Source organism: Vicia villosa, linkage group LG2 (assembly GCF_029867415.1).
Source record: "Vicia villosa cultivar HV-30 ecotype Madison, WI linkage group LG2, Vvil1.0, whole genome shotgun sequence".
Classification (NCBI taxonomy): domain Eukaryota; kingdom Viridiplantae; phylum Streptophyta; class Magnoliopsida; order Fabales; family Fabaceae; genus Vicia; species Vicia villosa.
Window position 1 is genome coordinate 171368686 of NC_081181.1, and position 57573 is coordinate 171426258.

Sequence of the window (57573 nt, forward strand, 5' to 3'; positions counted from 1 at the left end):
GCAAGTCACCATAACCGACAATTCTTGAAGCATGTCTCCAAAGCTCACTCAAAAATAATAATCCTTGTTGAAACATAATGGACACCTAAATGTTGAGGCACGAGACTCTTGGCACTGTGAAATATCTGAGGTCAAGGCTCCCTCTTGAAGTCTGAGGCCAAGGCTCCCTCTTGAAGTCAACTACTCCCCTCAAAATCGCCAAAGCAACCTCTTGTTCAGTCTCTGAAGTCAATTTCTTTTAGATGCTAACTGGTATAAGCAGTACATGCTATATGTGTGCTAATGGCATAGCCCAGGTGAAAGTTGCAAAAGCAACGTGATAAATAAAGTATCACTGAAAAAACTATCCATTGAAAGAGGTGCTTAGGGAGAAAAACACAACTTTCGTAATCGATATATCTAAAAATATACAACAACTATCCGTACGTAAATTAGTCTACATTTAAAAAGAAAAGATTGAGGAAAACCTCTACAATGGCAACAAGAGAAGCAGCAATCATTGTGAAAATATCACCGGCGTTAAAAGAAGGGGTTCCCCATTGCAACTAATTCGGGAGACTTATCCTGCACAGATGTACAAAAACCTAATTAAAATGGTTACTAGCTATTGTAAGAGGTGCAAAACTATTAAGGACTGACCAACGAGCTGCAGTGATCAACCTAGACCGGTCAGTGCAGCAACTGAATTGAGTCAATTGTGGTTTTTATTATATGCACTAGCCGCGGTAAAAATTTCAGCAAATAGCCATGAAATTCCAATTGTAGCTATGATGGCAACGTGGTCGACGCCTTTTGATCCCATCTTTTGTGGAATGTACTGCAAGGAGATTCGATTACTGAAAGTTTCGTTAAATGATCAATTTAAAATGTTGAGCTATTTCAAAATGACAAAAGCAAATATCAAAGAATAACACGGTATATCCACAATTACAAATGGAATACCCACCAATGATATTAGGAACATACAGGTAGACAGATGATTTATTGGATCTTGGTGCAGGTTTTTTGGCCATTGAAGCTTCTTCTTATACTCTAAAGCTTTCCTATAAAGAATATGGAATTTCCAATCAAATGCTTACCTGCACAAATAATTTCCAGTAAAAAATCCAAGCTACACAGTCCCATCATATTTCATGCATATGTAAGAAAACCGATAACAAAAACACTCATCAACAGAGCATGTCAATAAGTGCTAAATTTATCAGCTATATTTGATAATTAAAAATACGATGCAAAAAGGTCATTGTAACATGGAATCTTTAAATTATCTAATGCTATGTCATCAATAGTACCTCTATGGCGCTCAATGGATATTTATCATTACCACAACAAGAGTACAATCGGAAGAGCCACTAACAAGAAGATACGGTGCATGATCACTCCAAGCAACTACTTGAACCTGTAAGATGAATAAGGAAATGTATCATTGGCTCAAATATTTAGAATAGTAATTAAAAAAAATACAACTCTTGCCTTGTCTAAGTTATGTTCCAGGGTAGTAGCACATGTTCCAGTGGCTATGTCCCAAATCTTTACTAGTATATTTAAAATAGTATAATTCACTAGAAGTAGTTTTGTTTGAAATATATTCTCTCGACGTGTATTGAATGAGCTTAATCATCATGTGAGTCATTAGAATTACAGTCTACACTTTAGACATATAAATGACATGATAAGCTCATAATATATGTAAGTTAAACATTAGATTATTATGAAAAAACAACCCATACAAAATGGAACAAAACAAAGGTGTAAGCAAATGTAAATATGTATTAATGTATTAATATATTCTATTCATTTTATACCCATTTTATACCAGCTCTAACACATACTGACAATTATTTTCACTCTGAATGCATTTAAGGAAATGTCAATCCTCATCGCCTCAGTTGAATTTTCTTTGGCCACAAATCCCGCAAACACATGATGGACAAATTCAGTCACCATCAGGGACATCCTATAAAGGAAAAATGAAGTCCAATTATTGGTGCGGAAGAATTAAACTGAAGTAAATATGAGAATAATAAATATACCATGTACTAGAATGAAAATGGTTAACCTACCTCCACACCAAGACACGTCGCCATGACAGAAGCACATGTTCTATCAGTCAACTTGCTTCAATGTGAAATTTAAAAAAGAAAGCCTAAAAGCAAATAAAATCAATATATGAATATCCCTGTTATTGAATACACATACCAAAATTACCGAACAAAATCCCGAAATTCAATTCAAACTCGTTCAAAATTACAACTAACGGTCAAAAGGAGCACACTCTAGGAACTTCATGATGAACAATGTTCAACTAGTTGAATTTGACGAAAATAATCGAAGGTAAAACCCTAGTTTTCTGTCTTTGATAAACGAATATCCCTGTAAGATAAAAGCAATCGAAGATTAAGAACATTTCGAAATAATTCATGAAACGAAATGATAACTGTATAAAATCAGTGACGACGAATTGCAACAAAATTCATTGACGAGAACAAGATTAGAAATGAAAGTACTATGTGTTGAAATGAGAGAAATCAGAGAAAAATTGAAAATAGGTAAGGATGATTGAATTACCAAAGAGAAAGAAGATGAAAATTGGTTGGTTTGTTGACGCTTTGGGAAGATCGCAGACGAATTTTCGATGTTAGGGTTTGAAATTTGGGGAAAATAAAATGGTTTCGAAACGGTGAAAATGGATGTTCTGTGTTTTGATTAAAAGATTAGATAGATCAATATATGTGGATGAGGGGGGTCTTAAACTTAGTTTGCAAAAATTTAAGTGTTAATTTTTTAATTAGTATGTAATTAGTAAAGTTAATTTTGACAGTGAAAAAAAAAAGTTAAGTTTTGTGTTTTTTTAGTGAAAATAATAATTTTATAATTTTTATTAAAATGTTATTTGTTCAAAATATAAAAAGTGTTAGAAAAAATTTATGGAAAAAGATATAGCTGTAGGTAAAAGTTATACAAGTGTAGGTAAATGTAACATCTAGTGACAAAAATCTAGACGTCACTAAATATGAGTGTCACAATCCTTTTTCTTGTAGTGACAATTTAATATGATTTTATAAATTTATAGAATTTTAAATATTTAAAACATATTAAATAAATATTAAAAGTAAATTAAAACACTATGCGGTATGCAACATAGCCTCTAATAATATTCCATTCTCAAAATAGAAAAATGCAAGCCTTGCAAGGTGAAGGAACACATATGTTAAAGGAACAGTAATTTACACACTTATTTAAATTCTTTCACAAAATAGCAACATATGTGTTCGTATCAGTACAATTTAGGATTTAGAATTAACTAAATTAACTAAATTCTTTCATGATTAAGAGGATTTAGAATTAACTAAATTGATATGGATTTTTAAATCTTAAATAAAAGCAATATACTTTCCACCGTTGTTGATACTCACTCACAAACTCCCACATTCATATAGAGTAGAATTATGACCAATCTTGTACTAGAACGACGTTTCTCATCATTTTAACCATGAAAAATTGAATTTTATACAAATAATTTAAAACCAATACTATTAGAATGTATATGGAGAAGAATACTGCTAAGACAACACCAAGTCCCACTGTGTGCGTATGTTGCTAACAAAAATAATAAAGAATTTAAATAAATGTGTAAATTATAGCTTTTTATTTATTTAAAAACATAAGAAAATATGAAAGAAGAATGTGCATTTATTATTTGGAAGAAGAAAGAGATAGTGAATAATTAAGAGAGAGAAATGTATAATTAAATATTCATCACATTCATCTAATTCAATCAAATATTAACTATTGGATTCATCAAGAGAGAGAAATTAATAGTCATATTAAATTCTTAACATTCTCTCTCTTGATGAATCAATGATTGATATTTGTTCCTCTCATCTCTCATTATAAAATGTTCTTACTTGATATGCTCCCTATATATATATATATATATATATATATATATATATATATATATATATATATATATATATATATATATATATATATATATATATATATATATATATAATATATATATATTATTATTATATATTATTATATTATTATTATATTATTATTATTATTATTATTATTATTATTATTACTCCCAAAAATACCCTTTAACTACTTCTATATTTTTGTAAAAAAAATAAACTTTTATATTTAATAGAAAAATTATATCAAAGTAACTACTTACCCACTAGAAAGAGAATAACCGAATCATATCTTAATAATAACTACTCTTTATAGTTATCATTCTGGAACCATTTTTCTTAAAAGCAACAATTTACAGCATGGTAAAATTAAAAGAAGTTATAAATGAGAGGTAGGTTAAAGGTTGAGCGGTTACTGTAATATTCTATGCCAATTTATGAATGAATGACATTTGAGACATAAAAAATCTTCTATTCATATTTGTTTTCACTCTCTCAATTTCTTATCTCCATGTATTCTTTTATCTCATGTTCCTTCCTATTTATCTGTTATTTATTTTTTTTTCATTGATAGTATGGAGGTTTGGAGAAATATAAAAGTCATGGATAGACATTGAAAGAAAAGGAACTACTATTTTCTCTATTTCAAATGTAGGTGTTTTTTTTTCCCAAGTTACATTTTTTTTGTATGGCAAGAATTTAATACAATTTAAAATTATCTTTCAATATACTCTTAAGTAAGATTTAATATTGCAATACACAACCAAATTTTAAATATCAGATCATATGATCAAATAGAAATATAAACTAAATACCTGTGGAGAACAACATCATCAATATCACCTCTACATATGTTTGAATCACTAAGACAACTCTCAACAGTTGACAAACATTCATTAAAGAAGTTATTTGCCAAATTTGATTTATAAGGAAATGAAATGATATGATAGTTTGTCCGTGCTTTTTATATAGATTTTCTAATATTAGTGACACATGTTAAAATACATGTATATGATATGAGTCTATATAATCATATCCGTTATATATATTAAAATATTATAAAATTTATCATATAAATAATTTAAATTAAAATCATAATTATATAAAAAAATACTCGACACTTTTGTTGTTTCCTCTTTTGTTCAATTGTTTTTGTATCCTATTTTATTGAGAGAGAGAGAGAGGGGGTAGACAGAGAGAGTCTTTTGCATTGTTAAATTGGCTGAGAGAGAGAGAGAGAGAGCCCTTGGCATTGTCAATTGGTCTTGAGAATGAGTGAGTGAGAGAGAGAGGAGAGAGAGAAATCGAAAGAGCCATTTGTATTGTTAAATTGGTCGTGTGTCTGTGTGTGAGAGAGAGAGAGAAGGATGGAGGGAGAGAGGGGGAGTTGGAGAGGGAAAGTGAAAAGGAGATGTAGAGGGGAAGGGAGAGGGAGGGAGAGGGAGGGAGAATGTGTGTGTGAGAGCGAGTGTTTGAGTGAGAGAGAGAGAGGGAGGGAGAGTGGGAGAGAGAGAGGGGGAAATAGACAGAGAGAGAGAGAGGGGGAGGAGGGGGAGAGGGAGAGTGAGTGAGTGAGTTAGGGAGAGAGATGGAGGGAGAAGGAGGGATAAAGAGCCCTTTGCATTGTTAAATTAGTCGTGAGGATTTCTTTTTTAGTTTTGATTACTGAGTCTACAGTAGTAGATTACTAAAACATATAAAAAGTTTAAATTTATGATCATTCTTCTATTTTTAATAATTGTAGCCAAATAATAATATTTTTAAAGGGATATATGTCAAAAACACCATAAAAGAAAAACACTTGTTAGCGTAATAACAAATGCGGACCGACGGACACGAGAGTTAAGTTAGTTTAGACAGATGTATCTTAGTTTAAACATATTTGATAATTAAAAATAAACGTGTGTAATTAACTCATCTTTAATACATATTTATTTGTTTCACTTTCAGATGATGTTATTATACAATTCTTTTTTTTTTTTTCATTTTTATCACAAAATTTATTTAATAAATTTTAACTAAAAATGGTTAAATGCACCTAAGGTGCATGTTACTAACACTTATTCTAAAAAATAAGTGAGTTTAAGTTAGCATCATTTATAGGTATTTGTTAAAATACATCTATTTATTTATTTTTTTAAAAAAGTGTGTTAGAAAATTATAATTAAAAATTTATTAAATATACATTCTAATGTGTATGTTGTTAAAATACCCCTTAAAACAACAAATGAGTGCATCCTACCAAAACTCAAAGGGATAAAATTGTAGGTAAATGATCGCCAAATTAAAAAGGCCATTTCAAATTATCCAAGTATTTTCAAACAATGCTTATGAGATTAAAGAAATGTCGCTTGATCGTCAAATTCTGAGAGTATACGACAAGTATCTAAGAGATATAAACCTATGCTACAGGAGGAGATTCGAATATATATATATATATATATATATATATATATATATATATATATATATATATATATATATATATATATATATATATATATATATATATATATATATATATATATATATATATATATATATATATATATATATATATATATATATATATATAGGGCATATCATATGAGAATGCCTTATTTATATGAGAATGTGAGAATGAATCTGAACCATTGAATTTTAAAATAAATGGTGGAGATTATGTGTGAATTTTTTTTTATCTCTCTTCAATCTTTTATATTAATAATGGAGGAGAGAGAAAAAAATATTCACACATAATCTCTACCATTTATTTTAAAATCGAATGATTCAGATTCATTCTCACATTCTCATATAAAAAATGCATTCTCATATGATATGCCCTATATATAAATACCACTTTTTCAAGTTAATTTTTAAAATAGTTCATAAGGATATATTTGTCATGATTTGATTAGATGAGCATATAAAAAATTATAGATCCATAAAAATTTGTTTATTTATATATTTAATATTTATTTCTTTTTTTGTGTAAAAAGCAAAAATTCTAATTCTAATATGTTATGCGAACACCTATATTAATTAACCATTAATATAAAGATTATTTTGGAGATTTTATTCTAGCACCACCATATTTTAACTCGGACACCTCTACATATTTTTATAATAGTTATATTTCTCTTGTCAAAACTTTATCAAAAGGTCTGAATGAAAAATTTGGTTAAACAAATAAATTTTTTTTGATAGTGTATACTAAAAATTCGGTATAGTGGATATTTTAAAATTTTGATATGTGGAGTTTCATCCAATTTTTTTAAAAGTACTTATGTTTACCAGATTTTTTGAATAAAGGTAAAAAAATCTGTGGAGTTTCATCCAATTTTTTTAAAAGTACTTATGTTTACCAGATTTTTTGAATACAGGTAAAAAAATCTGGTAGTTTGAAAGGTACTAGTTTTTTCAAAATCAACCTTTAGATACTAGATTTTTAGTAGATCTATTAAAATATTTATAGTGCAAATTGAAGGGTCAAGATTTTGCCGACAGTTTTGTACGTCGGCTGCAATTGCATCAGCCATTTTATATGATTTAGAATGAATATGAATTTGTATAAATAGGATCACGTGTTGTTAAGAAAAACATCTCACAATACCTCAGTTTTTATTTAAGGATGAAGTGTACTTCAATAGGGTGAAACCTCCTAAGATCTAAGTTAAATATATGTTACCCGACACTGAGAACAGATGGGTGAGTAAGATCGAGTTTCATGCAGACTGGATTGATACTGATGAAAAGGTTAAATACAATCTTATTGAGTTAAAGACCGATGCGGATTTGAAAGTTAAGTGGAGAACATATCACCGTAGGCTGACTAAGGGACCGATCGAGTTTAATACAACAATTTTTAGATATGAAGATGGCATGATAAAAATGTTGAAGCATCCAGAATCATATGGTAGTGTTTAGATTTTCTTATTTATTATTGTTTTGTTATGTTATGTAATTGTTTGTCCAAGTTATGTAACCGTTTGTCAAATGTTAAGTTATGTTCATCATGCAATAATGGAACTGTCAAAATGTTATCTAATAAAATGTGTTGTGCAAATGTATGATTAGTACCACACATAATATACAAATAATACAAAAATGAAAATAAGGTATAAATAGGTCCCCACGGGCTAAGTGTGCAGCATGCGATGCCAAGATATAAACCTCACCACCTGGATTTTCCAAAACCATGAAGTTATCCATAATGACTACTATCATCTACAAGCTCTAAGCATCATCCACACCATGTGAAGGTGGTGGAGGCACGTCATCCGAAGGTACCCGAACATGAGAAGGTCCAACAACATCTTCATGTTGTCCAGGTTGGACGATGTTAGAGTGTGATATAGTAAGGTACCACTCCAAGTACCCATCCACGTACACTCTGTAAGGAACTAAATATCCACTACACGATCTCCAGTGCCACAGGCAAAACCCAAAACATGACCAACAAACCATCTATCAATGCTGTTAGATGGAATAACAGGGACTGGTCGTGGGATGTCATGGACATATCCAAACTAGCACAAACACCTCTCAGGTAAGTATCTAGCCACTAAGGTCTCCCATCACAGATAACCAGAAAAGTGAAGTGTCTTCGAACTCCCAATGTACTTTATGGTCTGCGTATGATGTCCAAATGACATCGTCTACAGTCAGCGCATCAATCTCCCTTCTATACTCTGCAACACCTCCTGGGTGTGCATGCATGCCCCTCCATCTCTTAGTCGGTGTGACCTAGCAATTGTGTCATATGATCCTCTAATCCTCATTGAACAAATAAAACAAAAATATATAACCTACTGGATTTTTTTGTAAAAAATCGGTAAAAACCATGACAATTTCCATATATTTTTAAAAACCGTTAAAATGCATACACTTTACCGAATTTTTTGAAAAATACGATAAAACTATACACTTTTCTAGATTTTTTTTAAAAAAAATCCAATTAATATGCATGTATGTTTACCAGTTATTTCAAAAAATCTGGTATAATGTATACATTTTTAACGAATTTTTCAAAAAATCAGGTAAAGTGTATGCATTTTTCCCATTTTTTAAAAAAATCTATATAATTGCATGCAAAACATGTGTTTTTATCCGATATTTTTAAAAATGCGGTAAAAATGTATGATTTTTAACTAAATATCTGGTATAAACAGAAAAATACGATAAAAAGATATTTACTGGTCATAAATGCGGTAGTCTCTTTGAAAAATCTGATAACCACAACAGGTTTTCAAAAAATTCAAAATTTTCTAATATTTTTATTTAATAAATGCATAAGGTGTATGGGGGTGTCAGATCAAAGGGTGGGGTTGACAGGATAAAATCTCTTCATTTTGCTAATGCAAGAGAATTTTCAGGCCCACAATATTTCTATTATTAGGCCCAGAAGAGTTTACCTAGTTGGAAGTAGCAAATCTCTCATCAGCATAATCGACAAAAAATTGTCAATTGCATTTACAAAGTGAGTGTCTAAGAGATAGTTAACTTTTTTTTTACACAAACACTATCTTAGCTAACTTTTTTTTTTGGTATAAGATAGTTATACATTTAACACTTCAAATGTGTTTTGTCCTTTAATTATCTATTTTATACTTCTGAAATTTGTCTTTCTTTATGTTTATTTTCCCTCACTTTAAAATTATCTCGGCATAACTTTTGCAACATTTCCTTTAATCTAATTCGATTTTTTTTTTTAATAACAAATACATGTGTATGAAAGACAAAAATGCATGCATTTGTGAAATTAAAAACATTAATATTTGTGCTCTTATTAGATACTAGTAAAGGATCCGTGCGTCCGCACGGGTCACGTAAAGTCGGTATAAATATTAAATAAATATAATATCGTTATGGTTAAAGAATTATATTAAAATATATATTAATTAAGAGAAATAATTTCTTCAATAATTATTATCATATCAATATTAATTTAATTTATCAATCTGTAGTTGTTTTCGCGATAAATATAGAAGTTATATTAAGTAAAATTAAACTTTAAATAATGTATCAAAGCAAATAATTAAAATTTTGAATTACATTATATAATAAATATAAATCAATATATTTTTTTTCACACAATTAACAAATTGAGTTATATATGAATAGTGTGAAATTAATTATTACTCTTAAAAAGAGTTGATTATATTTAGTTCTGCATGCACACAAAAAAGACAGTTCAACAGTTTCCAAAATCTTTTGCACGTTTACCTACTAAAAGGAAGTCTAACAGGTAATGGACCTTTGAGTATATTAGGTGATAATAACCTATCAAAATTAGATTTCAGTATCAACGCACGAAAACTAAACCATCAGTGGGAAGAAAAATGGGTAGCTTCTCACAAGTTGCCAAAGCATGCAGGTGGTAGATCAATTTTTTTTAAATCCAATCTTTTTCTTTCGTTTTTTTCTATGGAATTTGACTTTGGTTGATGCTTGTTTCTTATTATGTAGATCTTTGAAATTTCTTGTTGTTGAAGATCGATTGGAACGATTCGCGATTAAACGGAAGATGGAGCAAAGATCCAAGCTTCTGCGTATGAGGTCGAAGTTGAAGAAAAAACGGATTACCAAGATGTGCAGTGAGTGGGCTTTACATGCAGGAAACAGTATTGCATGCGGCTGGGAAAGGGGGAGGAAGATTAAGAACATATCAAGGGTGTGGCAGAATGAGATGCTTGGAATCAAGTGGTCGGGAAAGCATCAGGCAATGAGAGCTGGTTTGGGGTTTGCTTTAGTTGAAGATGTTCAATTTGTAGCTGATGTTATGGGAAGTGTGGGACTGCAGATCAAACCCATAATGATAGAAATATCCAATTCAGTGTCTATTGGGAAGATCGGATTTGAAAATGAAAGGTATAACATTATTATTCAAAGGTTTTCGAAAAAACATGATATTAGGTTAGATGACTTTATTTCGATTTCACACATTAAGTCTATGTTTGTCTTCTGGATGACAGTGAATGGATGATATGGACAGAGTTGGTGAAGAAACTAAAAACAATGGTTAGGAATATCTCTGTTCACACAAAATCTAGTATAATATTGACATTAAATACTTTGTTTGTTCATCTGTATGTTTCTGGTAATTTTTTGAAATTATGATTGTTGTGTAATGCAGGTTTAAGTGAAGATGTATTGTTGAAGTGTTAATGGCTATACTGGATGAAGTAGTGGAAAGTTTTTGAAGAACAGCAGTTTGTTATGAATGATGTTGCTGGGTTTTTTTGTTTTAATTCTATGAAGTTTAATGTGATGTTTCAAACTTTTTTTATTTATTATTCATAGTTTCTATTTGGATTGTAACAGTTAATGGTTTGATAGCTACTTTATAATTTCAATATTACCATGTTATGATTTGCACTAATGCATGAAAATCAAAATGATCAGCATGGTTTACATTTAGTCTTATCTGCTGGTGTTATTATAATGTGGTTATGTTTCAGATTTCACTAATTTATGTAAGATATGTAAAGTTAATAGGAAAATGGAGAATATATGTATATATATGTCTTTTTGTTAACATGATGATGAGTTTGGATACATCTGTTAATAATATATTTGTTGAAAAATATACATAAGGATATCATTATATATAAGAAATATTGTAACATGATTTACAGTTCAATAAAATTGGTAATAATAAATTTTTTAAGAAAAATACATATGTATACCAAAAGATGTAAAAATTGAATTTTTTTTTGAAATATAATATTAAGTGTTTAAAATTATTAATAATATTTTGTATAAAAATAAGATCTGTAGGATATTTAAATTAGTCGGATCAATATTAATAGGAGTATTATTAGAATAAGATTAAATATTAAATAAATTTAACAATTTGGAAAATATCATAAATTTTATAATTTTATGACACGGTCCAATTTAAAATTCCAACAGTTAAGGCCCAACAATAAGTGTTTTGATATAATATTATTTTGAAATATAAATTTCATATTATCTTGAGTCATGGATTCCTAATTATTAAGTGAGTGGGAAAAAATAACTTGACAACTTTTGTTTGGAAAATTTATTCTAACGTGTATTTAATAATGTTAAAAAAATTAAATATGAAGTATTTAAAAACTAATATGTGACTTAATTTTTAATTATGATAAATTATGTTATAATTATTAAATGTGATGATAAAAAGTAATAGTTGATTTAAAAACAGTTGATAAAATATATTGATTGTCCCTAAAAAGTGGATTCTAATAAAAAGGCAGAATATAAATAAAAAAATATAGAAACTTTGTATTTTAAAACGCGGGAAAAAATAGTAAAGAGTAGGGGTGGGAATAGGCTGGGCCGAGCTAGGCTTTGCCAAGCCTGAGCCTGGCCTGCTGTAATATTCAAAGCCTAAGTCTGGCCTGTAGCCTATCATAGGCTTATTTTTTGGCCTGGGCCTGGCCTTTTTGAAGGCCTGATTAGCCTATTAGCCTACTTAAAAGCCTATTTCATTTGAACATTTGTAAATAAGTCATTCAACTCGTCTTTATATAGACTAACAAATTAAAAGATCAATGAGATTAAATGTTTGTTTGCATTAGTTTATTTGAGTTTACCTAGTAGCATAAATTTTGTGATATTATTTGTTTGAGAGAACTTATCGAAACAACTTATGACATTGTTCATAAGATTCTTTTCATCTTATTTTCATAATTTCTTCTAAATAACTAAAATTTATTTTTATATTTTTAATTCAAAGTAAAAAATATAATATAATAATAATAAAATTATTCGTATGTATTTAAATAGGTCGGCCTCTTAGGCTTAAAAGGCTTTTTATGTGGCCTGTGGCCTAGCCTTTTTAGCTAAATAGGCTTATAAAAAAGCCTAGGCCTTTTCTATTTATCTAAAAAGCCTGGCCTGACCTAGGCCTATGTAGGCTGGGCCGTAGGCCCCTGTTAGTCGGCCTGGCCTATTCCCACCCCTGGTAAAGAGGAAGTAATAAAAAAAACAAAGGAGAACTGAATATAAAAACACTGCATGGTATTGGTAAAGCAGCAAAAAAAGTCGTATATGCATGTACGTTTGAAGTTAACAGATAAAGATAACTTAAATGCATTTTTTAAGTTACATTACAAAGCGTTGTTTCCAAATGGTTTAGTAATTACTTTGGTTACACGGTGGATCATAGGTAACAGTTATGATTGATTGAGATAGGTGTCATTTATTGAAGACGTCTAGGGAAAATGAAGCGTGCAAAGTTGAGTCACAATATATTTCGGACTGTTCACATTACACCACTTCTCTCATTTTCATTCCTCTCTTTAGAAAAATACTGACATCACTTCTGGAGATAGCAAGAAATGACGACAATGAGGGGTGGAAGAAAGCCAACGCATGGGTGGATATCAGACGACGAAGAAGAACTCATCAGGTTATAAACATGAATTCCTGTTTAATTTCACTGTGTTGGGATTTTCTTCATGTCCGATCTATTTAGGTTTTAGGGTTTTTTGATTTCTGCTGCATGCTAAAATAGATTTGTGTAAGTTTTAGAAAATGATGTGAATGGAGTTTTTTTTTTTTACTATTTCACAGATCCTGTTTTCTGAATATTGTGAAACTTCGATTGAATCTTTATTTGACTGTTAGTGTTACTCTCTAAAGTATAAGAGTTTCGTTTTCATTCAAGAGTGTCATCTTATATATATTTTAAAGTTGTTAATCTTTCAATTCTTCGCTGATTTAAGTAAGACTTGGGGTTATTATTCTTTATTGGGCATTCATAATGTCCTAACGGACTTACAACTGTTCTTTCAATGAGGAGACAACAATGAATGAAATACAAAAACTCGTGGATGAGGTTGCAGAGGGTTCAGTAAAACAATCTTCTGCCAAGTCGGTTAGAAAAGGTAAAGCAAATTCAAAGAAATCTGTTACATTTGCAGAAACTTGCAAGAATGCCACTGCAGTTGTTCCAAATGTCAACAACACTGTTGTTCCTATGAGGAGTGTTAAGGTTGAAGAAGATGATGTCCCCCTTGTCTCTGGGAACGATAATGAACCAAGTAACAAAAACACTAAGAAGTCTAAAACTGTTGTTGATAAAACAGTTGGGAAGAAAGCAACTGTCCTTGAGAAGAGAACAAATAGCAAGACTCTGGGCAGGACTGCCAACAAAAAAGCTGTTAAAGATGGGAATGAGAAGAGAACAATGAAACTTGCGAAGAAGGGAAAAAATAACTCAAATGTTAGGATAAGAATGTTTGGGGGAAAGCCAACATACTGCCGGGATATTGCTATAAAGAATTCAAAAGTGAAAAAGGATAATGTCCAGGTAAGCATACTCAAAAACTTCCTCATATTTTAGTACTTTGCTGATCTCAATTGTTTATTCAATGAATCTTTGTGTTGTTGCAGCATTTCCCTAAGCAGATAACAATAGACTACTTGGCAAGTAATCAGAAGGAGGTAACTATTAGGGATTGTGACTTGTATCAACAATTCAAGTGTACTGTGAAGACGGCATACCGCAACGGGGTTCCAAGTCCGTCTGAGAAATACATGACTCAAGGATGGTACGCCTATGTGAAGGCCAAAGGGTTCAAGAAAGGTGACACACTAACATGTCAGTTGGCGCGACATGGTACTTTCATTTATGTTACAATGAAGAAGAAATGATGGTGCTTTGAAAAGTTGTGGAAGAAACTTGCTTACTGTTTTGTTGTTTAAGTAGTTTCAGTGACTAAACTCTTTTAATGTTTTGTATGTGGTGGCTACTGGTATAACTTGTTTAAATCTTGTTGTTTGATGACCTTATGGGTTGGAACTTTTTCTGCATTGCTGCATAACTCTATCAAAACTTTTTTGCTGGTATGCAAAATTTCTAATGGTTACTTCTTTTGGTCATCTTGATGTTCTACATAATAAATAGTTGCTCCTTTACATTGGCCATCATTATTGGCTCATGTGTGTTAGAATAATTTATTTATATGCATTATAAGAGCTAACTAAATATAGTAGTTATAAATTTTACATGAAAAGTTTTTTTAAGAAGTTTTTGTTCGATAAACGATTTACCATGTTAAAAACAAATTAGAGTTTATAAATAATACATATTATATAGTCAACTTGCATATATAGCAACTTCAATTTACGTAACAAAAAAATTCACACCAATATTTTTATTAAATTTACAAAGCGAAATATAGGCCCATATATATTTAAATTCCTGATTTATATATATATATATATATATATATATATATATATATATATATATATATATATATATATATATATATATATATATATATATATATATATGTAAAGGAATTTTGAAATAGTGAGCCAAAATAAATTTTGTCTAAATTGATATTTGTAAATGTATTATGGCAAATATTTTAGACTCATTGTTGAGTTTTAATTGCTATATATGGCCTGTATATAACATCTATGAACTACTTCAATAATAGATATAATTACTTTATGTAGTTAAGACTCGTTTACCTAATATTTTGGAAAATTGTACATATAAAATATGTAGGCCCATCACTGTTGTCTGGCCCAATTATACGGAGTATTACTATCTATATATAGAAAGTATTGTCATAATGCATCAAACTATTGTCTTATAAAATTTAATTTTGATATGGTGAAGTAGGGAGTTCCATTTGTCCCATCTCCATCAAGCAGGTAAGTATTGTTTGCATGCATCTGGTAATAAAAAAACTGGATTCCCTTGATTTCTCATCTCTTTGCTTAATAGCAGTGTTACTCTTTAAAATATATGTTTCAGGGATCCTGAGAGAGACAGTCTTGAATGGGCACGTAACATTAACAAAGAGTTTGAGGAAGATCAGGAAAAGATGTTTGGAACACTCATAAAAGATGGGTTTCTTACAGAGGCTGAATGCGTGGCTGATCACACCGGGGAGGTAAAGTGGAAATCTAATGTCACAGAAGCGAATATGCGAGGGCAAAATGCTCTGGTAAGTTCAAAACCCACTTATATCCACTGCTGTATATAGATCTATAGATCTCTGAGATTAATAAGTAGAAAGTTACAATGCAGAATATTCCAATAGAAATATCAAGGACATGTTTTCGTAAAGACCAAAATGCAATAAGGATGGTAGATCTTATTGACGGTAAGGGATATCACTGTCGTATTCTTAGGGCTGGAAGGAATGAGTATGAAAAACATATTGGAGTTGGATGGTACGATTTTGCAAAGTCAAAAAATCTTCAAGTTGGAGATTTCATGGAATTCTCCATGATTCCATTTTCAGATCTGATGTTTGTGTACTTAGGGAAAAAAAGTAGCTGATGAATATCTAAAGCTGTTAGTTGGAGCTTTAAATTTGTTGTTGATGGTACTTAGATTGTAATCATTGATGGTTCTGTAATGGATTTAAAACATAATATCAACATCAATGTTTGCCTTTGCTAATCTTTTAAGTGATGGTGTTTTGTAATCATTGATATTATGACAGCTAATATTCATCATTATTTTTCAATCCAGCTTTACAAATGAAATATGTTATCAGTATGCAAAGGTCATATCCAATCTTTAATTCATGACAGTTAATAAATTGTTTAAGTTGTAACCTAATTTTAGGCAACCGAGCACAAAATCTCTACCAATAACAACATTGCCATAGATATTGCAAACACATATAGACTACACATTTTCAAACACTTCTTTAAAGACCACATTTGTTGTGGTGGTTAATGGATGTTTCTCCTTATCATGGATCAAGATTTTAAGGCCTTTTCTGCTCTTTACTCTTGAAACTGCAACATAAAACTGGCCATGGCTGAACACGCTCCTCGGCAAATATATGCCAACATGATCCAACGACTGACCTTGAGATTTATTAATAGTCATAGCATAACAGACCGTTATAGGAAACTGTCTTCGTGTCATCCTGAATGGCCATGGCGTTTGCGTTGGAGTAATGTCCATTCGTGCAATATAAATGATACCGCCGATGTTCTTGCCTGAAATTATCTTGGCTTCAATAACATGATCATCCAATCTTGTAACGATTAGACGTGTTCCATTGCATAAACCTTCTGCTTGATCAATATTCCTGAGCAGCATGATTGGAGTATTTACTTTCAATCTGATCTTATGATTAGGAAGTCCCGACGTTCTCAATCCATTCAAAAACTCAGGAGTTAAAACATCAAAAGATTCATTGCCATCACCATCATGCGTATCGACTGAATCAGAGCTTAAGTATTCCTTTTCGTCCCCTGAAAATGGAGTGACTTTATATTATGATTTGTTAAAGTTGCAAGTGAAAAACTATTCGCATAAATGTTCACACAAAATTTAATATTACCTGGAAGATTGTCTAATACATAGTGATTTATTTCATCTACTATCTCAATTGTTCCAGCCAATACTGCCCTTGACTGCAGAAAAGCTACATTATTGAAGTTAGCTTCAAAATATGGATAAGTGTTTACGAATATTGCTCGAAGGGGATCATCAAAATTAGATATCAAAATATCTGCTGGAATATCAATATCAGCATAGCCATCGTTAGGTTCTGCTAGTTTTCCATCTCCAACTTTTAATATCCAATTTGAAAACTGTTCTAACTCGGATGCTGACGTAGTCGTCCCAGACTGCTGGAGCCTCATGTTTTTTGTAAGTTTCAAAACCTTACAATGATCCCAAATGTATGATGAATTGATAGTTGCATGAATTATATCTGAATGAATGCCTCTTGGAATAACCGGTAGGATCTGTCTGAAATCGCCACCAAACACAATTACCTTACCACCAAATATTTTATCTGATGACCTGGATCAGCCCATGATGTCTCTGAGGGTTTTATCCAAAGCTTCAAAACAAAATTTGTGACACATCGGAGCTTCATCCCAAATAATCAACTTTGATACTTTTAGCAAGTCCCCCCTGTCACTACCCTTGTTAATGTCACATATCGAAGATTCAAGTGTGGGAATTGGAATCTTAAATTTAGAGTGTGTCGTTCGACCACCGGGGAGCAACAGGGATGCAATACCTGAAGAGGCAACTAACAAGCATATTTGTCTTCTTACTCTTATGTAGGAAGCTAATGTTCTCCACATGTATGTTTTGCCTGTACCGCCGTATCCATACAGAAAGAATACGCCTCCGTTCTGGGTATCAACAGCCGTCAAGATTTGTTTGAAAACATCTCTTTGTTCATCTGAAATTAAGTGAACATATAATTTAGAAATATCATATTAGCAATATAAATTTGTAAGTAATTTGAAATTCTTCTGCCAAATTGATGTTATTATTATTTAGACCTGTGAGGTTATTATACAGCGTATTGAACTCTTGAAGTTATCCAGCAGGATTGTAGTTTCGCTCTTCATATATTAAATTATTTCCAAGCTCCTCAATTATGTAACCATGTGGTTTTGGCATTCCAGGGAAATCACTTAAACTCTTTCTACTTCGCCGAAGAAGTTTTTCAATTTCAATCAATGTTAAATTCAGAATTTCTTCATTTGTTAGCCGCAGACCTGTTAATAAACAATATAAACAAATGGATGGTAAATATTGGAACATAATTTCTATTTAAAAATTATTGATTCTGATCAAATTGAAAATTTACCTCTGTTGTTTGCAATCCTTTGCTGAGAATAAAGAATTCCATCAGATAACAGATGTCGAGTTTTACTCCATACATGCTTAGGCCTATTAATGCTACTTGACAATAACATGTGAACTAAAAGTAATCTCAAATAATGTCCAGAACCCCAATGAAATGCTTCTATTATTGCAGATATGAATTCTCGATCATCCCCAATAAATCCCATAGCAAAACATGCATCACGGAAAGTATCGTACTTAACATTGTTTACTGTCTTTATTTCATCATAGCTTTTCGGTCCTTTAACATGTGTTAGCATTATCCTGAGATAGTACAATTCCCCGGTAGTTGGAGGAACCCAAATTAGTCTTCCAATTGTGTATCCCTTTTGTCTGGGTTTCCACTCTCTCTTTTTTTTAACGTATACAAACTTCGAAACAAAATCGCTATACGTTAGTTGGCGCGCTTCGTCGTATTTCTTGTTGGCTTCAAACCAAGATGTAAACATTGACTCAGTAACGCTCTGTTTATCAAGGACTGTGGTAATAGGGCTGACATCAGTATAGAAAACAAAATTTTGTCCCTCAACATGAAAATGAAGTCTTTCTACAGCTGGTTTTCTTCCATGAATAGGAAAACCATAAATTCTCCAAGCAGCTTCACTTGGAGAAACGTACCTACAGTCAATATACTGCTTTATTTCATCAACGACGTCATGTTGTGAAACAGATCCATCTTCATTCATGACAATTGCAGCAGTTATTCTATCATATCCTTTGTTGATGTATTTGAACAAATATTTGACGGATGTGCTTTGATTGCACCATTCCATGTTAATATGAGCTCTGTACTTCAACAATAACTTTGAATTGTAGGGAACAACAAATCTGTTGTCAATCTCAATTCCATTCTTAGAAATTGTGTGTCCATTGTCCCTTCGTCTATAAAACGGATATCCATCTTGATCAACGATCGTATCACGTCTAAAGTCTTTAGGGAAGTATTTAGAGCATTTTCCTTCCTTCATACACGTAGAATTACGAAAAGCATTTCCGCAAGGTCCGTGTATCATGTGAGATTTGACCAAGTTATATAACTCTTCGTCAGTGTCTTTGTTTGGTATTTCTGCTGATATGATACGATCAATGTCAGCAGGTGTTGGATACTTGCTCGACGGATGAAGGAAAATTAATATGTGCGCATGGGGCAGGCCTCTTTTCTGGAACTCAATTGTGTACATATCTACAAATATAAAATTCAGGTATTGGTTTATAATATGACATTCAAAATGAATAAGGAAATTAAATCAATAAAAGTTAGAAATTACTTACACGCAAGAACCTTCCCCATGATACTCTTTTTGGTCAAATCGGACAGTAACGCATCAAATTTCAATTTGAAGATTCTTGTAATGAGATCCGGACGGTCGGACGCTTTCAGATTTGCAGAACTTAGTACACGTTGTATTTCCGGCCAATTGGGATTACATGTGAATGTAATAAACAAATCAGGAAATCCAACATAACTACAAATTGCCATGCCATCAAAGTATAACTGATCCATAAATCTACGGCTTCCAACATACGACGAAGGTAGGACAACTCTTTTCCCTGTAGCTGCACCACGTGTATGTCCATTTGTCCTAGCATCTGCAAGATGATCATATTTGCCTACTCGAAGTTTTGACTGATTTTTTCTTAACCATCGAAGTCTCTCAGATTCCATTATTGTAAAACCATCAACCAAAAACTGCTAGAAAAATCTCATTGACCTGAGAATTGTCTGTGCCTTGTTTTTTCTTGACTGAATCCTAAAGGCGAACCACTCTCCGATACCGTAGCCGTTGTCTCTGCATTACGAACCGTGTTAGAACCTTTATTGCGATGCCGTATGTTTGGTCTGTAACCATCTTCACCGTAAGGGAAAAGTAAAGGATATTGAAATCCCAAATAAGACGTATGATATTCATCTATTCTCTGAAGTTGGCCACATTGTTTTTGCATTATAATATCCCTTTTTCTGCAGTATCAACATCACCAACAATGAGAGCAGCAACTTCTGAAACTGTTGGTTGATTATATATTCTTCCATCAGTTTGGCGCTCAGAAATGAGACGTAGTTTTAAATCTGCCACTTTGCCTTCAGAAAGTCTATCCCTTGCCATATTAAAAGACTAAGCATGAACATTATGTTCATATAACATTGAAGACAAATTTTCCACTATATTACTATCTACTCCGCTCCTTGATATGCAAACATCCAACGTATAAAGTTCAGATTCTTGAAAATTGTAGAAACAAAATAATAAACAGTGATGACACAAAGACAGTTAAAGAAATAAACCTGAAACCATCAATTCTATTCTGAACTTCATGTTCAGTATCGAATATATAGAGTTGGGCAAAACAGGACTTTTCACCTGGCAATGGTAACATGCTACCTATACGATGACATGATTGACCTTGAATACGATAGTTAGGAGGACCTCTACCATTGTTAAATATGTTGTCCATTTTAGCACCAGGAGAAGTAAATGCGAACATCATATTGTAAATACGAATTTGTTGTTGAAATAGTTTTTATTCACTTTTGTTTTGGTCGAACAACAGGGTCTGCAATACGGGTGGTGGTTCTCTCAACAAAGGTATTTGAATCTTTCCTCCTCCACAACACATTGAGAACTTAGGATTAGCAGAATGTCGACACTTGTTCTTCCTTTCCAGATACCACATATTTGCACCACATTGCTGACACTCAAATGATGGGTCACCTAAATCGTAGTATTCTCCTAAATGAATATGTACAATTGTTAGCTAAAATACATAATGAATCATGAAATTTGAAAGAAAGAAACATATTTATAAAATAATCTACAACCTGAATTGTGAAAATCTATTTCTTCAATGTCAGTGTCGAAACTTACGTCATGCTCATCCATTGAATAGTTAGAAACTGAACTGCAGACTACAAAAACATAGTAAAAAATATTTCGCAAATATTATGTCCTTATATATTGGTGAAATGTTTAAATATTAAATGTCGGTTAATGATCAAATTAAAACATGTTACTTACTATCTGAAGAATTACCGGAACCTGCATCACCTTCACTGTCATCTTGGAAAAGTTCGTTGATATTGGAATCTGGATTTGGTGTATGGCTTGAAGATGTTGTCGCACCACGCATAAAATCATTATCAAATCTCCTTCCTAGGTTAACTCCTAAATTGTTAATGTTCCTTACAGAAACAACTCTTGGGTGTTTTTTTGTTAATGAGCTTGGCAATGTATTCAAAGTTGATTTACTATGAGTTTTCTGCTTTGTATTTCGATGAGTTATGCTGGAACTTAGAATATTTGGAGAAATAGAAGATAGTGGCAATCTGATATGTGAAGATATAGGATCAGTAGGAGGTTGAGTTTGATCTGCATTTTCTTTGTTCATTGCCGCCAATCTCTTGGCTCTCTTAGCTCCAAGCACACTTTTTCTATGCTGTCTAGCATCAAAGTGCCTTTTTCTTCTGAGAACATTTTTGAAGTGATCATGCTGAACACTTTTTTTATTTTCCATGCTTTTTTACTTTGATTTTACCATCATTTTGCAAACTATGGCTGAATAATGAGGCAAGCAGCAAATATATGGACAAAAACTCCCTCCAAACTTTTTATATGGAGGGAAGCAGCTGAATATGAAAGGTTGTATGTTAATTAATATTTTTTGGACAACTTCAAAATCTTGTGAAGTAATCATTAAAATAAGCTAACCATTAATTTCCAAGCAACCATAATTATGTAAAGCGTGCAAAGGCAATAAGAACAAAATCGATGCATCGGTAAATGACTACATGCACACATAAGATAATAATTTAATGCAAGTTACAGGTAATAGGTTAGGTAGGTATGAAGGTTGACATCATGCTGGTGCAATATTCAAGAGTCCCATTAAAAAAATTGATAAATATACTTCATTAGTATTTATTTACACCATGCATGCTGTTTGCAGATTTTGTTGATCAATTTACCAATGTTGGTTAAGATGAATCTGTTGAAAAATGTCTTTATTTTTATCTTATTAAAATTCTGATGCTTGAAATATCAGTAGTGAACTTTTACTGCATTAACTGACTGTAAAAATGAAACATAAAAATATGGTTTATTACAAAAATTAATCTGCAACTAAGAAGAATTCTGCTATACAATATATTAATCAACAATTTATTTTCACATGAAGGTTAATATTCAATTAAGCCAAATTAATATGCAGTATTAAGACAATTAACCTACAAGTAAGAAGAAATATCATATACAGTGATTCATTCAAACTTTTTTTCAATTGATATGGATCGTTTGTATACTCGGGCAATATTATATGCAGTATTAAACAAAAATGACAGTTAATCTATTTAGCATAGCCAGATGAAAATATTACAAAAAAGTAACAGTTTCCATAAATTAAAACAAAAACCAAGTCAGCATTCATAGATAATGCACAGCAAATAACTCTTGTCTCTTGTTCAATAAAAGTAAAATAACAGGAAACAAATAACTCTAAAATAATATCAATGTTGGCATATAAACTGGTTCATAGGAGTCTTCAGACATTTGATTCAATCTTCACTTTCTTTGAAGGTTTTGTTCCTGAAAGTTTAGTAGTTCCATAAGGTTGACATTCAGAATCTCCAGCATCAAGAGTAACGGGACTTCCTTTAGATGGAGTATTGGTCACAACTTTATCAGGATCATTTTCTCCGTATGCAGACAATGACTCCTGGAATAAAAAAAATAACAGTAAGTACTAAGAAAATGATGTCATTTACTTCTTATTTTTCAGGCAACATTAACATACAATGGAATCATCGACACGATCAACGACTAGGTTTTGGGTTAAAGGTTTGCTATCCCCCTGCAGATCAGACATTGAGATGAAGATTAAGATACAAATATTCATAAAAGTCCTATGTATATGTTCACACAAAAAATGCCCTACTTCATTAGTAATATAATCTTTCTCAATCTCCTTGACAAATTCTTCATCATAAGAAAGTTTCCAAACAGATGCTTGGCCAAATGTTGGCTGAACTTTAGCCCTGAATGCCATTTTTTTTACCAAGAAGCATGTCAAGTTCATCGAGATATATCATAGGGTCGTCGTCACCTTCCTACACATTAAATTTAATGTAAGTACAACACTTATACAAATAAATATTATAATAGATAATGAATTAAACTTAACCTCAAGCATTGCTTTATAAATACTATCAGCAGACTTTCCAATAATGTCGGCACAGTCAGTGTCCCAAAACACAAAGCGAAATTTTGATTCACCACATATATGTCAACTCGATACCTTTTAGAAAAATGCATAGCAAAAAACTATTAGAACTTTAAAAATATTGAAGAATGGCAAATGAATTAAACTAAAGAACAATTGAAAAATACAACCTTGGTATGGCATGTTCTACATTCTGACCACATGAACATTTGTATGGATTTTTCACATCAGATGCCTTTAAAGAACATTTAGTACATCCATAATAAAACCAACCATGTTTTGAGACAAAAAACTTTTGAGTTGTTCCAACAGTAACACATAACATGTCCTAAGATACAATAAGTTAAATATTAATATATGCAACAATCTAACATAAAATCATCTATATTCCAAGTTAAATATTAATATATGCAACAGTCTAACATAAAATCATCTATATAAAACAATATTGAGCTTACTTTTTGAAATTTTCCATAACCACTTACCTGTTTCACCTTGCAGAGGTCACTCAGAGATATACATTTGGCCTTATGGACGAAACTTTCAACTGGGGTGAATTGAGAGGCACCAGACCAAAGAGACACACCCTTTGAAGACTGCGAAGGCTTTTCAGTCTGCTCATTTGCAGGTAACCTGCAACATTGTACCAAAATTAATGTAAAGGATAATAATTTTTAAGGGAACTTATTATACTGGAAGAAGATAACAATTTGTATCTACTTTGATAAATACTCAGTTATCTCTGGAATGTCTTCGTTAATAAGCTATTTAGATCCACTCCATCCATTTGAGACTGAAATAGATAAAAATTAAAGTATCAAATTAACTACAGACAGATATCACAGCTTAATAATAGGATTTTGTTGATACACACCTTGTGATTCCTTTATCATTACATGAGTTAGTACAATTACAATAGCACCACTGTTTTTTTCATCATGGTAGAAATCCAAAAAATTTGTTCCGTAGCTCTCCCATAATGTGCAGTTAACGATGACACCTCTGTAGAAACAAATATAAAAAGATCAATATGATAATAATCGTCTACTTAAATAGAAGAAATTTGAAATCTGATAAGTTACTTCAAGTCTTTAAGACTCAATGAAACAAATGACTTTTTTCCAGAATTGTTATATTGAAAATTGTTGATTTCCTGAACTACACCAATAATATCTACAAAACAGAGTGAAAGAGTAAGTTAAAATCAACTTCTGTAATAATATAATAAATTGTAGTAGGAAGAAAATAAATGACCTAATATATTTACCTTCGAGTCAGTTCATCTCACTATTGCCTCCAAGAATATCAGTAAAGTCTTTGAAAAAAAATCTTTTGGGAGGAAGGTTCTGAATATCAACTTCCTTCACAGTCGTACCACCAATAAACACAAACTTCTTGTCATGATCACAAAGCTTCCACTGAAAATCGTTATCATAAACAGTTCCATTGTTGATTATGCAAGACATGTTTTCACGTATTCGTTCTTTCCATTTCGGTGTATGGTCAGAACGAATCAAAACTTGTATCCTATCACCCTGTTCATGACAAACAACAACAATATCATAACTGAAAAATATAATAAGCTACGAAACGATTTGAGAGAATACGAAGCATTACCAATGCGTCCATTATAACCATCTCCATATGCTCATTACCCTTGCTGTTGATAACACTCCATAGATCAACAACTCGAACGGCCAATCTCCAAGTTTCCTTTGAATCGTTAACATCCTTAATGGGGGTAAATTTTCGACTCATGTTCTGTTTAGAAACAAAATAGAAGACAAAAAATATCAGTATTCAGTTAAAGAGATGAAGAACGGAAATGGGGGAAGGAGAAACGAAAAATACCGGTCAAGTGTTGATTGAAAAAGGCAAGTGGAAGGTGGAAGAGTTTATACATGCAAGGTGGAAGAGTTTGTACGAATATATAGCTCTATAGTGAAAAAAAAATGAAAGGGTAGGGTTTATTTAATATGAATGTTCAATGTAATGAGAGCATAGAACGTAGTGCAGCTTTTTTCATATTCCAATAAAGAAGTTTTGCATTAAATTAGTTGTTGAAATGTAATCATGATTAGATGTGTAATTACTCTCAGGGGTATGTAAAACCATCTTAAATTGATTGTGATTAGGATAATCAAGGAATTTTGGTGGTAATCGATTTTTATATATTAAAGTAGATATCTAAACAGCTGTATCCATTATTGTTCAATGCCCTTAAACTAACTAAGAAATCATAAAAAATATAAATAATTCAAATTCAATTACGACAAAATTAAAATGTTTCAAATATCTTTAATCATCAAATTACAAACATAACTATTCCCATAATAATTAAAAAAATAATATTAATTTATTAAATAAAATATGACCTAATCAATATAATTAGAGTCATTTCTAAGATTTTAATTTTTTATTAAATTTCTTTTTTCCAAATAAAATTATATCATTCATAAAATTGATATTGATTCTCGAAATGTTAACCATATGATATGGTTAACCAAAAAAAGTCACCAAAAATTGATATGATTAACCAAAAAAAGTCACCAAAAATGATATGATTATATTCCTTATAATTTTTTTTCCAAATATGATTATATTAAACAAAAGAAAATTTAATGAATTAAATGGGCCTCACATCCGGAGTGGATTGAACTTGAATATGTAAGGATGTTTTTTAATTGAGAAATCTACGTGCCATCCCCCAATTAGACATGTCACCCCCATAGGATATACTTTTACCATTATACTCTTGTTTAAAGTTATTAATTTTCAAAAAATTAGCGTTTTTTTTTTATCAGAAATTTGGGGGGTGTACCGTAAATTTCGAAAATTTCCTAATTTTTTAAAATTTCTATGAGTTTTACCAGAAATTTCAAAAATATACCGGAAATTTTGAAAAAATTACCGAAATTTTCGGTATTTTTATAAAAAAAAATAAAAAATTGGACAACCATAAATTTGAAATTGGACTACAAAAAAAATATACCAAAAATTTCATTTTTCACCCCACTAACTTGTTCAAGGGTAATTTTAGAATATCAAAATGTGGGGGTGGTATGTATATTTCTCTTTTTAATTCAAACAATATTTTTGGTGACTTTTGCATTTTTTTTTTGCAATGATGTGGGTTGCTTGATTGTTTAACTACTAGAGGAAAAAAAACTCATTTTCTTCATTTTCATCATCTTCCTCCGTATATTGTTTCCAACAATTCATTAAGGAGTTATAGGATTCCCATTTTTGTTCAGCATCCTAGTCAATCCTTGACTATCATTTTCGAACATCAAATCCAAAAAAACAACAATCAATCGCAATTTTAATGGCTTTTTTTAAAGCCATCGTTTCCTACACTATAGGGTCATCGTCTTCCTTTATGAACTTCGTGCAAGTCGTTATGATTTCTCACTCGTCGTTCTTGAAATAACTCAAAGGCCCCATTTTCCTTTCGTATCCGGACATGCATCAATGTTACATTTAATCCAAACTAGATAAGGAGGTTCCCACTTGGTGTTGGAGTTGTTGTTGATTTTGTTCGCGATTTGAGAGGAGTTGGCCTCGGCCTCTTCCTTCCTAAGATTGTTCACTTTGCATGGTTTCGGACTTTGTATGTGACTCTATAATCTAACTTATATCATTTTCTGAGTTATTTCTACCATTATCTTTTGTGTTTCTAATCATTTCCTTCATGTTATTGTGTGAGGAGTCTTTACGGTTTTCACATCTTCAATAGGGATTCTTGTTGGGCTCGTCCTTGTTCTTTTCTTTGGAAAAATAATCTTTATTCTGAGTTTTTCCTTTGTTCCTCATTTTTAGTATATCAAATTTCTAACAATTTTTTGTTTGTTAATAATTCTCTCTTGCACGTCTTTGTTAGCTAGGTGATCGTTCACTTTCGAATGAGTATCTTCATTTTTGTGTTGTTTTCTTTTAGACATGTTTTTCATTCATGTCTTCATAAAGGTGTTTATTTTCCTGGGTTTCCTTGTAAATATTTACAATCCCCTTATTTTGATTAATATTCATGCCTTTATCAAGTTGATTGTTCTTTGTTTTGTTTTACATGTACCTTGAGTTACATCTCGTTGTTGGACTTTAGAGTTTTGTTATCTTTCATGTATTTGTGTTGTTGATCTTTGTATTGGTGTAGAACTTTTTATTTCTAGATATTGTCGTTGTGTTATCCTCCAGGTGATTATTATTGAATTCCATATTACCTTCATCTTCATTGTTTATATTTGCTTTGTTGATTTATTTTTTTCTCATGCAAGCATCTTTATTGATGTTACTGTATTCCTTCTAGTTGTTCTAAATGATAAAGTTTGTCTTCAGGTTGTTGTAAGGTAGGTCTATAACACCATCGTTATTTTTATTTTTGTTTTCTTGTTTGATTGGTTTGTTGGGCTTGACATAGTTGTTGAATTGAGGTTAGTTGAGACCCAAACCAGACTTGTAATGCCCATATGCAGTTCATAAAATAGTGGTCGATGGAATCTATTTTAGAGTTACATCTAGGGCATAAAGGGTCAGATGTAATGCCTTTTTTAGAAAGATTTTCTTTAGTAGGAATGATGTTGTTAATTATTCTCCATGTGAGCATTTTTTGGTGTAGTTTGAGATTTTCATATCTTATTCCGAACCATTTTATTTTTCTTCCTATATGAACTTTCTATATCATCATCTTTTTGCCAATTCTTGATGCAAAGGTACCCTGTTTTCATAGTGTAATGACCATTGTTAGAGGTCATCCAACTAGAAAAGTCATATTTCTCTCTGTTAATTAAGGGAATTTGTAGGATTGCCTCCCTGTTAGTAGGAAGGAAAAGATTATTCTTAATGTTAAGATTCCAACAATTGTTTTCCTCTTAAATGAGGTCCTTGACTTCATTTATCCTTGTTTCCAATGGTTTACATGTTAGGAGTTCAAATCCACACTTATTTAGAATCCAAATGCCGTTCCAAACATTGATTTTATCACTTTTTCCTACATACCAACAAATTCCTTTCTTTTATGATCCATCTGTTGTGTTGGAAGCTTCTTCAAGTATAGCTAGGATTGTTTCCCCTTTTTACCTGCAGAAAGTCACACTTATGGTAGTTTTCGCTTTTAGGACTCTGGCCACCAGAGTGTTAGGATTATCGTGAATTCTTCAACTTTCTTAGCAAGAAAGGCTTCAATAAAATATCTAATGGATTAGAAACTCAAGTCTCCTTCATTTTTTCGTATGCATATATCAAACCATTTCATCCACTGAATTTTCTTGTCTTTATCGTTATCATCCCGTCAAAACATACATCTTCATGCAAATGGATTTAGGGATAAAAATGAGGTCATCATGTAGGTGGGGATGACTTGTGCAGCTACTTTAATAAGGGTAGCACGACCAACATGTGATAGTTTATGTCTTTTCCACTCCCTTGAGTCTTTGTCTAACTTTGTCAATAATGAAATTGAGAGTCTCGACTTTAAAGGGGCCGATTTAGGTAAGGAGCCTAAGATAGGTTTGAATACTATTGATGAGGATGTTGATCTAATTATTAAACTTCTCATTCTTGTTAGAAGCTACATTTTTTTTACTGAACATCATCTTAAATTTTTGAAAGTTAATATTTTGACTTGAAGCCTCTTGGTATATATTTAAGATATTGAGTAAGATATTTGCTTCTTATTCCCCAGCCTTATAGAATATCAAGTTATCATCTTTAAAGAAAGGATGAGTGATGTTAAGGGCATTTCTAACAATAGAAATACCATTAATTTGGTTATTATTTTGAGCTAAGTTTAACATGTTAGGTAAACATCAGCACAAATGAAAAACATATAAGGGGATTGAGAGTCTCCTTGTTTGATACTTATAATATGCATAAAAGGATCGGTAGGATAACACTACTATAAATAATATATTTTATGACAAAGTTTTCACTTCACCCAACAAAAAACTCAGGCTTTAATTTAGGGCGGGCCACATTTTAATTTTTAGTAGAAAAAAAGTGCAATCTATTCCCTAGGCTGATACACATAACCGAAGGAAAAACTAACTAAAGGACATACTTAGAATCCCAACAACTATAGTTTATAATTTTATTTCTTTTATAATGGAACCATTCTTTTTTATTTGAATATTATCTCATCTATTCCTCGGTTAGACTACCAACTAAGGAGAGAGATAACTCAGTTTTGTCTATAAGAACATTCGTTCATTATGTTTTTCCCTAATCTAACTCGTCTGGTGTCGCTCCACATAAAGACTTCTATGTAAAACATTGTTGATCAAGAGAAAAACATTTAATGTAACGACTCTCAATTAATGACATCTCGTGAAGATTCTTCATTTGCTTCGGTTAACAGACATCCTAAAAGTATTCACGGCTAAGCACTCATTCTACGGTATGAACAAGGGTTTTAGAGGTAATTGTTCTAGGTCGTCTGTAAGACCCATGACAAAATCCCCAAGAGCGAATTCCAAGTAGAAAGATGCACGAAACAAGTAAACATACACTTCGTCCGTGAATATATCAATCACTGTCAAATTCAATCAGATAGTTGTTCGTACACAGTGTTTTATCTCGCGCGAACGATTTCAAATTCATTCTCACCCACATATTACTTCTCATTTTTTTTACTAATTTAAGCGTTGGAGTGCTAACTTTGTAGATCTTTCCTTCTCCATAACATCGAGAGTATTGTTCCACCGTAGTGTGAGACAACTCTACTATTTCATCTTCTATTTTCCATCTAACAGAACAACTCTTGATCATTAAAATAATACAAATATATTTAATAACAAACTTTAATTATAAATTATTAAGTAGAATAACTAAAGAGAATTATTCTTGAACTACGTTGAATATATATATATATATATATATATATATATATATATATATATATATATATATATATATATATATATATATATATATATATATATATATATACACACACACACATACCATTCTAGAAATATATTGGTGTAAGCATATACCGACAGCTAGCGCCCACGGTTTTTGATTAGGGTGAAATTCTTGCACAGGTTATTTTCCAAAAAGCATGGAGGCTGGAGCAAGTTCCTAGTAGTGGAGATATACTATGCTGTAATTCTTGAGGGTGACAAAAAGTGTCCTACTTTACCAACGTTTGAAACTTCGACAAATATTTCTTACTTTACCTATTTTCTTTTCATTCTTATCTTATCCATCATAGTATTAACTAGTGGGTGTTGATTTCATTAATTTATTATCATCCATTTAATCTATCCAAGCATATATTAAAACAAAACAGAATTAGATTCCATTTATAATTAACATGGAAAATTCGTCTATTTATTCTGTTAATTTATTAGATCATTTTAAGTAAATTTATAATATTCTTATAATAATAATAATAATAATAATAATAATAATAATAATAAGTAATATTTTAACTAAAAAGCATTTGTTTAAGATGATAAGAAATTTCGTCTATATTTTTAAATTCAAAATCAGTCATAATCACAATATATATAGTCACAACAGTAGAAGATGATTATTTACTAAATGGTTGATTATGATTAGGATTGGAAATGAGTCGAGTCGAACTCGCCTCAGTTTAATTCGATTTGTTAAGAACTGGCCGAGTTCGAGTTCGTGACAAACTTTTTTTCCAGCTCAAACTCGACTCGTTACGAATTGGTTGAGTTCGAGTTCGAGTTTGAATTCATCACGAACTTTTTCTCAGCTCAAACTCGACTTGTTAAAAGTTCACGAACATCTCGGTTCAACTCGTTAGGTTTATCTCGTTTATTTTACGGACTTAAAAATAATTTTTTAAAGTTTATATATATATATATATATATATATATATATATATATATATATATATAAAATAAAAGTTATAAGATTAGAAATACGATGTTAATTTTATTTGTAGAAATATTTTGCTCACTTGAGAATATAAATTATCATTTTAAACTGTTAGATTAAAAGAAAATATGATACTTAAATTTAGAGCAAATTTTTAAATTTACTCTTAAAGACAATATAATATAACTCATATATAATTGAATTGACTCATGAATCTAACGGGTCGGACTATGTATAGTTTAAGTTCAGCTCATTTAATTAACGAATTTAGTTTTTAGCTCATATTCAGCTCATTTGGTTCATGAACCTAATTTAACGATTTAATTTACGAATCGAAATTTCGAATTATTTTCGAGTTAGTTTGATTTATTGTTAGCCCTAATTATGATGATGGATATTAGTCCAGAATTATAACTCCAATGAAAGTTTTAAACAAATTTCTTTAATACTATATTTCCTCTTCCATAAAATTCACATGACAGGTATGTTTTAAATAAATGTCTTTAACACTATATTTCCTTTGTATAATGTTTAAGGAAACTTTAATCCTATCTTTTAAGCAAAATGGCTATGGCATCTCCTTAATGAAGAAGAATACCAACATGTATTTTCTCTAGTCTTTAGATTTTATTTAATTTCTCAACATTGCCTCTTTAAGTCAATCTTTTAAACATAAATTAAAGTATCTTCTTCAAATCGTAAAATATACTGGTAAGTTTTGTAAATATGTATGCAATTTGTTTTTAATAAACAATAATTAATTATCTTTTTTTTTTTTACAACTAATCTCAAATCTTTTGAAATTAAATATTAATATATTTGGAACGTTTATAAAAAAAAAAAAATACTTAGTAAAATAGACAACTTGTAATTTAAGTATATCTTTGAAGAACTACTCTACTTCTAATGCATTATTTCTAAAATTCTTCTTATTCACTAATTTGAGTATCACAACCGGTTGTTATTGTATATTTTGCTTTAATGGTAGAAAGCGTGAAAACATGTTGTTTCTTCGAAGATAATAAAATTACATTATTGCCCAAGTGAAATGTGTTCCCTAACATGTTTTTTATTGTTTCAAACTCAATCACTATTTATGAGTCCAAAAAACTCCACATAAGTTTACCTTTGACATAACAAATAATTTTGTTATCTCCTTGCAAATGGATAACACACGGTCCTTGCGTGAACTTGCTAAACAAAATCAGCTCCATATACTATATGCGATATAGAGAAATAAAAATTCTATTTTATTGTTTAACAACCTCAATACCTACCAAGGAAATCTAACATTAGGTCCAAATTTGTCATTTTAAAATAACTTATCATACCCTCTCTAAAATTTGAAGCCATCCTCTAATTATTGTCCATATAAATAAGATTATCAACATATATCAAACAATACAAACATCTCTAGATTGACAAATTTAATATATAAAGTGCGCTCAAATGAAAATATACAAAAACCATGCTATATAAAATTAGAATAGGTATTTTTTATACTAAACTCTTGGTGTCTACTTTAAGCCATATAAATATTTCTGCAATTCATAGATTTTATCTTTGTTTTCTCTGATGACATATCTTATAGGATGCTCAACATATACTTTTTTTTTCCTTCAAATTACCATTAAGAATACTCAATATTTATACTATCCTTCTAATTATTATTTAATCAATAATACTCATATTTAATTTTACGAGATACATTTAAAATATTTATTAATTAATTCAATTATATAAATGGAAATAAGTTATAAATATTTTTATAAACAGGAAAAAGTCTATTATTGACACAATTATTTTTATAAACGGTAATAATTAAGTTATAAATATTTTTATAAATAGGAAAAAGTCAATTGTTGATTTATTTTTATAAACGGGAAAAGGTTACAAATATCTTTATAAACAGGAAATAGTCAACTGTTGATACAAGTATTTTTATAAACGGGAATAAGTTACAAATTTTTTTATAAACGGGAAAAAGTCTAACATTGATACAATTACTTTTATAAACGGGAATAAGTTACAAATACTTTTATAAATGGGAAAAAGTCTATCGTTGATATTTTTATAAACGGGAAGAAGTTACAAATATTTTTATAATTACGGAAAAAGTCAACTATTGATACAATTATTTTTATAAACGGGAATAAATTACAAATATTTTTATAAACGAGAAAAAGTCTACCGTTGATACAATTATTTTTATAAACGGAAATAAGTTATAAATATTTTTATGAATGGACACACAGTTTTTAAAACCTTGCACCCGCCCTACAAAACCATGGGTGCGGAGCATGGAGGACATTGCATGTTTTATGATTGGGAAAAATTCAATTGTTGATAGAATTATGTCTCTGTGTGAAGTGTACTACACCATATACTCATATATTCTTCAACATAATTTCTATGTATATCATGATAACAACTATAACCTAATAAATTAAATTAATATTTATATGATAATCATCATTTAAGATATTATTTTCTCTTAATTTATATACATTTTTTAACGATAATTTTTTAATATTTATATCGATTTTTTCGCGACCCGTGCGAACGCACGGGTCCTTTACTAGTTTTATATAAAATTAGAATAAGTATTTTTTATACCAAACTCTTGGTGTCTGCTTCAACCCATATAAATATTTCTGCAATTCACAGACTTTATCTTTGTTTTCTCTAATGACATATCTTGTAGGATGCTCAACATACACTTCTTTTTCCAAATTACTATTAAGAAATGAAGACTTAACATCCATTTGATGTACTTTCCAATTATTTTGAACAGAGATTGAAATAAACGTTTGAATTGTATCTGACCTTGCAATAGGAAAAAAATCCCTAGAATTAATTAATAAATGATTCTTTTGCTTGTGTCCTTTTTCCACCAATCTCGTTTTAAAACGACCATTCTCACCACTGAGTTTGTACTTTGTATTCTTTTATTTTGTATATTTCATTCTTCCATAACTTTTCTTTAATTTTCATCATTTGTTATTTGTTCAAAAGTAACTATCTCACAATATGCAATTAAAGCAAAGTCGATAGTATCTTCATCAAATGGGTCATTATTATTTCCTAAAAAACAATCTTGCAATTTGGTTAGTAATATATGTGACCCCTGTTGCCTCTTAAATGTTTTAGGATCATTAGTCATAGAATTAAGTTCATTCTCCTAATTGAGAACACCTAGGAAAATGAAAATAAACACATATGTTTCCTCCTAGCGACATTCATGGGGGACATTTTCTATTTAAAAGGAAAAGAAACGGTAAATATGAAGAGATAAGAAAAACCTAATTGAGAACATCTACGAAATTTAAAATTATGCAAATACTCGTCAATTTCCTTCTAAACCACCGCGAAATATTAAATAAGTTTGGAGTAAAATCATATTCAAGGATGTTACAACTGAAATAAACAAAATTAAACAGTCATTTTGTCATGCTTTCTGAGGAAAAAGACGCGTTATTCAATAAACCATATTTAACACCGCGGAAATAATTTTAAACTCTGAATAACATAAATCAACCATTATCAATACTAAACCACCAATCACAAATCAATTAAACATAATCCAAAACAAGAGTTTGTCAATTAACTCTAAAACAAGCGTTCTCCAGTGTTACAGGACCAGAGCATGACACTGACGCGAAGACTAAATGGACTAGCCTATAAGCTATCCTCACCAAGCACAAATGAAGCTAACTCCTCAATCTGAAAAATGGTCAATAGTAAGGGTGAGACAGATCACAATTAAACTATATTATAAGTTCAAAACGACAAAAAATCATAAGCAGATTATTCACCCAACTGCAACATATTTAGATTTTCAGATTATTTACCAACCAGTTACGAAAATACAATCAAATACATCACCACGAAATAACACTGGAAATCTTCCAATCATGTTATAACGACGCATATGCAAATGCACTGACACTATGCATGTGGTATCAATCATCATGGGATTAACCCATCAAACCGATCCAACCATCACCGGGATATGGCCCTGCCAACACTAATTCCACACAATGGGAATTATGCCTCCAATGATCCAAACGTCACCGGGATTCAGCCACCAAATGATTATGAATGCATGCAAAACATATAGCATACTCACCATCACACCGATTACGATGAACAAAGTCATCCCATTATACTCACCGATATCACACCGAATTCAGTATGTTCATGTTCAACACCATTCAACAATCAAATTATACATATTCGCAACAATTACAACATTCATATCACAACCATATTCTCAGAACATCACCACATCTATTACATTTATCAAACACACATCCGATATACAACGTACCATAAAAAATTAAAATCGGGATTTAAAAATAAAATTGAGCCACTTCCCATTACACCATTTTATTATATAAAATATTTAATTATCTTTACAACGCTCAAAACGGCGCTTAAAACGGATATATGGTTTGTAAGATATGAGTTTTTAAAATAATTTTTCAAAAAGTGTCAGGTGTAATCGGTTACAGCAAGGAGCGTACCCGGTTACGTCTTTACGTAACTCTATTCGCTATTTTCAAAACGCAGCTGTAATCGGTTACTACATGGAGGGTAACCGGTTACAGTACCTAAAAATGCCCAATTTCCTTATTTTTCAACGCGGTAACCGATTATAGCCCCGTTGTTACCCGGTTACAGCGTACCCAGTAGCAGAAAATCATATTTTTTACAGCACCTTTCCATCTCCAATCCAAACCAATTCGTACCAAAACGATTATAACACCAAAACAGCTCTAAATTCAATATCCTACCATATTTCTAACACACTTAGGGGTCATTCAACATCAAACATATTCCCAATTCATTCAATTACACCAAAATCAATCAATTGTTCTAAATCTCCCAAAACCCCAAAACCTAACATACATTCAATTGAACTAAACAACCTACACAATCAATCCTATCATCTTTAAATTGATAATATAGGCTAAATGGATTAGTCACCTCTTACCTTAGCCAAAGTTCTTGAATGCTCTTCTCTTCTTCCTCTTGCTCTTTCACGTTCTTCTCTTCTTATCCTCTTTTTGCTTTCTATTTTTCTTTCTTTTCCCAAATTTTCTTCTTTTATGAAAAATAGAATTTAGTTTAGTAAAAGGCTTAACAATTAACATCTCCCCTTTACGAATCACCACACTGGCCCAATTACTCCATTTTCATATTCTCTCCAATATTTCAATAAAATGCCAATTAATCCAAATAGTTAATTTAAATTTCAATTAAATTAAATAATGGAAATTATGGTGTGTTACATTAATGTCAAGGTGTTTATGTTTTTTGAATTATAGGGAAAGTGAATGAAGAAAACCACCTTCACAAAGTGCATACTTTGGTTATGGTTTGTGTTGCTATGGAGAAACAATACAAGAAGTATAAAGCAACAAAAAGTAGAACACAAAGCGCATCTTTGGCTATTGTGGAAGCTTCATCCGCCTAGTATTTTATTCTTCATAGCATTACAACGTAGATCAACTTCTGTTTATTCCTTAAATCTTTTCAATAAAAGGTACATTTGTAAAATATTTTATGTTGTATTGTGTTGTGGTATGTTGTTGTTGTAGTATAGTTGTATGTTGTTGTATGTTGTTGTTGTTGTTGCTGTTGTTGTTGTTGTGTTTTTTATAAATGTTGTTGTTGTTTATTAATGTTCTCAAAACAAGAACAAAACATTACTAAGTCACAAGAAAAAGATTCTTGTGACTTAACAATCTTTTATTCTTTAATTTCTTAAGCAGATTGATAGAAAATCGAGCTAAGTTTATTATATTGTATGTATATTGTTTGTTTCACTAACCCTAAGGTATTAATTTAAATTGATTTAAAAACTTATAATCTGAAAATTAAGTTATATTTGAAAATCAACTTAGATCAATCAATATTTTTCTAATTACAGTTGCCTCGTAATTCATCTCTTGCCTTTTAACATATAGAATGTGGTTCAATGACCTAAATCCTTCATGGCATACATTTCTTCTCTTATAGTTTATTTTGAATATGATCAATTTATTGGCTAAGTCTGCCTCGTTATCGTCACTTATTATCATGATTGTTACAATGATAAGTCATTGTCACAATCATCATGATAGTGACGATGATGAGGCAGACTTAACTAATATATTGATGTTATTCAAAATAAACTAGAAAAGAAAGAATCAATGCTATGAAGGACTTAGGCCATTGAACTATATTCTATATGTTAAACAACAAGATATGAGTAATGACGTGCATACGATTCGAAAAACAGTGGTTTGTTTAAGTTGTTTTTCAAGAAGAGTTTAATATTCAGATTATTTTCTTCTTCATCATTTTGAATGTTTGTATTTGTTTAGTGAGGTGTATGGAAAAACAAGTAATCTACATATTATATAATAAACTCAAGGTATTTTCCACAATAGTTATCTATTGTAACAGTAATGGAATGTTAATTATATTTTAAATAAATCGTTGTTGTTGGGTTTCGAATTCATTTCCTAAATATATATCACAATGGTTGTTCAGAGTAACAGTTGTGATAGGTAGCACGCGTCATGCCTTATTATCACGGTCGTGCGACCATGGTGATCGACCGTGGTGATACGCATCATACATACAACCACCCCTTACATCACAACGGTTGGTCAGGCGTTATGGTATCCTTTTTCCAACTGTTATGGTATGACTTTTCCGTAGTAGTGAACCATCAACATTCATTTCTCAATTGCATAAAATCAGGAAAACATTACAATTTTAGGAATTCAATGTTACTTATTAAACAAGTTTACTGAAACCATTGTTTCTCATGCACCAACATTTGTCACGAATGTGTTTTGATATAAAAGAATGTGTACCGGTATAACAACAAACATCATTAATACACAACCATTACCTCCATATTTTCCTCTATCTATTATCAATTTTCTTATCTTTTAATATCAATAGCTACAACATGAAATTGTATGCATTCCATTTCGATTGATAGTTTTTTAATTATTAGTCTATTCGAACAAGTGTCATAATATATTTCTATCATCCTTTTACTTATTACACTATAATTTATCAAAAGTATTTTAATATTAAGGATTTAGTGTTAATTAGTATTTTAAAAATAAAATTAATGTTTGAAATAATTATAGATATATCCAGAGGTTCAACCTCTCTTTGTTGATCGGTATTACAATTAATTGAAAAAAAATCCTAAAAAATAGTAAACAATGAAGACACTCACCATGTCATCCTCTATTGATAATGATCTTGAACATCCTCTTATAATAAGTGGATAGAAAGTAATTAAAAGTACTATAATCTGAAAGACGGTGTTAGTGTTTAACTTACATATTTCGACAATAACATTTATTCAATACAAGGCTTCATAAATCTTTCAACATTTCAATTAATTTCAAGATTTCATAGTCAGAATCTATTTTATCCTGATGTTTTTGAATTTAAAAATGCTCTTAGATCAATTAACATATCATCACCTAAATTAGTTAAATTTCTCATTTATATGATTTACGTTTTATTTATCATGCCTCCTTTATTTTTGTTGAGAAAATAACAAGCATAGAGAAAAAGAGGAACAAAATAGCAACAAAAGAGATTAACGTGGAAACTCAAAAACCGGAGAAAAAACTACGACCGTTGTCAAATGACAACCAGAGAATAACACTATGTGAACATTGTTATAACACATAGAATACCCTCAACCACCCCAAGGCCCCAATACACCTGCACTCTCCAAAGAAAATATTTAACTACCCCTCACAACACTCTAAAACAAGAGTATAAGAGAAATTACAAAGAGTCAAATATAAGCTTAAAGTGCTTTTGACTGGTACATCTTGTAAAGAAAAATTTGAATCCTATATATAGCATTGGACTCACTCTTCCTTCACAAAAATAAGCGATATGGGACTCTTTCAACATACATATATTTTTAACCAAACCCAACAATCTCCATCTTGATTGAAAATAATACATTAACTTTCATTGTCTTCACCGATAATCATACTCCACCATAAAGAGTATAGTCACTTGAAGCTATACCACTCCAAGATTTTTCACACTGTCTTCACCGACAATAATGGTTTTAAAAACTATCGTAGTCCACCTAAAGAAGAGTATTATTCACTTGAAATTAAACCACTTCAATAATTTTCACATGCTGAAAACCAGGTTGAAATTTTATGGTGCAACTTCCATGTTGGTAGGAAAATCTTCAACCATCGACATAATCTCACAACACATTTTGCATCAACGCCCGTGTGTTAATCCGCTAGCAATAACTCTTCCTTTTCCTTGACACCAAAAATGTCATGAGGACACACTTCTCAATTTCAAATAAGATCATCATCTCTCATAACGAGCGAGACATTGAAAGCATTTGACTCAGAGTCCTTCTTTGACGCTACCCCATCAGGACATATATACTTTATATGTCCAATCTTTCCATATTTCCAATATTTCACACCCGTTTCACTGTTTTTATTCACATGAGGCCTTCCTCTAGCAATCAACATTGAGTTTGATGAAGTATTATCCTCACCCTTCAATCTTCTTTCTTCAGAAATAATTTTACTAGCAAATTATTCATAACTCAGAGTTTCCTTCCCATATATCAAAACAGGTTTAATATGCTTATAGGAAGATGGAAGAGACCATATGAGTCTCAAAGATTTATCTTAATCATCAATCTTGACTCCAATAGTTTCTAATTCAGAAACATTACCATTTAGAATACTTAGATGATCAGATACTTTTGTATGTTCATCCATACGCAAGCTATGAAACTCCTCCTTTATAACAAGCGATTTGATATACTCTTTCCTTGATATAGCCCTTCAAGTTTCTCCCAAAGATCTTTGGCTGACGACGTACCAAGAACATTCGTATGAATATTCTTAGCCAAAGACATATGAATTGTACTCGAAGCTCTCAAACCCTATTCCTCCCACTTTTCCTTGTCCATGTTGGAAATGTTTCCTTTCAACGCCTTGTGTAATCCTAACTGTATCAAAACATCATTGACTTGAATTTTCCATAAGCCAAATTGATTCTTACATCAAATTTCTCTAAGTCAATCTTCATTGCACTTGAAAACTTGACATTGCAGCCAAAACCTTTTCTGCAACAAAATAAAATTTCCCAACCAACACAGAGTATAAAATTTATTTTCTGATGTGGAAGATCAGACAAAATTGCAACCACACAACATACTAAAATTTATACCCTACCAAACCAAGGTTCTTGATACCATTGGTTGGAAAAATAACAAGCATAGAGAAAAAGATGAACAAAATAACAACATAAGAGATTAACGTGAAAACTCCAAAAACGGAGAAAAATCCACGACCGTTGTCAAATGACAACCAAAGAATAACATTATGTGAAAATTGTTACAACACATAGACTAACCTCAACCACCCCAAGACACCAATACACCTGCACTCTCCAAAGAAAATATTTAACTACCCTTCACAACACTATAAAGTAAGAGTATAAGAGAAAATATAAAAACTCAAATATAAGTTTATTGTGCTTTTGATAGTACATCTTGTAAAGAAAAACTTGAATCCTACATATAACTTTGGACTCACTCTTCCTCCACAAAAATAAGCGATGTGAGACTTCTTCAACATATATATTTTCAACCAAATCCAACAATTTTATCATAGAATTCTTTTTTTAATTACAAAAGCTACAACAGAATTTTGTTTCATTCCTTCTACTTCATGATTTTCATTATCTTCTCTTATATGGGGATAATGTTAAAATAAATTATTACAATACTAAAAACTAAATGAAGTTCTTTGTGAAATGGCCATTTGGATTGGTTGCATTTTGCAAAACAACAACATGGAAGAAGTGTTCAAAGTGTTCAAGTTGACATAGCTTGCTAAAGTTGTATGGTGATGCATATATAAGGTACACAAGTTAGACACGATGTCCCAATATGTTACTCGGCATCTGGGCCTTGTGGATCAGGACTTAACTGTCGCGTTTTGAAAGAATCATTAATCAAATATTATATCATATTTTATTGTTATTAAGTTAACAATATGATTATATGATTTGTTGGACAGCTTTGTAGATAAAATCAAATTTAAAGAGATTTAAATTTGAATTTGTAACAAACCAAATTATATATTTTTGTTGGAGATATTTAAGGATCAAATTAATTATCCAACATAATCTGCTATATTTTTGGACGAAATCAAATCTCAAATCCATGAAGAAAAACTCAAAAGAATTGCTAAATAAGGATGACACAACTAGCTTTGGAATTCAAGAATTCAAGTATTTATTGAATATTTTTAGAGTACAAGGTTTTATGTATTGTATTTCACGCTAAGGTCCTAATAGGATTAGTGTAAAATCTATATGTTCACCTCTATTTTAGTAACTTGGCATAGAAGGTTTGTTCGGTTAAGTTGTAAAATTTAACATCTTTCAACAAGTTGATTGAAGTTGATCACTAGGGTTTAGTGGTTGTAATCTTCTATCACGAGGCGTGTGATAGAGGAAGAAAGTGGTGGATTCTCAGATTTACGGGGGGCTCTAAATAAAAAGTTATTGGATAGTGTTAGAAAGAAACATTGAACAATATGAGTTTGTTGTTGCTTGTAAGTCTAAATGTATTAAGCTACTAATAGTAAATTTCTTTTCTTTGTGTTGTGAATTCAACCCTCTTTATATGTGTGATTTCACCGAATTGGATTATTAATTTTTTGTGTTATTTACTGTTTTTCAACTCCATCAATTTGCACAACTCAATCTGTTATATCTATGTTAATTTTAGTATATCTTGTCGAACCTATTGTCGAAACATCGTTTTATACATCTATCTCCTCGTGGAGAATAGAATTTTACTAAAGATCAATCCAAAACCAAATTAACTTACTAACTTACGAGTAAAACGACTTATATGAATCCAACGGTTTTCAACCTAAAAACAAAATAAAGTTTAAGATTGACATCCATACACTTTACCACAAGTGTTATGTTTTTAAAATAAGGATGTGACTATGATATTTGATCATCAACTTACCTACCGTAATTTCTTCTATTATTTTATTGTCATGTTTTCCATGTTATTTTTAATTAAAAAATTCAACACAAGCTACATTATATAATGAATTACTTAGATTATTTTATGCTTCAACGCATTATAAAGTAATTAATATTAATAAATTTTTAAAATCACTATATCACTTGAACTATTTCACTAATGTTATAAATGGGTCTTTTAAAACAAAAATATATAAGTATTGCAGATTAATAATAAATTTATTAAACATATTAAATTAGTATATCATATCAAATTTTTAATTAACAACTTTATTTCTCATCAACTACACTATAAGAAGAGGCAGCGGTTATACACGAATATGTTACTAGTATATATATGATAAATAATTTGAACAAATTTTTTTTTTTTTCCCTTAAAATTCCTTAGAGTTCTGGGGTATGCAGGTTGACATGCAACTAAATTAATTAAACCAATTGTACATTAACTTTCAATTTAATTAATTACTCAAATCTAATTGTACATTTTGTCTGTTCTCCGATATTAAACTGCATTGGAACAACAAACAAACTACATATAATTTTCAAATTGTTAGTATTTGTTTGTGCTAGATTCTCAGTCTAAATATAAATTGTTTAAACATGTCAATGGGCCGTATGATGACTAAGTGCATGCACCATTTACTTCACTTAATAATCTAATGCATATAGTTTATTATAAACTAGTAACAAACCCGTGCATACGCACGGGTTCTGCTTTGGTAGGCGCATTTATTTATATAATATATTTATTTTAAAAAGAAAGTTAAAAAAATATTTAGATCAATAATAAATTTTTTCATATATAAAATATTTAGATCAATAGTAAATTTGCATATATAAATATTTAAATCAATAATACATTTTTTTCATTTATAACAATATTTGGATCAGTAGTAAAGTATTTTTCATTTATAATAATAGTATTTTTTTGTATATAAAAATATTTTAATCAACAATATATTTGTTCCCGTATACAACTTATTAGGCTATGTTTGGGAGTTTGGATGGGAGGGCTTTGAAAAATATGAAGGATTGGGGGAAAAGAATAGAAAGGTTTTAGTTTAGAGGATTTTGGAGGATTTGATTTTCTTCATAACACCAAAAACCCCCTAATTTGAGGGAACTCAAAATTTGTATCAAATATAATTTTTGTTGTTATAGTATTTCAAAAAGTAAATATACATTAGGGATAAACTTTATTTTATCATGAAAAAATGGGTGATGCAAAAAAGTTGAAAATTTCTTTACCCACCTCCCTATCTTCTTGGTCACCTCTGGCGAAAAACCCAAAATACCCTCACTTCGGAAATGCATTTCCGAAATGCTTTTTTTTTTTTTCAAAATTTGTCTTATTTCGGAAATGCACTTCCGAAAACACGAAAAAAGGTGTTTTCGGAGATGAATTTCCGAAAACACCCCCTTTTTTGGGTTTTCGGAGATGCATTTCCGAAAACATTTTTTTTGGGAGGGGTGTCTTCGGAGATGCATATCCGAAATATTCCAAGACCAAATTGGTCTTGGAATGTTTCGGATATACACTTCCGAAAGAATTCAATAATTATTAAAAAATTAAAATCAAGGTGAATCAATACAATTAATAGGTATAAAATGAAGGTGAATCAATAAAATCAAGGTAAATCAAAATTTCCTAAACAATTTTAAAGTTAAAAATTATTTTACTAACTTATATAAATCAAAAACATTTTAATTCCATAAGTAAATTTTGAATTATATAGAATTAAATATAAAATTTGTTCATTAAATAAAATCAAGACAAAATCTTTTTTTTAATTTTTTTAAACTAAATAAAAAATTATAACTAATTTTTAATTATGAATCAGAATAGAAATATATAAATATATAATAATAATTATTAATTTTGTAAGGGAAATATATAAATATATAATATATAAATATATAATAATTAATATATAAATATATAAATATATAATAATTATTATAAATTAAAACACTCATTTTTTAAATTTTTATAATTATTATATAAATATATAAATATATTTATAATTAATATATAATAATTATTATATAAATATATAAATATATAAATATATAATAATTTTTATAAATATATAATAATTATATAAATATATAAATTAAAACACTCATTTTTTTAATTTTTTTTGTAAATACATAATAATTATTTTAAATATATAAATATATAAATAAAAAATTATAACTCATTTTGTAAGTGAAATTATTTTAGTTTTTTTAATTAAAATTATTTTAAATTTTAAAATATGAATTAGAATAGAAATATATAATAATTATTATTCATAACTCATAAATTATATCAAAATATATAATTATTATTATTTATTACTCATAAATTATATCAAATTTATGATATATGAATTAATTAATATCCTAAAATTAATTTTTGGGATTTTTAAATTTTTTTTTGTTTTTTCGGAGATGCATCACCTAATTAATCAAAATCCCAATTTTTGGGATTTTTTTCGGAAATGCACTTCCGAAGTCTGGAAAAATTTAGAAAAAAAAATATTTCAGAAATGCATTTCCGAAGCAGGGGTAAAGTGGGGTTTTCGCTGGGGGTGATCCCCATAGGGAGGTGGGTAAAGAAAAAATCAAAAAGTTTTATAATCACGACCATGAATCAGGACAAGTCAAACTGTAATTTTAAAAAAACTTATATGACATGGCAAAACGATTTGTTTCTATTGGATGACAGTGTAAAACTTTTTTACACTGTCAGTGCACTACCTTTAACCTCTTTTATCATTCTAAACAAAATATTTTTTTCAAAAAATATTTAATTTTTTTCTCCCTTCTCCTCTCCTTCAAACTCCCATTTCTCTTAATTTGTGATAGTGTCCGGTGTGAAAGTTTATATCATGTTTCTCTTTAATTTTTTCAATTTATATTTCTCTTAATTATTTCATCTCAAGACAATAAAATATTAAATTAAACAATTATTTCATAGATAAGAGTATGTTGACAAATGTTTAGCATAATTGACATATCTTTATTTTTAATTATTAAAGAAACTCAATTTTTTAAATGTGAAACTTAAGTCTTATATGAGTACTTGAAAATGGGAATGAAGAAAAGAAATTGTTTGGCTAAATAAGCACAGTGATAAAGCAATATTTGTAGTTCATAAACTATAGTTGAAGGTGTATGTATGAGTGTTAAAAGTGTCCTCATTCGTTGCCATACGAGTAAGTTACAATCAATGATAAATCAATGTTAAGTGGAGAAAACCAACCTCATATTTTACTAATAACTAATATGAAGTCAATGTTATGAATTAAATTTTTGGAATTGAGAAAGGCTACCATATGTACACCAAGAGAGAACAGTGATTGCGGTGACAGTAATTTTAGGTTGTGTTTAATTTCAATTGTATAGTAAGATTGAAGTCTTGCTGAATAAATGACAGTAATTACAAATGTTAAAAAAATAGTTTTCACCGAAAGGCTTTCGCCAATGTTGAGAGTCGAAACAATGCACGTGGACTCATCACCGATTATTTGTTCCTCGTGGAATTGGCTTTTATCTTTCTATAAGTTAGGAGATCTTTGTACTTTTCACACTTGGAATATCCTTCCGCTCCTTTGTTTCGAGCTGTAGGAGGAGCTTTCCGTTTGTTCGGGCCGGAGTATCCTTATGCTCCCTTTTTTAATCTCATTGCCTATTTAAAAAAAATAAAAAGAAAGAAAGTATGATATTCCAACTAAACCACTTCCAGGAAGTTACATTAGAAAGAAAGTATATCATTAATTTATGGTAGCTATGGTCTTTATTTGATTAAAGCTACCAACATAAGTGATATAAATTAAAAAGAAAGAAATCTCATGAATAATAGATAGTTTAAACCAATAAAGTAGAAACCATGTGAATGACATAACATGTCATCTAAAACAAAGAAAAAAATAGTATACTATTTTTCCATGAGAGAATACCTCAAGTTGCAATGAAAGTGAAAATTTATTCACATGAAGCCATGTTAGATCCGAAAGACTATCACCACCAAATGTATTCCTCTGTGCCATTATACCTCTCATTTTTACAGAAAGCAAGAGCTTTTAAGTAGGGACACTGTTTTTTGAAGCTCTCCCTTCTTTTCCCTTAACTTTCACCTTCATATATTTTTCAACTTTGATAGTTATTCAAATTCTAGTTCCTTCTTTTTCCAATATAGTTTGAGACAATCAGTTTTAATACAATTGTGAGAGTGTTGCAACCTAAAATCCTGATTTCATCCATTTGCATTTGTTCTAGTCCTAGAAGAGTCTGAATAATCTCTAATAAAGTACCTGCAAAAAGTGACCTACAATATTAAGAGCCATTATTTGAGTATAATCATATATTCAACAGAAGAAGAAAAGAATGGCAATCCAACAATAGAAAACAGAAGAACAACAACTTTATGATCATCATATATTTAACTTATGTGAGACTACCAGGATGAGGCTGTCCAAACTCTTACGTAAATATAAATCTAAATTGCATATACGTTTTTGAGGTGAAGTAAACATTATCCACCTTACAGTGTTAATGATTTATCCATCCACTTCTCATCTTAATTTCCATCATCTACACATATTCTTCACTCTCTCATAACAAACCAATGACTTAAGGCTAACATCCCAAATAGTCCCAAATGATACAGAAACCATAATGTTAAGCAAGCTAGCAGCTCAAATAGTAACAAAACTCACAAAGGACGCTAATATTGATAGATCAATGACGTAAATAATTAGAAAATGTCACCTGTTTGCAAGGGAATAATCCAACAATTTCTTGTAACCCTTCATGGATTGTCTTGAGGTAGCTCAGAAAAACACAATAGAGGTAGTCACAGACAGCTACAACCAGCCTGGACATAACTCCATTTTCCTGATTCCTACAAGGATCAAGGTAAATAAAAGAGACAGTTGATGTGGGTGATAGTTTCATAAAAGTGAAAATCTTAAATTTCGATGAACTTTACATGATTAGTGTCTTTACCTTAGCATCTAAAGTATGTTATACTTTTTTAAAAAGTGTTTTAAATCCTGAAAACAAAAAGCATTCAATTACTAAAAAAACAAAATGACAATGTAAGAAAATTATGTAGAATAATTCAGTACACTTGACATGAACAAAAATTTGGTAGTTCTTACGTTTGAGTGTGATGTATCTAACAACTGCATCACCATGTCTATAGTTGTTCCACATCTTGCCTATGCACCAACATTGATTGTCAAATGTCACTTTCTATATAGCCCCATCTCACCATGGATAAATCACACTCACACTATAGTGATAGTCGATAGAATTCTGTTTATAAAATAGATTCACCGACAAAAGTATTGAATCTTCTAGCCTGTAGCAGAAATAGTTATGTAAAGAATAACACAAAATAGCACAAGCTTCAATCACAGAGATCTAGGAAACTTACAGTAGGCTTAGAAGGTAAGCAAACAGATTAATGCACTTCGTCGATAAGCAGAAAAGTTAGTAACAAATTAACATTTATGGAAACCATGTAATATCAAACGAAAATAAACGAATGAAGCCTAAAAAATGCTAATCAAACACCAACACCAGAATACGAAACGAAACCGTCAAATGAAAGTGAAAACAGAAAAACAGCCATCGAAGAACAGGCATTCAAAATTATAACAGAGGAAGTAGAAGTAAAACTAAACACTAAATATAAAAATTGGAATCAAACACAAACAGCAGCATATGAAACGAAACCCTAAAATTAAAGGGAAAACCGAAAAACAACAAACAAACCTCTTTATCAACCAAAATCAATTCGAAGTGCTCTATGGTCTTTGATAAAACTATCCATTTGTGATGGATTATGACGACAATTTTCCAGAGCTCCTTACTTTCATTGATGTCCTTCAATTTCTCAAAAGATCTTGCCATAGTGAACTTCAGAGCTGGAGATTATTGGAAGAGGTATTTGTTGTTGGTTGGAAAAGACAAGCAGTTGTGGAGAGAGATGGAGAAGTATAAAACGTGCGGAGAGATATGGTATGATTGTGTGTGAAGGAAGGAAAGACAAAGGGTAGCGTGTGAAGTCGTTCATGTCTGCCGAAGAAGAGCATGCTTTTTGCAGAACAAATTAGGGTTTCAAGAAATATCGGGGAAGAAAAGATAAAGGTGTAGCAGTTTGGATACAATGTGGTTTATGTTAATGTTGGCCCCACTGAAAATATTATATGGTCAAGAAAAGACATTTTTTGCCCCTAGAATATTAATTTAGACTAAGATAATTAGAGGGTATTTTGGTGAAATCCAGAACAGTAAATTTTCTTATATTATAGATAACGATGATAGTACTGCATTTTAGATTACTAAATTCTCCTTTATCTATGAAGAATATAATAAAATTTTTCAATGTAGTACTAAATTTCCGGTAAAATATTCTAATGCATCACAATATTCCGGTAAAATATTTTAGCGAGTACAACTAACACAAAAAATTTAGAAATTTCTTTACCCACCTCCCTCTTTTCTTGGTCACCTCTGGTGAAAAACCCAAAATATCCTCACTTCGGAAATGCATTTCCGAAACGCTTATTTTTTTTTTAAAATTTGTCTTATTTCGGAAATGCACCTCCGAAAATACGAAAAAAAGGTGTTTTCGGAGATGCATTTCCGAAAACACCCCCTTTTTTGAGTTTTCGGAACTGCATTTCCGAAAATACCTTTTTTTTGGGAGGGGGTGTCTTCGGATATACACTTCCGAATTTTTTTTGGGAGGGGAGTGTTTTCGGATATACACTTCCGAAATATTCCAAGACCAAATTGGTTTTGGAATGTTTCGAATATACACTTCCGAAAGAATTCAATAATTATTAAAAAACTAAAATCAAGGTGAATCAATACAATTAATAGATATAAAATCAAGGTGAATCAATACAATTAATAGGTATAAAATTTCCTAAACAATTTTAAAGTTAAAAATTATTTTACTAACTTATATAAATCAAAAACATCTTAATTTCATAAGTAAATTTTGAATTATTTAAAATTAAATATAATATATAAATATAAATATAATATATATTATAAATTAAAACACTCATTGTTTTAATTTTTATAATTATTATATAAATGTATAAATATATTTATAATTAATATATAATAATTATTATATAAATATATAATAATTTTTATAAATATATAATAATTATTATAATTATTATATAAATATATAAATATATAAATTAAAACACTCATTTTTTTTAATTATTTTTGTAAATATATAAATATATAATAATTATTATAAATATATAAATATATAAATATATAAATAAAAAATTATAAAATGAAATTATTTTAATTATTTTAATTAAAATTATTTTAAATTTTAAAATATGAATCAAAATAGAAATATATAATAATTATTATTCATAACTAATAAATTATATCAAAATATATAATTATTATTATTCATTACTCATAAATTATATCAAATTTATGATAATTGAATTAATTAATATCCTAAAATTAATTTTTGGGATTTTTTTAGATTTTTTTTTGTTGTTTCGGAGATGCATCTCCGAATTAGTCAAAATCCTAATTTTTGGGATTTTTTCGGAAATGCACTTCCGAAGTTTGGAAAAATTTAGAAAAAAAATATTTCGGAAATGCATTTCCGAAGCGGGGTAAAATGGGGTTTTCGCTGGGGGTGACCCCCATAGGGAGGTGGGTAAAGAAAAAATCAAAAATTTTGCTACAGGCAAAATTATTTTTCCAGTATAGATTAAATTTTTTTCAATGTATCACACAATTTTAGTTTAAAAAACCATCATATTTTACACCATCTACCCAATATATTTTTTTGCAATATTTTTCTTATAACATTAGTTTGCTTAATATTCCCTCCGTTCTTTTTTAAGTGTCGTTTTAGCAAAAAGCTCTTCAACTAAGATAGTGGATTATTAGAGTTACTTTCTCTATTATACCCTTGTTTATTTTTCTCTTTCCTAATAAATTTAATCATACACTCTCTTTTTCCAATAATTAATTGAAAAATTTAATGTGGAGTTATTGAGAAAATAAGGGTATAAATGACAAATTATAACATTAAATTATAAAACGACACTTAAATAGGAACAAAAAAATCTTCTAAAATGACACTTAAAAAGAAACGGAGGGAGTAGTAATTAGATTCTTTTATTTGTATTTTTAGTTCTTAATATGCTTTCACTTATATATTTTATCTTACTTATAATTATGTCTCCTTTTATTTTAGAATTGAGGGAACTCCAGGGATAGGTTAAAAGGTTAACTTTGATATCCAATAATATAAATATATATTATCAAAGATTAGAATAGAGTAAAATCACAATTTTTTCAAAAATATATATCAAAATTAATTTTTATAAAAAAAACTATTTAAAATAGGTATAAATTTAAGTGATTTTAAAATTTTTAACATTTTAAAAAACTTATGAATAAAGTGATATACTTAAAATACATTTTTAAAAATTTATTTGAAACTTTTAAAAAGGAATTATACATTTATAAAAAAATAAAAACATATAAAAAAAATAAATGAAACTAACTGTCAGCCCACATTTTTTCCTTGCACTATAAAAAGTCATTTTATAGATGAAATGCGTATGATTATCATATCGTAGAATTAGAAAAAAAAATTTAAATAACCAGGTTTGATAAAAAAAATACGAAAAAAACCATGTTTTCGGGGTATTTACCAAAGTGTCTAGGTTTGGGATATCAGAATACTGAATGCGCCAAATGAAATGGCGTATAAGTGTAAATTTTGGGTGCATGCGCCAAATGAATTGGCATGCCCTAAAATCCAATATGTTTGCGCCAAATGGAATGGCGCATAAGTCTAGGGTTTTTGCCCTAGAAGCCAAACCATTTGGCGCCTTAGTTCTAGGGCTTTTTTTTTTTCATTTTTTTTTCATTTTTTTTTAATTCATTTTAGTTGAATATATTAAACTTAAATTTTTTTTTTATTTTATTTGTTATGATATTTACAGAAATAAATTTGTAAAATATTTTTTTCGCCTTATAAATGTAATGCAGAAAACGAAAATCAAAATGGTAACATCGATTACAATATAATTTAAGAACTAAACATCGATTACAATAAAATTTAAAAACTAAACATCGGTTACAATTAATTTCAGAAACGATACCAAAGATTAATGAAAAATACAACAACATGATCAATGACGTCCATCACCAAGATAGCCATCCGTTCCGCAACCTGGTCTTGTAATGACACGTTTACCGCGATCGTTGATTCCGCCGCGAATATTGACACCGCCTCTTTCCCTAGCTCTACCCCTACCCCTGCCCCTTTGTGCTTCTTGTTGGGTTTGTGTCACGGGGGCTGGTACTGGGATGTCGCGTGGATCGCTGTCTATGAATTCGTCGACGCCCCCATAATTATCCGGAAAACCGCTGTTGTAAAGTCGGCTACCCATTCCCTCAAATGTGTTTATTCGTGGTGGTGGAGTGGGGTGGGAAAAGACCTCCGGTTCATAGCATCCCGCAGCACTAGAACTACCTTGGTTAAAGCCGAATTGGTTTGTAGGTGTTGCGTAGCCGGAGGGGGCGCCACGGTGAGAGGATTCACCATGAGGACCATCGTCGGGACTAAGATGAAGGCTAGATGAACCGGGAGTTAGGTTTTGGCCGAATCCCCTTGAGGACCCAACAAATGTTGCAAATCCGAATGGTTGTGAGTGGGTCTGATATTGGTCCGAGGAAGGATGGCGGTCTTTATACCCTTGTAATGGTTGAGATTGGGATTGGAACATATTTGATTGGCGGATGTTGCGTGCGGAACGGGATGGAGTACTGAAAATATTTTGTTGTTGTTGCTGGATTTGTTGTTGTTCCTGGAGTTGTTGTTGTCGTTGCTGTTGTAGGAGTTGTTGTTGGCGGTGTTGCAGGCTTTGTTGTTGTCGCTGCTGAAGTCGTTGTTGTTGCCGGAGTTGTTGTTGTTCTTGTTGTTGTTGTTGTGGTTCTTCTTCCGGTTGTTGTTGTTGTGGCAAGATGTAGTTCTGTGCACGGGGATCATTCAAATAGAATGGAGCTGCAAGAAACAGGTTAGGGGTTGTGGCTGTACGATACCAACTCATGTACTCAGGAGAAGGTTTCATTTCATGGTCACTAACGGGGAAGTTTAGGACATACTGGCGACGGTTCTTCCACATCTGGCGATGATCGGGTGCAAAATCCTTCCAGTTTTGGTGTGTCCATTGATGGTTCACTCTTTTTAGGTGCCACACTCCCAAGTCAACAGGAGGGTCGGGTATCCGTTGACGCATCCCAAATTGAAGCATCACCCGGTCACTTTGATGCATTTCTATTATGTTGTACCGGATTAAGCAGCATTTTGTCGTCCAGATTTCTGCATCCTGAGCTCTAGGCTCATACTCACACTCGAGATACGGTCGCCATATGAACTGGATGCATGAGATTTATACATTACTTCGGGAAATTTTTTTTAAGGAAAATACTTATAAAAAAGAAGAAAAGAATTAGAGATAATACTTGATGGGGTCCAAGGTGATCAATTAGCGAGCGGTACATTGTGATATTTGACCGCGGATTACGTGTGAAGTCCATTTTTTTCACACAATATCTACAACAAAAAAATAATGATTTAGTTAGAATGGAGTAGAATGTGTAAGGAGAAAATGGTATAGTAAAAAATTACCTCAAGGCATACGGAAAGTTCCAACTTCCGTTGTTAACCGGGGCCAGTATGGGCATCCTCCACCACCCCCACACCTGCACCAACAGGGCGCATCCATAGAATGTGCAGGACTCAGCAACCGCGTTTTTGCATAGTGACTGGTACAAGGTAGCCAGTACCGCAGACCCCCAGCTGTACAGACCTACTCTACTAAAATCCATTAGCAAACAAAGATACATAAAGTTAACCGTGTTACCCGTGCTATCCGGGAACAAAACGTTTCCAATAAGCAACAATACATAACACCTAGTTTTCTGCAGTATGGTCTCTTGGGGAGACGCATCATTCAAGTGAAAATTTTTATAATGCTCCTTTAACCTCTTGAGGTTAACACCTTGCCCCCTAGCACCAACGGCTCCTTCTATCAAGTCTATTCCAATTGCCTCTTGGCATAAGCTATTCGCCTGCATAACACAACCATTAATTGTCTTACCATCAACAGGAAGGCCGAGTAGCATATGAACATCTTCAAGGGTGATGGTGCACTCCCCTGTTGGAAGATGGAAGGTGTGTGTCTCGGGCCTCCAGCGTTCTAGCAAAGCAAGAACAAACTTGTGGTCAATAGAAGACTCGGCGATCCTGCTAATCGGACCGAAACCAGCAATGTTCAGGTATGGTATAATGCGGTCGTCCGGAGCGATGGTATGTTTACTACGAGTGCGAAAACGTTGAACGTTCTGAAAAGAGTAAGCATGCCCAAAAAAATCAGTTAGTTTATCAGGGACAGTTGCATGATTTTAAAGTAATACTGATACACTTACGAAGGTTGCGATGTTCTGGGGGGTTCCTCTGTGTGTTTCGCCCATGGTTAGGAGAGACATGGTTGAAGGCTGAAAATTCGTAAGCTGATTGCAAAAGGATTGTTCTAAGAGTAGATGAGTGATAATGGTGATGTATCTCCAGAATCCCAAGTGCTTTATATATTGATGAGGAAAAAAACGGTAACATCATGCATGCTTGACATGTCAACACAGCCATAAGTGTTTGGTGTTGCTTCTGCAGGATGTGTTGGCATGCATGCAGTCAAACTATCGGTGACAAGGCATGGTGGAATGCATGCAGCTCAGGTCTAGGTGACAGCTCGAGTAGCATGCATGCAGGAGTAGGAGGAATCCTGGCAGGAAGCTGATCAGGAATCTTATCAGAAATTTTTGCAGTCGCATGCTTGTTAACAGTAACTCCATGCTGGTTTACAGTAACTCCTGGAATCGTTTCAGAACATGCAGGTGGGACCATGTGGGACCAGGTGGGCCCCTGGGGGTCCACACATAATACATATGCGCCAAATGATTTGGCTTATTCTCCTAAAATTCCTTCTTATGCGCCAAACCATTTGGCGACTTGCAGTTGAATTTTTTAACTAATGCGCCATTCCATTTGGCGCATTAGAAGGCCCTATTTTTTTTTTTTCAAAATTAGGGTTTACGTGTATGCCTTGTATACGAAACCCTAATTGTGATCCAGACCTAAGGCAAGACTTCAGACCCTCTATAAATTAGGGTTTACTGTGTGCATTAGTACACACAAGCAAAAAATGAGATCTCGAATAAGGCCAGATAACTCGCACCGGACTACAGAGCCTCCACCCCCTGTGAGGCGTTTCGACTATCAACCGGACTATCGTCGAAGGACTGGATACGTCATTTTCTCTGCCGTCAAACCTCCTATGCAGGTGTTGTTTTGGAACATTCAAACCATGGACCAGCTTAAGAGAACCCTCTTAAGGTTTTTGGACGGAGAGTGGAGTCCAGGCGAACAAATCAGATCTATCAAGAGACTTAGAACAAGGGGCGGTGTTTTTCTTGAAAGACAGCGTTGGTGGGAGACTATGGAGGACGACATTCAATGCACTCGAATGATGGAGGACAGAGAAGACATTGTCCTAACCGTTGTAATTTCCTAGATGTCGCAATTTCTTTACCCTTTAAATTACTTCTGTACCGTCCAATTAAATGCTCTGAGCATATATTAATGAAATGTTTTTTTAACATTACCAAGTTTCCTATTAGTGTTTAAGTTATTAATAATTAACAAAGTTATTTTCCTCTGTATTTCACCCCCTATAAATATAGGTATGAGTGTGTGGAGTTGAAGTACCAACTCTTTCTTCATTCTTACTGCAAACACTAAAAAATGAACTCAGTTTGGGCTGTCGTTTTTTTTTAGGAAGGTAGGCACATGCGTGTCTGCCTTAACCCCCACTGGAATTTCCAGAGAATTGTTAGAGCCATCAACACTGGGTTTCGTCAACTAGATGGTCCAACCAGAAAAGTTAAACAGATAGATTACCGTTGTCCATACATTACGTTGACGGATAATAATCCAGAAGGCACCTACATGTATTATTGGGACCGTGTGAAAGACGATGTGGACGTGGATCTAATGTTTTGGACATACAGTGGAGAGGTTAACCGAGGCGTTGAAGATCCACTTGTTCTTGCAGTGATACTTGAGTAGTTTAGATTAAGTGTTGTTTTCTTTGTTGCAACGATCGAGCGTGTACTACAAGTTTTTATTTGTTATTTTGCAATGTAATATTGTGATATACCGGTTGTTTTGGGTTGCCAAAACCGGATCGTTCAATTAAAATTAATGTGGTCGTTGTGTTAATTATGGTTTTTTGAAGATTAATTACGCTATATAAATAAATAAATAAATAAACATATATATATATATATATATATATATATATATATATATATATATATATATATATATATAAATATATATATATATATATATATATATCTATATATATATATATATATATATATATATATATATATATATATATATATATATATATATAAATATATATTATGTATATATATAAATAAAAACATATACATGAATATAGAAATAAATAAATATATATATACATAAATAAATATTTATATATATATACATAAATAATTATATAAATATAAATAAATATTGATATATATATATATATATATATATATATATAAATAAATAAATATATAATTATAAATAAATATTGATATATATATATATATATATACATAAATAAATAAATATATAAATATAAATAAATATTTATATATATATATATATATATATATATATATATATATATATATAAATATTTATTTCAGAACTAGCTGCTAGATGTAGGGCTGCATGCATGCTTTGTCTAGGGGGAATCGTTGCAGGAATCTTATCAGGAATCGTTGCAGGAATCTTATCAGGAATCGTTTCAGGACATATGCAGACGCATGCTAGGGTACATGACATATATAAATAAATAAATATATATATACATAAATAAATATTTATATATATACATAAATAATTATATAAATATAAATAAATATTGATATATATATATATATATATATATATATATAAATAAATAAATATATAATTATAAATAAATATTGATATATATATATATATATATATATATATATATATATATATATATATACATAAATAAATAAATATATAAATATAAATAAATATTTATATATATATATATATTTATATATTTATATATATATATATATATATATATATATATATATATATATATATATATATATAAATATTTATTTCAGAACTAGCTGCTGGATGTAGGGCTGCATGCATGCTTTGTCTAGGGGGAATCGTTGCAGGAATCTTATCAGGAATCGTTGCAGGAATCTTATCAGACGCGTGATGGGGTACTTGACATAGATCAGCGTGTCTATGTGTTGGCAAGGATGTAAGAAGCACAATTTATAAGGCCACCCAATATTTTCTAAACGTTACAGCCCACACCAACAATTTTATCCAATCTGACTTGAGCTTACAACACCCAAACACTTTCCCAGTCAAAATGACTTCATCAACCCAGTACCTTGTGCATGCCCATCTGAACGGTGAGACCTACTCTCATGAGATAGCCGGTTTTGTGTTGAGAAACACTCAGGTTGTACCATTGTTGTTGAGCAAAAGAGCAACATTTTCGTACTTCATTCAGCGACTATACTCTAAGATTGCAATGGGTCCTATTGCAAGCGTTTTTTACCAATGTCCCAATTTCAATGAAGACAACACCGTCAAGTTTTACGAGATGGAAATTGCCAATGACGAAGACTTGCAAGATATGTTTACCACCCACGAATACTCTGGGTTGGATTCCATCGAGCTGTACGTTACTCTTCAGGTTGAGACAC

General features: G+C 30.9%; 1 protein-coding gene and 1 pseudogene across 1 annotated transcript; both read right to left on the reverse strand.

The window, feature by feature from the left end:
* Positions 1–16548: 16548 nt before the first annotated feature.
* On the reverse strand, positions 16549–22035 carry LOC131650643 (uncharacterized; annotated as a pseudogene).
* Positions 22036–23058: 1023 nt separating this feature from the next.
* On the reverse strand, positions 23059–25494 carry LOC131650644 (uncharacterized). The gene is made up of 9 exons (XM_058920349.1): positions 25354–25494; positions 25025–25271; positions 24819–24909; positions 24580–24738; positions 24222–24369; positions 23907–24064; positions 23452–23551; positions 23311–23367; positions 23059–23232 (listed from the first exon to the last, which is right to left on the reverse strand). The coding sequence occupies exons 1-9, from the start codon at positions 25492–25494 to the stop codon at positions 23059–23061; spliced, it is 1275 nt and encodes a 424-aa protein (XP_058776332.1).
* Between the last annotated feature and the right edge of the window lie 32079 nt (positions 25495–57573).

Coding starts and splice junctions, on each gene's coding strand:
- LOC131650644 (XM_058920349.1), bottom strand. CDS start 25,494: ATGAGTCGAAAATTTACCCCCATTAAGGATGTTAACGATTCAAAGGAA. Junction 24,910..25,024: donor TGATATTCTTGGAGGCAATA/GTGAGATGAACT, acceptor TCTGTTTTGTAG/ATATTATTGGTGTAGTTCAG. Junction 24,065..24,221: donor ACCTCTGCAAGGTGAAACAG/GTAAGTGGTTAT, acceptor ATTGTATCTTAG/GACATGTTATGTGTTACTGT.